This window comes from Phyllostomus hastatus, unplaced genomic scaffold (assembly GCF_019186645.2).
Source record: "Phyllostomus hastatus isolate PE091 unplaced genomic scaffold, TTU_PhHast_1.1 phas_scaffold_28, whole genome shotgun sequence".
In the NCBI taxonomy this organism is placed as follows: domain Eukaryota; kingdom Metazoa; phylum Chordata; class Mammalia; order Chiroptera; family Phyllostomidae; genus Phyllostomus; species Phyllostomus hastatus.
In genome coordinates, this window is record NW_025334022.1 from 1,875,683 (window position 1) to 1,947,771 (window position 72,089).

A 72,089-nucleotide genomic window follows, 5' to 3' on the forward strand; every position below is an offset into this window, starting at 1 on the left:
GTCTTTTTATTGGACCTTTAATCCATTTATATTTAAGATTATTATTGATACATACTTATTAATGTTCATTTTTTCCTTTTGTATCTGTTTTCCTCTCTCTCTCTAGTTCTTCCATTTCTTAAAGCAGTCCCTTTAGCTTCTCCTGCAATGCTTGTTTGATGGAAGTGTACTCCTTTAGCCTTTTTTTTCTTTTTGGTTGGTTGGGAAACTCTTTATTTTGCCTTCCTTTATAAATGAGAGCCTTGCTGGACTGAGTAGTCTTGGTTTTGAGTCCTTGCTTTTTATTACTTGGAATATTTTATGCCAATCCCTTCTGGCCTGTATTGTTTTGGTTGAGAAATCGGCTGACCGCCTTATCAGGGCTCACTTGTAGATAACTAACTGTTTCTCTCTTGATACCTTTAAGATTCTTAGTTTTAAACTTTTCTGTTTTTATTGTGATGTGTCTTGGTGGAGGCCTCTTTGGGTTCCACTTTCTTGGAACTCTGTATTTTCAGAGCTTGTGTAATTTTTCCTTCATGTAGTTAAGGAAGTTTTCTGTCATTATTTCTTCAAACAGGTTTTCTATCCCTTGCTCCCCTTCTTGTCCTTCAGGTATCCTTATGATGCAAATGTTGTTACATTTCATGTTGTCACAAAGCTCCCTTAAACTCTCCTCCTTCTTTTTAAGTCTTTTTTTTTTCATTTTGTTTCTCTGCCTTGATGGCGTTTTCTACCTTGTCTTCTAAATTGCTGATGTGATACTCTGCATCATCTCCCTGCTTTTAATTATTTCTATTGTATTCTTCAATACACTAGAAAATGTATATATTGTATTTTTCATTTCCATCTCATTCTTATTCATAGTTTTATGCCCTTTTTATGCTGATATAGTTCTCTTTAAGTTCCCTGAGCATCCTCATAACCATTATTTTGAATTCTATGTCTGATAATTTGCTTGCCCAATTTCATTTAGCTCTTTTCCTGAGGATTCCTCCTTTCTTTTGTTTGGAAGTTGTTTGTCTGCCTCCTCATTTAACTGTCTCTTGTTGTTTGTTCCTATGTATTAGATAGTATATCTGCTTTCACTTCCTGTCTCGTGGAGTCTGCACATGTGGTAGGAGTCCTGTGGTACCCAGGGGTGCAGTCTCTATGATCTCCTGGTCTGGAGGATCTAATAATGCTTTTTGTGTGGGTTATGTGGATTATCCTGTTATGTTTCAGTCCTGATTACTGATTATTGTTGGCCCATTTGTTGTTTGTGTCTCTCTTCCAGCTGTCTGTCTGTGAGGATCTACCCCTATCACACCTTTTATGCTGTTGTACAGGTTCTGAGAGAACAAAGCAAAGCAACAGAAAAATAAAACCCAAACAAGCAACCCTCAAATACTATAGCAATATCAATGACAAAAGAGCAAAAAAAAAACCCAATAAAATGGGAAGAAAATTGGAAGTGTAGAGAATGGAGAGGAAAAAAGAGATAGAATAAGAGAAGATAAATATAATAGAAGAAAAAAGTGATTATAAGAGGACAAAAGGGATAAGAAACTAATACAACTAATGAATTGAAAGAGGGAAATGGGGAAGAGGACACTGAAAGAGAAAGAATAACAAAAATAAGAAAAGGAAAGTAGAAGGGAACAATGAAGTAATCAAAGGTAAGTGTAAAATAAGGATATGAAAGAAAAAATAGAGCACCAGAAATACAAGAAAAAGAAAAAAGGTAATAGGGCTATGAAAAAGAAAAATAATGAAAATAATTAAAAGAACAAAGTGAGATTTGTCTCAGCAGAATTCTGGGGCTTGCTTCCTGGATTGTCCTTTTGGATACGGCTCTGACGTGTCTGAGGGAGGTTTAAGCCAATGTCAGGTGCTCTCCACATCTAGCCCTCACCAGTTTGTGCAAAGTTAAAAGTGATCTGTGGTTGATTCTTCTGGGCTTGGCTGTGCCAGAATGGGCCAAGCTGTTCAGTAATGTTTGGTTTTAATAGCACTAGTTCCAAGGGTATGTCATTAAACTACCCAAGTCACTACTAGATCTGCTTCAGTCTGTCTCTGCCTGCCAGTCTGCTGTTAGCCTTAGATTAGTTGTAGACCCAACTGTTTGTGATGGGGATTTTAGTGTAATCAGGGAAATAGGACTCCTAAATCTCCCATGACAGGTGCCTTGAGACTTCAAGACTTCATGGAAGATGGTGGGTGTGTTCCACTGCCTCTGCATCACTAGTCTGAGTCCTTTGGAGATTATTATACTCAGCAGGTCTGGACAACTAGAAGGCTAATAGGTGGGTCCTTCAGAGTCCAGGTTTTGGGTCTGTGAGAAACTAGTAGGGTGTTTCTATGGATTTCCCATAATGTAAGTGCCAGTCTGTTTTCTGGGAGAGTGTATGGTATGGTTGCGCTCTACAGCCAGTCTCTGACAACCCCCTGAGTTTATGTTCACTGCTTTCTCCTCAGCAGGGGTTAAGATTCAGGTTGGGAGAAAAGAAGAATTTTTAAAAACCCACACAGATTAAACCCCAAAAAACAAACGAACCAAATAAAATAAAAAAATCCAATAAGATGCAAGGTGTGGGGAGCAGGATTCCAGGAGGAGAGTGGGAGAGCAACATCCCATAAGATAAGGTAAGCTTTCCTCCTAGGAGGGATTTACTCTTCTCAAGCAGACTGGCTACTGCAGAATCCAGGTATATCCCAACACCAAGAGTCATACAGCGGCTCCCTCAAGTCCCTGTCTAGTGGCTCCCACTTTACACTCCCCTTGTGCAGCTGTGGCTCATGTTACCTTTCCTTCATTGGCACCAAAGTTGAATAGCTGTGAACACAACACTTGTGCTTCAGTTCCTATAAGAATTAAAGGAAAAAAGTAGTGGCTTTGTGTCCAGCAGGATCTGTCTGTCCCAACAGAGAGAAACCCTGAGGCCCTTCACCACTGGATGCTGCATGGTTGGCTGATCCTGGCATGGGCACTCTGTGCTTAGTAGCCCTGTTTGTGAATTTGGCTTCTCTCCTATCACAGGGAAGCTCCCACAGCCATGCCACTGCCTTGGCCCACCACCTGTGTGAACAGGGCCAGCCTCTTAATTGGCTTCACTTTTCTTACCAATCTCAAAGTGATTAAAAGTCACGTTTTTAGGTGGCCTTTGGTTTATTTTGGGTGATTGCTCCCCTTTTTAGATTTATTTCCAGTTTGGTTCTGGGAGGATATGAACAACCTATCCTCCTAGTATGCTTTCATTTTTGGAATCCCTCAGAAGATGCTTACTTTAAAAAATTTAAAAATTCATGTTCTAGTTTCGGAAGGCGTGCCTCTAGGTTTAAGAAAGAATAGAATTATCTCTTGTTTTAGAGAAGGAAAAGTCATTCCTTTATGCATGTGTTCACAATTTATTATATATTTTAAATTTGTAGGCTATGTTATTTTTAAATTTAGCTTTTAATCTACATATATTAAAACCACTTCTTGATGGGCATATCTGTAAATTCTGAATAATGCAGATGGTGGTATGACCACTAACACAACCAAGATACAGTTTCACCACCTTGGAAAGGCATAAAGTATTCTGGGTTGACTGTTATTTTCTATTAGTACATTAAAGATATATTTCCACTATCTTCTGTCTTCCATGTTTTATGTTGACAAATTCAGTTATTCAAATCATCACCTCCCTTATATGTTATATATTCTTTTTCTCTGGTGTTTTCAATAATTTTTCTTTTCTTTGGTTTTAAGTATTTTTATGATAACGTATCTGACCATGATTTATGTTAATTCATTATGGAGTTGTCTGAGCTTCTTGAATCTATAAATTTATGTAATTCACAAAAGTTGGGAAAATTTCAACCAATCTCTTTCTTTCTTCTTTTTTGGGACTCCAATGACACAAATGTTAAACTTTGTTGTGATAAAGCTAATAATGCTACTTCAAAATAATTTAAATAATTAGTCATAGAGCTGAAAATGTTGTACTTTAACTTTATTGAGATGTAATTCATATATTTTATAATTGAGTCACTTATAGTGTACAATTTGAATATTAAGATGTTTGATATTGTCCCACACAAGTTCAAGATTCTTTTTTATAATCTCTTTTCTTTCTGTTTTTCAGGCAGGATAATTTGTATTTATCTATAGTTAAGTTCACTGACTCTTTTCTCTACCATATATTTTTTGACACTGAACCTCTTCAATAAATTTAAGTTCAATAATTGCATTTTACTGTTCTAAATTTTCATTTTTTTCCATAGCTTGTATTTCTTGGTTGAGGCCTTATATTTCTCCACTTATCTTAAGAGTGCCCACCCTTACCACATGGAACATGAGTAAAATAGCTGCTTTAGAGTGTTTTTTTTCCTGAAAATTATCTGCATTTTTTCAGGTTTAGCATCTTTTATTGTCTTTTTACTTAATTCATTCTGGATATTCTGAATAGTATATTTTCAATTCATATTTAGTTAAAATTATCTGATGAGTGAATTTGCTTGTTTGTTTGTTAGATTGGCTGGTTGGTTGGTTTAGCAGGCAATCAACTAATTTAGATTCAGATTGTAAGTTTTTCCTTGCCCTCTATGAAAAATGATTTCAATATCAGTTCAGTTTTCCAAACCATTGTTATGCTCTTTGGGTCTACCCCACATATGTACTACTCAGGGCTCATTCTGGGTCTTGAGCAGTTATAGTTTATATTTTACTTCAGTTTCCAAAGCCTTTTCTGTGTTTCTTTTTGTCTGTTCCCTCAATACACAGCTTGGAACTTGTGTCAGTTTATTATTTTTTTATTTTTTAAATTACAATTCATATTCAATATTTTTTTAGTTTCAGGTATATAGCGTAGTGGTTAGACATTTATATAATTTACTAAGTGATCCCCCTAAAATCTCTAGTGCCCACCTGGCACTACACATATTTATTACAATATTACTGACTATAATCTCTATGCTGTATTTTAAATCCCTGTGACTATTTTGGAACTAACAATTTGTACTTCTTCATCTCTTCACCTTTTTCACCAAATCCTCCAATACCCCTCCTACTGGAAACCATTAGTTTGTTGTCTGTTTTTGCTTTGTTTGTTCATTTATTTTGGAACTTGTGTCCATTTAAGCCTAGAATTAGGGAACCCACTTCTTCAGTCCTTTACTATCTGGGACTGCCCCCTAGTTTCCAACTCCAACAGGACTCTTCTCCTGGTTTCTATGTCTATAATTTAGGATTTTCTCTCAGAGATCTGTGTGCTAATTTAGGAGTTTCTCTCAGAGATCTGTGTGCTATTTTAGAGTTCCTTTTAACTGGGGACAAAATTAGAGCAAAGCAAGAAAAAGAAAGAGGAAAAAATAATCAGGATTCTCCCACACATACTTTGGTCCACCATGTCTCCTTTTCTTGGTTTATCTAAGAAGAAAAATGGGTAAGGCAGGGAATAGTATTGGGAGGAAAATGGGGACAACTGTAATTGAAAAACAAAAAAAGAAAAAAGGGGATTTTTTTTTTGGTCTCAGTTTTTTAGGTAAGTGTCACATCCTTATAGTACAGCAGCAGAGTAACTAGTGAGAATCTCAGGTGGGACCTGGAGGGGAAAAAGATGTTTACAAAAGATAAGGGCATCCCTTATATTCTTTAGACCATTTTTTTCAGTCTTCTGGCTAGAACTAGGAGGTTACTCAAAGTGGTTTTGCTGTCCACACAGTTCTGGTACTTCCACCACCTTTGAATAAAAGCTAAATAAAACAAAACAAAGGAGAGGTAAACTCATCACTTTACAGGTCATTTTTCAAGTATTTACTTCTCTCCCCCATCTACCTATTCTTTACTTTTCAGAGTCTTTAATTAGTTGTGTTTTGTGTTCTCTCCATAGTTTAGAATTAATGAGAAAAATAGGCTGCTGTGAATTTTCTGACTTGTCCAGCACCACAAGTCCCAGGCAATGTCTTTGTGTTGAGGAAAAGGCAAATTTAGAGGAATCACACATATTAGGCATACTTGGCTACCATCTATCTCATGCATCTCCTTCCCAATGATACAAAATCATCAAATAAAAGAATGAGCAATTATGTACATAAAAATAAAATAAATCAGCCCTGGCTGGTGTTTCTCAGTGGATTGAGTGCCAGCCTTTGAACCAAAGGGTTTCCAGCTCTATTCCCAGTCTAGGGCACATGCTTCGGTTGTGGGACAGGTCCCTATTAGGGGTACACAAGAACCAACCACACATTGATTTTTCTCCCCTCTTTTTCTCCCTCCCTTCCTCTAAAAATAAATAAATAAATACATAAATAAATAAACTTTAAAAATTAAAATAACCCAGTGCTGGAAGCAGCCTAGGTATCCATCAGTATATGAATGGATCAAAAAACTGTGGTACGTCTACACAATGGAATACTACACAGCAGAAAGAAAGAAGGAAGAAACTCCTACTGTTATTGACAGCATGGATGGAACTGGAGAATTATGCTAAGTGAAGTAAGCCAGGTGGTGAAAGACAAATACAATATGATTTCACCTATAACTGGAACCTAATCAACAAAACAAGCAAGCAAAATAGAACCAGAGACATTGAAATAAAGAACAAACTGACAGTAACCAGAGGGAAGGGAGGAGGGAAATAATGGAGGAAAGAAGAAAAAGGGTCATCAAATAACATGTATAAAGGACCCATTGACAAAGCCAAGAGGGGGGAAGTTGGGGGTGGGAAAATGGAGACAATTATATTCGAACAACAATAAAAATGATTAAAAATAAAATAATGAAACAAAATAAATCAGGACAATCAATATTAATATCAAGGTAGAATTCAAGGAAAATAAGACATTTAGTACAAAGGATAATTTGTTTTCATTAAAACATGTAATTCACAATGAGGATATGACAGTAATCAACCATTACCAGATAACATAGTATCTCTACCACTGCATGTACATATAAGCAAAATCTCTTATAAATTCAAGGAGAAATTGAGAGAGACAGTTTCAGTGAGAGATTAATGTATCATCTTATTAATCTTTGATAGAGGAAATAAAACAAACATAATGCTAGGAAAAATTTGAAAATAGAATTTACACATTTGAATTAGAAAGTATATGCCCAATAAAATATCCAAAAAGGAGAATACATATTATTTCCAAAGCTCATGTACACTCCAAAAATTTATCATAATCTAGATCACGGGATCTAATGAACTTTTTTTATAAAAGGTCAGAGAGTAAACATTTTAGGCTTCATGGGTCTTTTTATGTCTGTTGCAAGTATACAACTCTGCCATTATAATGAGAAAGCAAACATGAGCAATACAAAATCAAATAGGCATGACTCTGTTCCAGTGAAACTTTATTTACAAAAATATGTGGTGAACCAGATTTGACCCACTGGCTGTAGTTTGCTGACCCCTAATATAAACTAATCAAAGGAACTGGAAGCTCTGAAGATTGCTTCAAGAGAATGATGCAAGATAGGTCAAATAACAGAAATGACTCTTAAGTCAGGTACAAATTCAAATAGTCTCAGGTGTCTTGTAAGATAAAGAGTAAAACAGCCTTATTTAAGGAAAGTCAAGGGTATTTTGATATTAATCATGATGAAAGTAGAGGAATTAAGGCATTATTAGGAAAATGAAATTGCATCTGACTCTCAATCTAAGAGATCCAGTGTGAGTTGAAAAATGTAGTCTACTAATTCATACACAAAATGAAAACTTACTTCAGGAACATTTACTAGTCCTTAAGATTTACTAAAGTAACATTGTGTTTCTATTGATGCAGACTGGTTTTGATGAGAAGACACTGGAATAAGATTAGATTTAATTGGGGTTTCCAACACTAATTAGCTACATGTCTTTAGGCAAGCCATTTAGTCTCTTCTGGCCTGTTTCTTCAACAGGTAATAGGGGACCTTTAGTGAATAACTATTTACATGTCTTATAGTTTAAAATTACTATGATTTATTTAAATGTTAGTCTGTTATCACTTTAAAATTTATTAATAGCAACTGTCAGTGTTTAATTGTCTGCTTAGCAATTTTTATGAGTTATTTATCATCTTTAAAGAATAATTATCTGAAAAGTGACATATCCATTTAAAAATTTCAATCACTAAGCCCTGGCTGGCGTAGCTCAGTGGACTGAGTGCAGGCTGCGAACCAAAGTGTCGCAGGTTTGATTCCCAGTCAGGGCACATGCCTGGGTTGCAGGCCACAGCCCCCAGCAACCGCACATTAATGTTTCTCTCTCTCTCTCTGCCTCTCTCTCTCTCTCTCTCCCCCCCCTTCCCTCTCTAGAAATAAATAAATAAAATCTTTAAAAAATTTTCAATCACTTAACTTCTATTGCAAACAAAAGTAATAGATATTAACTAAATGGCTTCTTGAGGATCTGACTTAAAATCCCATCTCTATGAAGGGGTTGAAAAGTACAGATTGGTAGTTAGAAAACAGCCATGGGATTTTAAAGTACAGAATAGGGAATATAGTCAAGAGTATTATAATAACTATGCATGGTGCCAGATGAGTACTAGACATATCAGGAGAAACACCTTGTAAAGTATATGATTATCTAATCACTATGTTGTATACCTGGAACTAATATAAAATAATATTGAATGTAAACTATAATTCAAAAAATTAAAATTCCATTTCTAAAAAGCAACAGTAAATATCAAATTATAAAAGCAAATGAGGTAATGGAAGAAAAGTAGGTAAATGGATATGGTAGGCTATGACAGAGAGCAAATATATCAGAGATTATTTACAGCACCAAAGGTTGTCTAGAGAACTATGTAGTTCTGATTGTGGATAGTGATTATATTTTTTTTGTTGTTGTGGAAAAAATCTATGCATGAAAGACATTAGATGCTGAGTTATTTCTGTTGAAGGATATTTTATTTTAGATTTTTATTTTCTTGTTGCTTTTTGCATTTATTGTTTTTTTCCATGTCAGCTACTTACACACATTATAACTTCCAATTATTACAATAAACAAAAAATAGCTCTGGTTGATGTGGCTCAATGGATTGAGTGCCAGCCTTCAAACCAAAGGGTCTCCAGTTTGATTCCCAGTCAGGGCACTGCCTGGGTTGTGGGCCAGGTCCCCAGTGGGTGCACATGAGAGGCAACCACACATTGGTGTTTCTCTCCCTCTCTTTCTCCCTCTCTTTCCCTCTCTCTAAAAATAGGTAAATAAAATCGTTTAAAAACTAAGTTTTGTCTTCCCTCCCTTTTGCAGAAGAAACAGAGGCATACACAGAACAAGAAATTTGCCCGAATTTACACAGCCAAAAAACAAAGCAGTGATTTCAACTTAGGTTTCTCTAAAAACAAATACTTTAAATATTCACTATATTGCTTCTCAACTCTGAAATTCTTCTCTGAATAACCGTATTAATAATTTAAGAACTTGTAGAGTATATTCTATGTAACTAACAATACTGGATTCAATGGTAGATCTAAAAATACGTTTATAATCTATTTGGTCTAATAATGGGATATTTTGAAAAAGAGAATGGCTATTTAAAATTGATTTCTTTGATGAATATAAGTAGGGACCCAAAAAATGGAATTATCTTCTGGAGGGCAGGCCCCTTGTAGTACAGGCTTCTCCTGCTAGGTGAATGTTCTAGGAACCCACATGTATCAGTATAGCTGCCATTGTTGTGAGAGGCTGCACTCATCTTTAGTGAATTTTTTGAAGACTCTTTCAATACATTTTCTCATATCATGATGGGTGATTTACAAGTGTACTTGTCACACCATACTGAGTGTTCAGTAGTTTTTGACCAAAAATGCCATGATCCTCATCCTCCACCCTCCCTATGCACCCAATCTCACCCCAAATGATTTTTTTTGGTTTCCTCAGATGAAAAAATCTTCAAAGGGAAATGTTTTGCCAATGTGAAAGAGGTGAAATAGAAAATAGCAGAAGTACTAAAAGGCATAAAAATTGGCAAGTTAACAACTTGTTTTGAGAAGCAGAAGAAACTTCTTGATAGGTTAATGTATCAAATGGAGAGTAGTTTGAAGGTGATTGACATTTGAACATGTAAGAATAATGTTTATAAATAAATTCTGGGTTTTGGGGGTTCCCCTTATATATTAAAATATTAAAACCAATGTGCTAGTTCTGGGCTTTTATATTTTAATTTCTTGTCAACTTTACTGAAGTATAATTTGTATACAATATAATTCTAAAATATCAATGACCAATGTATCCAGTTATAAAAGCACCACCATCTCAGTTATTATATAGAACATTTTCATCAGTCCATATAGTTCCATTTTGGCCCTTGGTGCTCAATATCTTTCCCCCACTTTGACCCTGGGCATCACTAATCTGCTTTATGTCACTAGTTTTATCTTTTCTTGAATATCATATAAATTGAAGTGTACTGTATGCAGTCTTCAGTACCAGGCTTCTTTCACTTATAATACTTTTGAGAATCATCCATGTTGTGTGTATCAGTAGTGTATTCATTTTTATTCCTGAGTTGTTTTCCTTTTTATAAATTTATCACAATTTGTTTATCTTTTCACCTATTGAAGGACATATGAGTTGAATATAGTTTTGTTCATTTTATTTTTTCATAAGTAAGATTTTATTGGTTGTTCTGAGGATAAGTACATAGACATTTCAATTTTTACACAATTCTTAACATATGCATGAAAAATGTAAAGTCATGTAGTTTTGATTCTTTTCTGAAGTTATTCCAATGACTTTCCAGCTTAAAATTTGGGAACTAATTTTCTGATTAGAATATCAAGTACTGATATCTTCAAATGTTGATATGCTGTTACATCAAAGCCTGACTAATTCACAATTTAATATCCTACATACTACATAATCAAATTTTCAATCTTTTGTAGCACATTAACAAAGCTACTGGGAAAATTGGACTACCACAACAAAGAGTTACCGAGTGCACAAAATTCTGACAGGGAGAGCCAAGACCAAGGAGTGGTTTCCTTTAGGAAACAATTTTACCAAAAACATGAGAATAGAAGTAATTTAAAATGCTCAAGACATGATAAATGCATGACTGACTCCAAACTGCCACTTAGTATGCTTTGTGTTATAAGATACAGAAACTACCCCCATCTATGGAATGTTTAGGGGACAGCCAAGACAGTCAAAGCCCCCCATATTCAACATCCCATTATTTTCTGGTTGTACCAAAAAAAAATGAACAACCAGCAAATGATTTCACCTCTTAAAAAACTATTTACACTTTAAAAAATGGGATGAGGTGAAATTCCCTCTTTCTTAAAAATGTTTCTAAATCTACTAAAAAACTTGCATTTACAAAATAGTTGATAAAAATATTCCTCTGGATTGTTCAAGAAGGGAGACAGGGGCCACTGATAAGGCATGATATATGATATTAATCAGACTTGGCTCCTTTTTCTCCTGCTTCGTTCGAGGCTAGACTCTCCTCATTTTTAGTTTCTCCATTTTCCACAGGTAGATCTTCCTAAGGTTCCTGGTTAGCCACTTCAGCCTGTTTTCCCTTTGCTCCCCTTTTCCCTTTCATTTGCACTTTTTTGTCTGCAGATTTCTTTCCTGTGGCCCTTTTTGGCTTGGTTTCCACTTTTGCAGGAGCAGGTTTAGCTGACAACCTTGCCAATCTCCTCTTGGGCTCCTCATTCACTGCCCCATCAGCAAAGCTGACCTTCCTCTAAGGAATCACGGTGGTGGGGCAGGCATGCACTGGATGCCTGAGGGATGAGGCACAAAAAGCAACATTCACAAACCTGGACTGCCTGGATGCTACAGCTTTTCCCGCCACCCAAACTCTGTTTGTTTGTTTTAAATCTCCACCTGAGGATATGTTTATTAATGTTAGAGAGAAGGGGAGAGAGAGAGAGAGAGAGAGAGAGAGAGAGAGAGAGAGAGAGAGAGAGAGAGAGAGAGAGAGAGAGAGAGAGAGAGACATGTGAGAGAAAAACATTGATCGGTTGCCTCCCATACCCACCCTGACCAGGGATCAAACCTGCAACCTAGGTATGTGCCGACTGGGAATCAAACCCACAAATATTTTTGGTGTACAGAACAATGTTCCAACCAACCAGGCAACACAGCTAGGGCTGAATCTAGGTTTTAACTATTGTAAATAAATGTCCATAAACATTTAAGTACAGATATTTGTATGAATAAATACTTTCAATAATCCATGTAAAAAATTACACTATATAGTAGGGTTTAATGTAGGAGGACACCTAAATTAGGAGGAAGTTCATATAGAGAAATTCCTCAATAAAAAAAGAAAAATAATTTAAAAATGCTTCAGTGAATCACATGCTTTAGAGTAGGAATAAGAGGATGGCAATCAGAAAAGTCATTATATGAAATTATGAGAACTTCAAAACTTTTGGGGAAAATTTCAGTACAGTTGCAACAATAGAAACCAGATTTTTAGTAGAAATAATTAATAGGTAATGGCAACTGCAAAGTATAGCTTGCTTTTTAAAAATTATTGGCAGTAAAGACTGTGGGAGGGGCATAGCTGGCAGTTTTAGGAGATATTCAATTTCAAGGAAGATTAAGAAGGATTCTGGGGAAAGCTTAGCATATTTGTGGGGTGAAAAGAGAGAGTGACATTGAAGAAAGTGGATAACTAATGGAGCAAAGTGCTAGAGGAATGTGAAAAAGATAAGAAGATTCACCTATCTTGAGAAAAGTATCTCTTATAGGACAAAGACAGGATGTTAGATGATTAGATATTGGTGGTGAGGTGGGCTTGGCAATAAAACTGTACATAGAAGGAAACCAGGGAAGTTCAGAGAGCCATATTGAATGGCCTCAATCTTACACAAGAAGTAACCATATTTAGAGCTGAGATACTAGAGCTTGTACATAAAGTTTGAGTATCTACCATAGGGAATTATCAGAAAGTGTGAAGAAGAAAAGAAAGAACTAGGATGCTAAGTGCAAAATCCAGCTGAAGTTCAGTAGCACAAATTTACTGTGAACTTGGTCATTGTGGTTTTGTAACTTTCCTCAGAGATTATGGTCTTAGAAGTAAAATCAGAAGCATGAAATAACAAGAAGTTTCTTTCCTAGGTTGATAATGGGATTTTCAGATTTAACAAGGTATCAAAGAAATGAGGGATTGGTTATTTGTGTTAATAAGAAAATACAGGGTGAATGTGAATATCTTGCATGAGATGTTAAGCAATTTGAATATTTCATCTAAAATGTCATATGATATGCATGAGTGTGACATTGTTTTGTTACAGAATTACATGCTTTAAATTTTTTAATAAAAGATTTTGTAATGAAAAGGGGTGTTATTTGTACTGGACCATGTATGTTAAAATAGTTGGTCATGGGTAACAGGATGGGCAGACAAGCAAGTTAAAAAATAAATGAAAAATTTATCAAGAGAGCTAGAGAGACTGGAGATTATTTATGTGGTGGGAGCAAAAAGAGAGAAGTCAGTAGTTAAAAAAGAATAAAGGTAAGGAAATAAATATTATTGTGCTCAGAGAGTAGTGATGGCTGGTCCTTATAATTGACTCACTGAAGAAATAGTTAAATGAGCTAAATAGAGAAGATGTTTGGGAGCAATTTACTGGAAATTTAATTGCTACCAATCCCTTCTTAAAGATAAACTACTGCAAAACACAATGAAAGAAGGAATGTGATGATAAACTAAAGATAACTTTACTTTTTTCTACAACAACACAGATTGCCTCCAGAAAGACTGAGGTACTGCATCAAATCAGAGAACATAGACAAAGCTGTTACTAATTCTTTGATTGTGGACTGCTTTTCTCTACAATCCATTTATCAGTTTTAGTGAATATTGCTGCCATGCTTACTCTTTCTTTGCTACCATAGTCATAAAACAGTTGCTGTATAATACATTTCAACTGTCTGTCACATCCTTCAAGTGTACACTAGCAACTTGAATAGAAAAGATATAATTTTGGTAAACTCATCTAGAAATACCTTTATTATAAACAATACCAATTACTCTTGTGGACTATGGCAGAAACAAAAGTATGAAGATACAATAATAAAAACACCCAGCTATGAAATTAGGGATATAAGATGTGGGCTTGGAATCAAAGATCAGTTACATGAATCTGGGAGTGATAAGGTCCAACCCAGAACCACCACAGCAGTTGTAAAATTTGCTTGATATAATTAAAAGGATGTAAATACAACAAATTACTGACAGGGGTTATCTCTGGAGAATGAAGAGGGGAGGAGGAGGAGGAGAAAGAGACTTTCACTTTAACTCTTTATATTTTTGTAAGGTTTAAGCTTTTAATTACAATTATGTGTAACTTTTGAAAAATGTTTAAGACTGAAGAAAGAAAAAGAGAAAAGGAAGAAGAAATTTACCATCTGTGCAACCTTGGGCAATATATCTAACCTATCTGAGCATCAATTTCTTCCATTATAAAAATGGGAATATTTAAAACTATGTTGCCTATTTGTTTAATCAGTCAACAAATATTTATTGAATTTATTGTCTTAGCTGTTGTGAGCCAGCAAGAAATAATGTTGTGATAAATTAAATCTACTATGTTTAACACAGAGGGAATGCTCAATAAATGCCATTCCTTTCCTTTCCTTTCTTTTTTTTAATTTATTTTTTATTTTTAGAGAAAGGGGAAGGGAGGGAGAAAGAGAGGGAGAGAAACATCAATGTGTGGTTGCCTCCTATGTGGCCCCCACGGGGGACCTGGACTGCAACTCAGGCACGTGCCCTGACTGGGAATCGAACTGGCGACCCTTTGGCTCGAAGCCCCCTCTTAATCCACTGAGCTACACCAGCCAGGGCAATTTTCTTTTCCTTTTTCAAAGGAGAATTGGTCTTAGAATTTGAGGCAAGTTAAAGTAGCTTGGTGATTGGTACGGGGATTGGAGAATGAGGAAGCAGAATACTAGACAGATCCTATGTGAATTCCATCTAACTCCATGTTGCCTGAGTGAACAGACTCCTGAGAAGCCTGAAAAGTCCCAGAGTTCTTGCATCTACCACAAGTAAGTCTATTCAGACACCAATAGGATTGAGCTATGAGCCTGAATTCTTCTGTTTATCTTGCAGAACTTGTCTTTTGGAGTGGATTCATCTTTATTTCGGCCCATCAAAAACTGCAACCTAAAGGTAAATTTATAGTTGCCTGAAGTATTTCACTTATTGGATGAAGGATTTCCAAATATTAGCTGTTCATTTGTAATTTTAAAAATTAAGTGATAGTAAATAGCAAAATTATAATACTAAAGTATACACATGACTAAAAATTGAACACTGGTGATGAAAAAAATGGTTTTTGTTCAAGGTTGCTTTCTTGTGGAATGTCTTTTAGGGGGAGGGTGCAGTGCTGAGGGGAGTCAAGTCATGATATATTATCAATCACCTCATTAAATAAGGTTGTTGTGAAGAATTAAATGAAATCATTTGGATAATGTGTCTAGCATGGGGTAATTATGTTTGGCACGAGGATTATTGTTAAGCTGCCAGATTCAGGCAGCTATAAATCCAGTCTCCTCATCAGTTAGTTACCCTATGATTCTGTAATAAAAGGCAATTAAAAGCCATTTTTTTGCAATCTCATAACTATATTTTAGGAAAGGAAATCAACCTAACACTTATACACATTACAACGAGAATCCATTATTCTGTTTTCCGTGGCATTGAAGAGGGCAAAACTCAGAGGTAAAAATTGTTAAGTGTAAGAACAATGTAATATGAGAATTATGTTTAACATTTAGATAAATATAGCTGAGAGGAAAACTTAAATTAAAATGTTATAAGAGAATCAAAGTCTTAGAGAGAAATTACATCTTGTCCAAATTGTACTAGTGCTGTTCTATTGGAATCAGAATATGATGATTTCTGATTTGCAAATTCTGTCTCTGCCATAGATTATATTAACTAGTCATATAATTTTGAACAACTCATAGATTCATGTTTTCCACTTGTAAAATGAGAACAGTGATAGCTGACTTGCTTAACTCACAGAGATCAGATAAATTTTAAATGAAATAATATACTTAAATGTGTCTAGCAGTGTGCAAAGTACTATATAAATATAAGCAAATATTCTTTAATTTCTCTTTATCTATTCAATTCAAGCCTTCTACAATTCTACCACATTTCCTTTGACCCTTCTCTGAATATTTAAAATGCTCATTTCCAAATATTTGTTTATTTCTAATCAATGGAACACTTTTTCCCCCTCGCCTGAGGACATTTTTTCCATTCCTTTAGACAGAGAGAAAGGGGGAGACAGAGAAACATCAATGCAAGAGAAAAGCATTGACTGTGTGCCTCCTGTATGTGCCTGGACCAGGGATCACATGCACCTGGACAGGGGAACAAAGCAGCAACCTAGGTACATACCTTAACCAGGAATAAAACCCACAAAATTTCAGTTATGGGATGACACTCTAACCATTTGAGCCATACTGGTCAGGACCAATGGCACTCTTTTTAAATTTTTCAAAAATTAAACAATTACACTTAAAATTTAATATTATATTAGTTTCAGGTGTGCAGCATAATAGTTAGACAATCATATACTTTAAAGAGTTTCTCCCCTCAATATGTCCAGTACCCACCTGGAACCATACATAATTATTACAGTAATATTAACTATATTTCCTATGTTTTACTTTACATCCCCATGATGATTTTGTAACTACCAGTCTGTACTTCTTAATCCTTTCCCCCTTTTCACCCAGTTCTCCAATCCCCCTACTATCTGGCACCCTCAATGGCACACTTCATTCAAGTGAAATAATGGAAAGACCAAAAAAATCCAAAATGTAATATAGGTAAAAGACGAGCTGCTCCATTTAGGATAGACTATGAATTCTGTGGGCTATGCCCAACCACCTTTCCCCACCCACAGTCTGAAGACCCCTAAGGCAAGCCCACCAAATACAACCAGATAACAACTGATAATGATGATCACTACCTGATTTAGCCCCAAATTATTCAAAATATTTGTACACATTTTAACTATCACTTAGCTTGGCAGATTTTCAAAGACAGATGCCATGTTCTCTATTTTATATCTACAATCCTAGGCAAGTTGACAGGCCACCCAATATCATGCTTCATCAAATCTTACATGCCATCAATTATAAGATTCACATTATGTACCACTAAGAAAGGAATTATCTTCATCCTGACCATTTTTCCATACTTCCTCAACATGCCACATTATTTTGTAACCTACAGATTAGCAGAGATGAAAAATATCCATGATATCAATTGTTGACAATGGTAAAGGCAACCAAATCTCTCAGATGCTGCTGGTAGAAGTGGAAATTATTAAAGCTTAATGAAAGCCAGCCTCATTAACTCATTAATATATACTGAATATCTGCTATGTACAACAACAAAAAAATTTAAAAAGCTATGCTCCTACTAGAGCTTACATTCAAACCAAATAAACAAAGTAACAAATGAATATATATTGTGTAAGGTACTGATAATTGTTTTGACAAAAAGATTAAGCAGGATAAGAAGAAAAATAATGACTGGAGGTGGTATTTTTTTAAGATTATTTAAAGCCCTGGTTGGCATAGCTCAGTGGATTGAGCGCGGGCTGCGAACCAAAATGTCGCAGGTTCGATTCCCAGTCAGGGCACATGCCTAGGTTGCAGGCCACGGCCCCCAGCAACTGCACATTGATGCTTCTTTCTCTCTCTTTCTCCCTCCCTTCCCTCTCTAAAATTAAATAAATAAAATCTTTTAAAAGAAGATTATTTAAGTAATTTTTAAATTACTTTATTGTTCGATTACAGTTGTCTGCATTTCCCCCCCAAAACTCCCATCCACCCCAGCCAAACCCACCTACCTCCTGTGCTTCCATCCTCTCCCTTGGTTTTGTCCACCTGTCTTTTACAGTATTTCCTAAAAACCCTTCCCCCCACTAAACAATGAATGGTTCAAGAATGAGATTAAGGAAGAAATAAAAAAAATTTCTGGAAACAAATGAAAATGAACTCACAATTCAAAACTTATGGGACTCATGGAAGGCAGTCCTGGGAGGAAAGTTCATAGCGACACAGGCCTACTTAAAAATGATAGAAATATTTTAAATAAAAAACCTAACCCTACACCTACAAGAACTGTAGAAATAACAACAAAGACAGCCTAGAGCAAGTAGAAGGAAGGAAATAACCAAGATCAGAGCAGAATTAAATGACATAAAGACTAAAAACAAAATTCTAAGAACTAATAAATCCAGGAGTCAGTTCATTGAAAAGATAAACAAAATTAACAAGCCTTTAAGCAGACTCATCAAGAGAGAGGACTCAAGTAAACACAATTAGAAATGAAAGAGGAGAGATTATTACAACTGATACCACAGAAATACAAAGGATTGTAAGATATTACTAGGAGGAATATTATGCCAAAAAATTTGAAAACCTAGGTGAAATAGACAGGTTTCTAAGAAAAACATAATCTTCCAAAACTGAGTGAAGAAGAAGCAGAAAGCCTGAACAGACCAATAACAGCTGACAAACTGGAAGCAGTAATGAAAAAACTCCCGACACACAAAAGCCCTGTACTGGACAGTTTCACAAGAGAATTAAAAAAAAAAAATTAAGGATGAGCTAACCCCTATCCTTCAAGGACTATTCCAAAAAATCCATGAAGATGGAAGACTCCCAAACTCTTTTTATGAAGCCAACTTCATCCTAATCCCAAAACCAGATAAAGACATAACAAAGAAAGAAAACTTCAGGCCAATATCACTAATGAACATAGACTCTACAATCCTCAACAAAATATTGGTAAACCACATTCAGCAATATGTTAAAAATATCATACACCATGATCAAGTGGGGTTCATCCCAGGGATGCAAGTGTGGTATAATATTTGCAGAGGGCAGAGAGGGAGAAAGAGGAGCAGGATTCTGAGGAGGAGGAAAATGATGATTTTTCCAGACACTGAAAATTCCCATATGCAGGGACTGGTGTTCCAACTATCAGTGTTGTCCCTGATGGACAAAGGCTTCCTTGAGGCTGCTGTCCAGTAATCATGAATATCCAAGAAGCCAAAGACCCTATCATAAACCCTACTCAGATAGCTCAAGAGTTATTATCTGAGTTAAAAGGCTTAAATCCCTTTAATCTGATAAAACACACCGTTTCTGCCTCTGTCGTTTGGGCTGTTCTATTTCGGCCTTTAAAAGTTATTCACTGTTCTGGTTAGTGTGAGATAATGTCTCTGTTTTTGGGGCTTCACACCATTTAAATCTTGTCAGGGTCATTTGTAGCACCAGGTGGTATGAGATAAGATTCTAAAGCTAGTGTTTCACTCCCTCCTCTTAGAGGATTTAATTTGAAAATACTGGTTTGCTTGAATTTTGTCTTTGCTTCAAGTTTTGTTTTTGTTTCTGTTTTGAAAGGAACACTCAGTCTCAATCTCAAAATGTTTTGCTAAACCTCTGGTAAATGGAATGAGATCTTTAATGTTGTTACATCATAAAGATTCTAATCAGAAAGAATTTAAATTGCTTGCTTAAAGAAGGAAAAAGATCCCACTCCCCTCTCAGACAGTAATAAGCTCAAGAAGAAACACAATGAGAAAATGTGTCTTTTAACCACTCCAAATCCTCCTTTTGGAGGCCCAGGGACTGCTTCAGTCCTGGGAATAAGCTGTGCCAAGATTAGTATGCTCACTCCCTCTTCTCCAGCCTCCCTAAAGTTGTCAAGGGCACTAGATAATGAGACAGTTCACTTCTGAGCACACTCAAGGAATGCAGTAATCACCAAGAATAAAAAAAATGTAAATGTATTTGCCAGTGGGGGAAAAAATGTTTCTAAAAGTTATAAAATGTGTTCATAAATTTGTCAATTTAAAGCATGCTAATTACTTACTTTTAGTTGTTACTAAAGTTAAGAATTTTAATTAAATTGGGAAAATATGTGGCTTTGGTAATGAAAGGTATAAATTATGGCATTTTATCCTGAAAAAATAGGATTAAATGTGGGTTATTCTAAAGTTGCTTATGTCTGAATGAGATGAAAGAGCAGCTAAAATGGGTTAGAAGAGTTGAAAAAGTATTGTGTAAATTGAAGAGGGTCCGTATATGTCATAAAGGGTCTGTGTAAGTCAAAGAGTGTCTCTGTAAGTTGAAATGGTCTGTGCAAGTTAAATGAGGATTGTATAAGGTAAAAAGAAATAAGAGGGAAGAAAGAAAAGAAAAATGAAAGAATCAAGAAAGTTAAAGAAAAGAGAGAAAGAAGGAATTAAGAAAGTGAAATATTGTGAAGGAGAAGGGTAAGAAGGAATAAAGGAAAAGGATATGTGCCGCATTCATGCCACATGCCACATTAGGAAGAAAGGACATTAGAGTTAATAACTGAAGAAGGAAAGAAGCAAAAAATAAGTAAATAATTAAAAATAATTAATAATAATAATATAAGGAAATAATAAAGTAAGAAGGAAAATTAAGCTTCTAAGTCTTTGAAACACTGCAGATTCTGGATGTAGAAGCTACCAGGTCCAGAGAATAACAGGGCAATTAACTCAATGCTCAAACTCATTACAACTTACAATAATAACAGGGGGCCTGTCTTTCTAAGCAAAGGGAAAAAATGACACTTTTAAATCCCAGGCTGTTTTTCAGCCACTGCTTGGCGCCTCCTTTGTACTTCTCCCTGCCCATTGCAAACTGAGCAGCCAAGGGTTAAAGGCTTAAAGCTGATAGAAGAGGAGCCCTTGGAGGATGGTGAGGATCAGACCTCTGGGGCTAAACAAGAAAAGATAACAGGAGAAAGTGCAAAACATATCATTAATCACTGCTTCAGTGCCTTTGCCACCATTGGCCCCAGGAAATAAAAACCTTACACTTTTAAATTGTGATAAACAAGGACTAACTGCAGCAGAGAGACATCATCCAGGGGCCACAGCAAAACCTGCAGGTTTAGTATTTTAGAAGGATTTAAACACTGGTGTGTGGAAGGGCCCAGATCCAGCGTTAATGTCGGGACGAGGTCATGTCTGTGTCTTTCCAGAAGGTGTGGGTCATACCATCTGGGTGCCTTAGAGAGCAGTGAGACACTGCTATGGACCTGGTGAACCAGATGGAACCCCAGATAAAGAGGCTAAGACTGATGCCATCTGCAATAATGTCTCAATCAGAGTGTTCAACTCGAGAAGCCACACTCCCCACATGGGAGCAGTTGAAGAAACTTGTAGATGAGGCTAATGGAATGGTCTGTCATCAAGGAGCATCTAACAACCCTGACCATGACCTTTTTTTGTAAAAATGAACTATAGGCGTACTGTCTCCCAGGAAGATCTAGCCCTTCTCCATGGAAGACTAAGTACCATTTTTAACTCAGTACATGTTAACACTGATTGTTTCCTTGGGGAAGAATTGGCTATTCTCCTGAGGGGGAGGTTAGTCAGTCAAGTCACGAAGGGCCCTTGGTGTGTAACCACCTTTGTCTAAAACATATTAATTCAATCTAGACAGTTAACCCCAATATTTGAAATCATTGAATTGTTTTTCCTCCCTCACAAGCCAAAAAAGAACTGTTAATTTACTAATTTGAGGAAAAGGGTATGCCTGTGTTTCCTCTCCAATAGGACCCTTGGAACTGCCAGTGAAGAGGGTGAAGCTGTACCATAGAAAAGGCTACCCCACTCCAGGACCCACCTCCAATGTATTAGACTTCCTCAATCCAGGAAGAAGTATTATGGATGATACAGATGCTCTTGTCATCTGCCAACAACTCACTTGTGATTCAAACTTCTCTGAGCTCTGTGTCACTCCTCTGAAGTGGAACTCCAGTCAGCACTTATGGAAGAAGGTTCAACATCTCATGCAAAGGGCCTTTTCCTCTAATCTCAAGGGACAAATCGATCGACTCCAGCTTGAGCTATGTCACCAACATCAAGACATTAAACAACTCACTCAGCAGGAGGTCTTTTAGACCCTGCATGACAACTTACAATGGCTCAATCCAAAGACTTGGTTTGAAGGACTAAATTTATGTGTCTGGGTCTTGGGGGCTATAAGATGTCTCCTAATCATTGTGGTCTTTTGTGCCTTGAAATGTATATACAAATTGTTTTCCAGGGATCATATATGCAAAGAGCAAGTAGCACACTTCACTGGGCTTACCACTGTGTCCTCTATAACAAACAAAACCGGGGGCATGTGATGGGAGCCATCCTACCTGGTTTCAAAGACTATAACCTCATTAATGGACAAAAGGTCCCATGGTTAGGGCTGACTGAAGAGGTCTTGGTGTCATGAGCCCCTAGGAGACAAAACCTATCCTCCTGGAAGGACCACAGCTCCTGCCTCCCTCACTTCCCCCTGCTTTGCCTGGGTGGATGACTGGTTAGCCAATGACGGGTAAGACTCTGTAGTGGAGGGGCAACCTAAGACAGGCACAGTTACAAAGGGCCATTAGGGAAGGGCTTAAGAGGACTGGTTAGCCAATGACAGGTAAGATTCTTCAAGGGAGGAACAACCTAAGACAGGCACAGTTGTGGAGGAACCATAGGAGAAGGACTTAGGGGTCTACAGAGAAGGGGCATAAAAAGACCCTCACCCCTCACTCCTCAGCTTTGTCATAGCCTGAGTCCTCATTCTATCTGCAAAAAGTCTCCTAATCCCTTGGCTGCTTTTCTCCCCCTGCCTGACTCAGCCTGAATACTTTACCAAGAGGCAGCTGCTGCCTTGTACTGAAATGAACAACTCTTGGGGCCAATCTGGCCTGAGAAAGAATGTGCATTTTGTCCTTTGAAGCCTACTCTGCATAACATAATCTTATTAATTCCAGCAGCACCAGTGCCTTTGATTGTGCTGCATTTTAGAAAAGAAAAAAAGGGGAGATGTGGGGAATGGTGAAGGCTGGCATCATAGCTAAGGTTGAGTGCTTGACAAAGCCGCACTTGACTGTTTGCATCTGCTAAGCGGATCAAGCCAGCAGCTGATGACAGCTGGAACCCATGGGGACTGAACAAGAGATAGACAACCACAAGCTTCAGCTGAATGCAACTATAACTATTGCAGAAGACATATGTATCAGTTAGATAACCTAGAAATGGAACAATCTGTGCCTGAAGTGTCTCCCTATGTTTGCAAAACATCCTTGAGCTTTATCTAACTAACCCCTATAAACTAAACACAGAGATCATGTTCAGGGCTCATTGTCTCTCCATCAGAGGACAATGTCCCACCTGGTCCGCACTCTCCCTTAAACTATCTGTATTGTGTCTTTCTTCATCTCCAGTTGACCCCTCTCAGGAACCCCAACTCTGTGCTGGTCACAGCGCAGGTCTAGAACCAGACTTCCTGCTTTGTATTTCCCACTAAATAATAGTGTTGTTTTCTAAACTTGGTTGGCTTTTTAGCCATGAGTCACTAATTTAGTAAAGACTTGATTCATAATTCAAACTATACACACACACACACATACACACACACACACACACACACACACACACACACACACACACATATAGATTGAATGCTTACAATGTGTCAGGTACTGTGCTAAGGACAAATATTATTTTTTAACTTTGCAACTGCTCTTTGATGCATGCACAGGGGACACAGTGGGTAAATAAGATAGGCAAGGTCCCTGGACTAACAGTTTGATGGAGGTGCAGATATATTTCTTCCCTCTTCCAACCCACCCCTACCTGTCACTTTCACTAACCTCTGTCTTCACTAACACATTTAATTATCTCTGTAGGAAGAAGAATGACAAATCTACTTGGTCAGATTCAATCACTCCCTGAGCTATGTTTTCTTAGTGGCTGAAGTTCCTTTGCCCCCAAAAGCAAGAAAGAGACTCTGCTTTGTCTTTTCCACTGTCTGCCTCACACATGGGTAAGAAAGGCATACCATCACCACTTTGGGACTTCACTGTGTCAACAGACTCTCCTTTCTTTTCCTGCTCCTCAGTGGGTAGACTTCTTGGATTATTACTAGGACCTAAGCAGCTTTAATACAGAGGTGAGGGAGTAGAAAGTCCCATTTTAGTCTCAGGCCTAATCTGTGTCCTCTACTAATTTTTACTGTACTCAGGGTTATTGACTACTATTCACCCTCCTTTGTGTTTGTGTTCAGTTGGTGTGAACCTAGGAGTAGAGATAGTGAATGATGAACATCCCCCCAAGCCAGTCTAGTAGGAAAGACAGAATCATTATAACTAAACAATAATTAACTGAACTTAATACCAAATTCTAGAAAACACAAGTTCAGAATGTTGCAAGGTCATATATACCAGAGAAAACTTCCTCAGGCAGTAACACTTAGCTAGGACCTAAAAGATAATTGGGAGTTTGGGTAAGCAAAGGGAAGGGGCAGAGTGTAGAGTAGTCCAAGCAGAAGGACCAGCATGTATGAAGACTCTGAGATGTAAAAGAGCATGATACATTCCAGGAACAGAAAGGAGACCAATAGGTCTGGATCAGACAGTATAAGAAAATGCTGTATCATTCATTATAAAAAATAACACTTTATTATTATTATTTATTAACAATATATAATCTTTAGTTGCACTAATACACTTGTACACACATGAATAAAATTGGAGAACTATTATTCTTGTATGGGTGCTCATACGTCAGTAGGGTTTGCTATATAAATTAGTTAACAATTAAAACAACAATAACAAACCCAGCTAACAAAAATGCCCTTATATTCAACCAAACCAGCTAACTGAGGTATAAGCTTAAGGTATCTGTAAAACACCCTTAATAAGACCTATTGATTTCCCTATCAGAAAGTTAGAATCAATAAAAGCTCTTTCATAGCTCCCTATTTATCAAGTCCAATCTTCAAAAATGAGAATCAGTGCCCAATTTATTAACTTCTAAAGATTTTTTTAAGTCAGCTCTTTTTTTAAAAGATTTTATTTATTTATATTTATTTTTAGAGACAGAAGGGAGGGAGAGAGAGAGAGAGAGAGAGAAACATCAATGTGCGGTTGCTGGGGGTTATGGCCTGCAACCCAGGAATGTACCCTGGCTGGGAATCAAACCTGGGACACTTTGGTTCCCAGCCCACACTCAATCCACTGAGCTACGCCAGCCAGGGCTACTTCTAAAGATTTTTGCCAGACACTTGATTTTCTTTTTTCAGCAAGACAAACTGAAATATTGAAAATAGTATATCTATTTTCTCACTCATTAAACCTTGGGAACCATATCAATATGTAATTTCTTTCGCCTAATATGTGCTCTTCTCAGGGGCCTAGTAACACCTACTATTTTGACAGCACTGGTTGATCACTCCTTTCCCCTAAAGTGCTTAATGAATTTCAACTTTTATCTATACCTCCTTTTTTTTTAACAGCCCCATCATCACACAGCCTGTGTTTATCTGAAACACCCTGCTTTCTTTCTTTCTTTCTTTCTTTCTTTCTTTCTTTCTTTCTTTCTTTCTTTCTTTCTTTCTTTCTTTCTTTCTTTCTTTCTTTCTTTTTGTCTAATGGCTACAGCAAAAAGCTATTATGGTAAAATTTTAAATTAAGCTATAGCTGAGGCATGCACTTATTTTTCTGCATGGTTTGCCCCACACATTATTTCCTTTCTTTTAGAAGTTTCAATTTTCACTCAAGACTCTTAATTTGTCTTCATGTTCTTTACAGTTCAGAAAGCAGGGGAAAGGGAAACTATACTTTTTTTGCTTCATTCTCCAAAGCAAAAGAGCACAGATTTATAGAATTTACTACTGAATGGTATCTTAGTGACTAGACCTTCTACTCTCATCCAAATCCCAATTCCTCCTACTACCTTTGCATTCTTGCTTTCAGGAAATGACCTATTTTCTTACAGTGAAATCCTCCTGAAGTGTTCTCCTTGATCTACTCTTAACATATCACATGCATTTCTATAGTTATTCTTTCTTCCTTCTAATAATTCTCAAACTAATAAGTACCACTTCATTTTTTTCTGCTACCAAAACACCTCTGATTCTAAATTTTATTTCTTTCTGTCTTGGTTTGGTTGTTAATGATGATGATGATGATGATGATGATGATGATGATGATAGTGATGAGGAGCATTATACTAATATTTATTAAACACTTTCTCTGTGCCCCACACCATCTTATTTTATCCCCACTCCAACTGCTGAGACTGTGATCCTCATAAATATACGGATTTGAGATGGTTCATACTATCTTCTTTGTATTTACTGTATTATTTGGAATGTTTACAAATAATTGCATACAACTTTCAACATAAAGCACAACAGATAAAATAGAGCTTTTTTTCATAGAGTAGAGCAAATGGAGCCATAAGGACACTTAACCTTCACCTTTTGATTCTTTCTTCACTACAACCACAGATAAACAATTTCATCCATCCAAAAAAAAAAGTTTGAATGCCTACCATGTGAAAAGCATTATGAGTCAAACAAAGCAGCATAAGTGACATTTGAGGAGAGATAGTTGTTCCAAAATAAGTAGTGTTCATGCCACCAAGAGCTTAAAGGAAGGGGAATTCACTGTGACCACCATGACAGTAGGTCTATGGCTGGGCCTTAACTGTGAGTTCTCAGATATAAGGCATGAGAAAGTTCTCAAAAAGAAAATAAAGTGTGACCTTATCTTGAGTCTCATCAGGGTCTCTAGGTCTCTCACCTTGCTCCCCCATGATACTTTGTTCTCCTGATTTAGAATGCAATAAAAAAAATCTAACACTGGTGTATGATCATAGTTAGGAGGATGTCTGAGCCGTGGATTGATAATTTTCCCATCATTGACTTTCCTGACAGTTTTTAAGTCACAAAACTAAACCTTGTGTTCTTTTACATTAAGCAAACTTATAGCTTAAAAGCAAATCATTTCCAGGCTTGCCTTTATTCACCTGATTTTGATTAAACTTAGAGCAGAAACTTTGAAGACACAAATACAATACAAGAATATATAACAGAAGATATAAAGTTGCATGTCCCTCAATTTTGTCTCCCTCGGAAAAAATTGCAAATTGTATTTAGCATAATTTAAAGCACAGTGCTGGGCACAATAAAGACATTTAGTTATTTGTAAGGTGATTTATCACTAACTTTTATACATTTAATTACCTTTTTTCTAACATTTCACTATAAATTACCAACTCCATCAAGAATAAATTTCTCAACCTAAGACAATTTATCTCCATTAAGATTTAGAGATTAGAAAATAGAAATTCTTTGAATTTAAGTTCTTCTTAGTACCAAAAAAACTTCAAACTATAAATAAAACCTTTCAAGAATCTTGGCACCTCACTATCCTGACCTCTTGATATATCTCTCTGCAAAATATAGATCAATTTAATACATCAGAGCAGAAAAGTTTATTATTTTCTTTCATCAACTATATAAATTCTATGTTGTTAGTTGCCATAGGAATAGACATTTTAGAAATCCTTACAGTTAGGAGTTACTTAATTTTTTTATTTTTTTAATTGTTGTTCAAGTACAGTTTTCTGTCTTTTACTCCCATCCCAGCACACACCATCCAGCCCTCCCTGCCTCCCTCCCATTTCCACTCCCCCTTTAGTTTTTGTCTACATGTCTTTTATACTTGTTCCTATAAAAGGGAAGTGTTTACAGGAGTTACTTTAATTCCATCATATCCAAAGTCTGAAAGGTGGCCTCTTTTTTTCTTCAGCATTGATCTTCTCTCTCATTTTTCCCCCTCAAAACTGGCAATCTATTTTGGAATATTCATATCTAAAGTGAGATACCCCAGAATGTCAATATCTGACAGTATCTTTTGCATTATGTGAGTTCTTTTTCATCACAAAGACCATAATTACTGGAGATAACAGTAAAATTTGTTCTATAAGAAGACATTTATAAAAATAAAAAAGTATATAATTAATTATTATTAGAGCCATATATTTGTTTTTATTTTTTAACCTTCACTGCCCACCCCAGATTAGTGCAAATCTAAAAGGAAAGTGGTTCTGGTTTTGACATATCAATTGGAGAATTTGGAAGAAAAGAGGCACTGTGCACAGGATTATGATCCTGACATTGTAAAATATTAATTTAACCAGTCATTTTTCCACATTGGCAAATAAAAAGTGCCATATATTGCTTTTCCAAATTGCATAATAGAGTTAATAGGTAGAGAAATGTATTATGAAATTAAAAAAGCTCAAGTAATGGGCTTTTCCAAATAAGATTCAGCTACACAGACTGAAATCGTTCCCTCTTTTCTCATTCCCCGTGGGTTTAGGCAGAAGTCTTGATGGAATTATAGCAGCATGGGTCCAATGGGCATGTGAAAAATAAACATCAGAGCCAGGATGAGGGTATCTCATGCTTGGTTTCAACTGGCTTCATTAGCTAGTAGAGTAAATCTTCCCTATGTAACATAGAAATAGGAAGTTCCAAGCAAGCAATACTTGAAGCCAGAAGGAAGAAATGTCATAGTCCAGGGTGAATGATTCGTTCAGAATGGACCTCTTGAGACATCAAAGTTGCATCTAAGGAACAAGATTTAATGCTTTGCATGAAGAGAATAGCAAGGACTGGCCACAGCCAGGCAGAGCATCAGGTACTCAGGATGATATTGTTGGTTGTGGAGCAGAGACCTGGGATTAGTAGGAATTGGTGCACCTTGAGAGAGAGGCTCAGTTCTACTGATTGGGAAAGTTAAAATTCAGTGGTAGACCAAATGATTTAGACTGTGCTTCTCTGACTTTAGTTTTCCTCACCTGCAAAAGGGAGATGATGAATTTTCCTGTTTCATGGGGCTAAGGGGTATTACCCTTCCCAAGGGGAGAGAGGCAAAGAGCTATTTTTTTATTTGAGTACATGCAGCTACGAAAACACTTTTATAATGGGGAAACCAGAGGTTAGGAGAAAGAAAATAAGGGCAATAAATTTTCAATGATAATCAGAATGAATGAGGATTCCCAGTATAGCTAATAAACAGCAACTTTGGGATTTGTACTCAGATCCATATCCAAATAACTCATACATCTATAATTATACATTCTTATATGTCTGTGTGTCTACCATTTACTATGAGTCAGACACTGTTCTAAACACTGTACTTGAAGTATCTTATTTAATTTAACTGATACCCTGTGAGTTAGGTACAGTAGTGATTTTTATTTTACCAAGGAGGAAACTGAAGCTAATGTAGGACAAATTAAATAAGGGGAAAAAGATATCAAACTATATAGTATTCAATTAATTACTATTGAATGGCATTGGTGGGAAAAGTTTTCATTGACAATGTACTTGTTCCCTGAAAACTAAATTGATTGTTACATGAATTATGAATCAAATATAGCTCAAGATGGCACTACAATGGGAAACTGCTAAGTGTCAAGTAATCCAGCATAACCAGTGACCATTCAAAGGCACTAAATATCAAGAGCTGCCAAGGAATAGGTGTAAGTTTGTTAACTTGAGAGGGGTGGTCTAAATGGCCAGAAGTCTAGACTGGAGGAGAGAATATGATTTGAGCTTCATACTCAAGGAAGATTTCTCATCGTTCCCACAAATAACACAAGATTGGAGTACTATGAAAATACTTTAAAAGAAACAGATTTGAAATTATCGAGCCTTTACTATAAGCCATGCTACTAGCTTTACATATATTTTCCCAATCTACCTAACAGTGAAAGATAGTATTATTCTGTTTAACTAAAGATTAAAGAGACTAATCCTTATTCCAATGTTACAGAGGTAGAAAATGTAGAGCTAGGGCCCAAATTCAGGTATGCATAACTTCCCTGCAAATGTTGCCACAGGAATTAATGCAAACAACGTGAATAGAAAAAAGTTAGTCAAGAAAATCTCACATTGAATCCAAAGACACACATAGCAAGGCTGTCATGCTAAAGTGTTATGAAGGAGAAATGGAACTGAAGTTCAGGCCCCCAAATAATAATAATAATAATAATAATAATAATAATAATAATAATAATAATAGCTAATATTTATATAACACTTTCTATAGGGAACCAATCTGTCTGGCAGTGGCAAATGTAGGCCAGCCTTATCTGAAAACTGGCAGATGTGAGTCAGCACACAGGAGCCAAACCCACAGATCGGCTTTTCCGTGGGAAACCAGACATGTATTATTACCTAGGCTGTTTTGAAGCTTGCTTTTGCTAAAAACTCCCTCACCCTGAATTGAAACTGCACATGTTCACTGCATATATTTAAAGTAACTTCCTAAAGTCTGTGCTAATTCTCCCAAGGTTGGAGTATAACCAGACTAATCACTCTTATCATTCCCTTGCATTTGCAACACTTTTTCTTTGTTAATCTGTAAGAAGTAATCAGTAACATCCTTTCCTTTGTTATCTGTAAAAAGCAATCACCTAAAGCAAACCTGAATGAAAGCATAATGAATGAGAAACCTCTTTGATGTACGCTATTAGAAAACAATAAAAGCCTGTCCAGGCAAGGGTCAGGGTGCTCCCTCTCTCAGAGAGTGGTCGCACCATCCCTTTTTCTCCACAGGATTTTGGTAGTCATGTGAATTTGTTCGTTGCATCCACAACACCACAGACACCGCTGTCCGGAGTCCACATCAACTTTCTATGTGCCAGGCATTGTTCAAAGCATTTTTAATCTTTAATTTATTGACTCCTCACAACAACTCTAGGAGCTAGAGATTGTCTCCATTTTACAGCTAAGTAAATGGACACAAGAATGTTAAAAATGTATTTAAGGGATTAAATGGCAGAGCTACTATGGGACACTGGAATTCAAGATAGGGTTCAAGGAAACTCTCAAAAAGACAATTCTTGCTATGGAATTATAAATTATACTGATGTAACAGAAAAAAATAGAAGCGAATACCTAAATAAACCACAGCTGTTCAGGGTGATGGATGACATGAGGGAAGTAAAGTCCTTTAAATCCTATTTGGTTTTGGTGTTCTCTGTCAAAGAGAACAAGTTGCATGTTAAAAAGTGTAAAAATAAGCATTGATAGAAAATAACTGAAGCCTTAGATGGTTGAAGAGATTGTTAAAACAAAATAAAAAAACACACATACGCACACACACAGGCACATGTGCACAAAAACTTATGTTCTAGTGTTTTTTTTTTATTTTCTTTTTAAATTTTTTATTTAATCTTTATTGTATTTTTCCATTATCATTTAGTCCCTTTATATGCCCCTCCCCCCAGTAATCACTACACTATTGTCCATGTCCATGAGTCCTTTTTCTGTTTTGCTCAGTCCCTCCACCACCTCTCCTCTCCCCTCCACCTCTTCTCCTCTCCCCTCCACTAGCTGTCATCCTGCTCCCCATCTACAAACCTGTCCCCATTTTCCTTGCTAGTTCAGTTTGTTCATTAGATTCTGCATATGAGTGGAATTATATGGTATTTATTTTTATCTGATGGGCTTATTTCACTTAACATAATTTTCTCCAGGTCTATCCATACTGTTGCAAAGGGCAAAACTTTCTTCTCTTTTATGGCCGAGTGGTATTCCATTATGTAAATATCCCATAGTTGCTTTATCCACCTATATACTGATGGACACTTGGTCTGCTTCCATATCTTGGTGGTTCTAAATAATGTTGTGAAGAACATAGGGGTGTTTATGTTCTTTCAAATTAGTGTTTTGGGTCCTTTGGATATGTTCTCAGAAGTGGGATCACTGGGTAAAAAGACACATCCATTTTTAATTTTTGAGGTGTCTCCATACAGCTTTCCACAGTGGCTGCACCAGTCTGCATTCCCACAAACAGTGCACTAGGGTTCCCTTTCCACATCCTTGTCATCACTTGTTGTATGTTGATTTATTGATGATGGCCATTTTGACAAGGGTGAGATGATATCTCATTGTGGCTTTAATTTGCATTTCTCTGATGATTAGTTACCTTGGGCATCTTTTCATGTTTATTATCCATCTGTGTGCCCTCATTGGAGAAGTGCCCACTCATATCCAACAATTAATAAATGGGTTGTTTGTTTTTCTGGTGTTGAGTTTTGTAGGCACTTTATAAATTTTGGAAAATAACCCTTTTTCAGATGTATGGGAGAATAGGTTTTCCCCTTCTGTAGGTTGTTTTTTTTTATTTTGTTGATGATTTCCTTGGCTGTGAAAAAAAATTTTAGTAAAATGTAGTCCCATTTGTTTCTTTTTGTTTGTTTCCCTGGCTTGGGGAGTTATATCTGCTAAAATATTGCTACCGAGCTATGTGTGAGATTTTGCCATCCATGTTTTCTACTAGGATTTTTATGGTTTGGGCTCTAACTTTTAAGTCTTTAATCCATTTTGAGTTCATTCTTGTGTGTGGCATAAGAATGGGGTCTAGTTTCATTTTTCTGCATGTATCTGTCCTATTTTCCCAATATCATTTATTGAGTAAACTATCTTTAGACCATAGTATGTTCTTGCTTCCTCTGTCAAATATTAATTGACTATAAAGATATGGGTTTATTTCTGGGTTCTCTAATCTGTTCCACTGAGCTGTTTGTTTTTATGACAGTACTGTGCTGTTTTGATTACTATGGCTGTATAATATAGGTTGATATTAGGCAGCATGATTCCTCCAACTTGGCTCTTTCTCAGTATTGCTGTCACTTTGTGGGGATTTTTGTGGATATGTGTATGAGATATTTGTAATTCTTCTATGAAATACATCATTGGAAACTTGATAGGTATTGTCTTGAATCTATAAATTGCTTTGGATAGTATGGACATTTTTTAAATCCTCATGCTTTTTATTATTTTATTTATTCATTTTTAGACAGATGAGAAGGGAGGGAGAAAGAGAGGGAGAGAAATATCTGTGTGTGACTGCCTCTTATGCCACCCCCACTGGGACATGGCCCACAACTCAGGCATGTGCCCTTGTGACAGGACAAAGCTGAGCAGTAGCCATTCTTAGGTAGGAGCTGACCAGCAGCCGTTCCCAGACAGCAGCCATTCCCAGATAAGCAGTTATCTCAAGGTCGTACACTAAGCCCCATTTTAGCAGCTGCACTCCTTCCCCTCCTCCTTCTGCCTGTGCAACAAGCATATAAAGAAGCCTCCAGTTTAAGCTCATTGCCCAGAATTTGGATTTTATCTCCTCTGGGTCCACATGTGTGAATAAACCCCACTTTGTAAACTCACAGGCCATCTGAGTCATCTTTTCCCTAACATTTTGGTTCCCTGACCAGGAAGCGACTCACATGAGCAGGCTGTTGCCTCCAGTGAAGGTGGCCTTGGGGCGGCTAGTGGGGCCCGGCGGTGATAAGGAGGCATGCACACTCCGGTAATTTTGGGTCCTGAACATCCTGGGCTCAGCAGGCTCGGGCCCCGGACCACTCTTTGACCCAGGCTGGTGGGGTGCGAACTGGTGGTATCTGGGAAGGCACCAATCTGGAATCTGGTAAGTGCCCCACGGGGACCAGGAGCCCGAAAACCAGGCCCACTCTTGGAGTGGAAGGAGGGACTGATCACCCCTCAGGCCGGAAGGCCCAGGCAGAGCTCCCACAGTTTGGGCGGCCCAGACAGTGTTCCCACAGTTCAGGTGGGTGGGAATGTAATAAACTCAGTGTGTTTGTGTGAATGACTGTGTTTGTTGCTCCATGGGTGGAAGCCTACGGAGCGTCAGTGAGCCCTAACCTGCGGTTCCTCGGTCTGTCATACAGCATAACGGCTGAGAGTTTAACCCAAATTCTACATGGGTAGCCTTAGCTAAGATGGAATCTAAGTGACCCGAGAGGGGCGAGGCCAGGCAGGCGACCTGAGAGTCACTTCCCTTGTCTGTCAGTGCCGATCGAGGGAATTCATCATGGGGGGAGGTCCTGCCACAGTACTAGATCGCATGTATGTTGGAGATCGGACAGCAAGCCCTGTGGGTACGCCGCCATTTGGGGTAAAATGGAGGATGAGCCACGTGAGTGCCCCCACCATGGAGGGTGGAGCGTGCATGGTTGTCGTCATCTTGGATGATGGGTCACATGAGAGCCCCTCCATCTTGGAAATGGGCAAGGTGCCAGACTAAGGGCTCTCTTCAGATTATAGGCTGTATGCTGCTGCTGTGTGGGCACCGCATCAGTCTGGTTCTCTGTGTAACTGGTTCTACTAAGAATGGCTCTGGTTCTGAAGGACATGAACTGAGGTCCAAGGATGAGCGTCTGACCTATAGTGTGTTTGCAGGGTCTGAGCTTCAGAAAACAGCAGGATGTCCCTGCAAATCTAGGGAATTTTAGTGGCAGGTACCTGCAGTACCAGGGACTTTTGGCTGCCACATGCTGAGTTTAAGTACTGAGTTTAAGTATAGTCCTTCCCAGTGTGGGAAAGGAACCAGGATTAAAAGAGAATGATGGTTAAATCTGAATGAGTAAAATTACGTATAAAGAATGTAAAGTTTTAAACCTGGAGTGAAGGAAACCTCAACTATTTGTTTTCTGGTTTTGTGGGAAAAGAGCAAATTTCTAACATTGGTGTTGTTTCTGATTAGAAACCCTCTGTACTTGAAGACCTGTTTAAGGTCACCTGTAAGACCTAAGAAAGGTCGCCTGTAACTGGTCAGGGAGAATGCCTTTGCCACTCGGGACCCAGGAAGGGTCATCTAGGGCTGATGAGTGCTTCAGTCAGAGGCAAAGCAGCATGTCTCTGCCAAAAGACCGGGCCTGAAGGGAGCATGTCTCTGCGAGGCACCGATGCATGCATTGGTGCAAGAGAATGCCTCTACCTGTGTATTGTTCTGGAACTCTGTGTTTTGGATTTTTCTCTGTATCTGCTCTAAAAAGGAAATTGAGGATTCCAGGGAAGGTTGAAACTTAACACTCTGTAGGAAAGTAAATAAAAAATATCATATATATATATGATATTCTTCATATATATATATATATATGAAGAAGGTCTGTGGGAAACTGCAAAAATAAATGGAAAAGTAAAGGGTTTAGGAAGGGATTACATGGCATTAATTAATAATAGAAGGTATAAGGCATGGAGATGCGATCTTGGTGGATATCAGAAGCTGTATGAAAGAAAGAATAGAGGGTTTGTGATTGTTGCAGAATGTCTGGAAGTTAAGGTTTTTGGAAGCCCAGTGGATATCAGAAGGGAAAGGATTTTTCTTCACGCTTTGTATTTTTCTCCCTACCTGATCCCTCCAGAATTTGGCATTCTGAAGGAGTGAGTGAAGACATAAGGTTTCTTTGCATAAAACCAGTAAGACCAGTCGTTAATAGTGGTTTTGTTAACCAAGACTTTGACTGGAATGTCACGTCTGAAGGAGGCATGTATGGGTTCTGGTCATCACCAGAAATCCCTGAGGAACTGGGATTGACTTGCAAAGCTAGTGTAAGCCCACAAGAAAAGCCTGGTACTTTGGTTGGTTGTGCGGTTCATGGCAGTCTTTCCAGGGAAGGAACGAAGGTTGCTTTCATGAAAGATGGCCAAAAAGAAACCTGTGGGCACAGTGGAAGCCTCAAGGATCTGAGTGAAGCAAGTGGTACAAGTGAAGCCAGATGGCGGATGTGTGGCTCTGCTTCTGTGCCCCGAGGGGGGCGGGGACTGAGAAGTCAATCTAAAGGTTCCCTGTGTGAGTTCCAGCAAAGCAGACTTAAAGATCATAAGTGATCCAGGCTGCTCTTGGTGTGTTTATGCAAATGAACAGTCAAAATGAAAAGTGGAACTCAAAGTAGTCCCTTTAATAGCAGTGAGGGTGATCTTAAGGAGAAAAATTGTGGTTCAAGGAAAATCACAATGCTCAGTATTGGACATCAGAATGATGCAGCTAACTGTCTTGAAAGTGTCTTTTCATTTGAAAGTTGAAACTGGTTTTGTAATATCATCAAAGATGTACAATTTACAGGTATGGAGGACCTGTCAAATTGCCATTGCTAAATGTCATTGCAGGAAAGACCTTGCAACTGAATGTCTTCCCAAAAGACAGTCTCACAGGCACAGAGACTGGTTTGGGGGCTATTGTGTAAATTAACCTGTGTGTTCTGTTTTCATAGGACATATGCCTATGATTCATTACCTGAGTAATTGGTTGCAATATAGGCCTCACTTAAGGAGCCCATTCTTCATCATCGCCCCCTGAAACTCAATGGTTTGGCTGAACTGAGTGGTTGGGTTGGTGAGCAGTTTGGGCTATCTGTGAGCTTCACTTTAGAACTGATTTTCCCTTTTCTGTCTTGATGGCTTGGACAGGAAGGGTTCAGATATCTGAAAGGAGGGAAATCCTAATACATTCCCCTCAGCCTGAGTGAAGTATAATGAGCCACAAGAGTTTTGGATAGTTTTACACCCCCCTCCAGATAAGCCATTCTTTACTTAAGTCCCTCCCTTTGTCATTTAGTGGTTATGATTTAATTGTGCCTTCCAACTCTTTCCAAATCTGTCATCTCCAGAATATGACCAGGATGCCAACAGTCCAGTAATGCCAGTCTTTGGACACCAAGCCTCCAACTTTATGGTGACAGCCAACTGACCAGGATTCTGTAAGGCCCTTCCCCTTACAGGAAGGACTCCCTCTGTGCTGCATCCCCCCCTCCTTCAGGGCATCCCAGACCCATGGGTAGGTAGGACAACGTCCATTTCCGGCTGGAAGTAGTTAGAAGAAGATAAGACCTTCGTCCATTGTCCTTTAAAAGAATTTAAAGTGGGTATATATCTGAAATGAGAGATTGTTACAGGATGCAGCCAAGAGAGGGGACCCCAAATGGACATTTAAAATGGGGTCCAGAACTCAAGGTGTCCAGGAGATTTTAAGATGTCTTCACTCCTTCCCTGACAGGTGTGAGTTGGGGGAGGGACACACAGAGCAAGAACATGCAGGGCTGTTTTGTACAGCAACAGCTTTACAGCTAATCCATGGCATAGTCATTTGACATACCTATAGCTTCAGCTGATCACTTAGATATGCTGAATAGCTCTGGCCATGCTCTGAGCCAGGGAGATAAAGAAAAACTCCCCCACCCAAGATGTGAGTGGGAGGCAGGTCCCCCGACTTACAGCATCTGCGTGGGAGCTAGGAGAAGATTGGCTCCATAACATGGGGCCACACCTGCCCAGACCCATGATGGCAGCCAGACAGACGGGAGCGGGTACCGGCCCATCCAGGATCTGCGGGCCATCAACAAAGCAGCCATCACCCTCCACCTGGTCTTCCCAAACCCGTACACCCTCCTAAGCCAGCTTCCCCCAACAGCAACGTGGTTTACCTGCCTTGATCTGAAGGATGCCTTCTCCTGTATTCCTGTGGCACCTTCCAGCCAACCCATTTTTGCCTTTGAATGGAAATATCCGCACACAGCGGTCAAGACTCAGTTGACCTGGACTGCCCCAGGGGTTTAAGAACTCCCCAACCTTATATGGGGAAGCCCTAGCAGAAGACCTGAAGCCCCTCGCTAAGGGGAGCCAGACCTGACAATTCTGCAGTACATGGACGACCTCCTCCTGGTGGCCCCATCCCAGGAATGGTGCCAGAAGGGAACGCACAGGCTGCTGAAGCGCCTGGCTGAATTAAGGAAAGAATACCAGAAGCACATCCTGAACACACTCCTACTCTTCACGTAGAGTTGCAGAGGGCATGCACTGTGTATCTGAAGTGCCCCCACAGCTGTCCGTGCAGTCCCCTGTCATGGCCCTTCACAGTGCTCCATTGGGTTCACCTGCCCCAGCAGCCTACAAGCTCCCTCGGGGTTCTGGTGCGTAGCCCAGCGCAGCACTCAGCAACCAGGCTTGTCGGAAGTACTCACGGTATGATCAGGGGCACAGACAGAAAATGGAATCTTAGCTAAATTCTACCAGGAAACTGGACTGTCTTGGACAGACTTGCTACCACTAGCATTGCCTAGGTTGCAGGAGTCACCCCTTGGATCCACTACAGCCAGGCCAAAACAGCAGCAGATCCTGAGGACCTGAGGACTAGGTCTGCACCTAGAATACCCACGCTGTGGCACTGGAAGACGCCAGCCAGTAAAGAAGACACCAAGGAAAGGACCATTGTTCTGCAGGGTACCTGACTTTAATTGGCACCTTTGCGGGAGCATTGGGAATTGGACTAGTGACTGTGACCCCTGCAGAATGAAATCCCACAGAGCAGATCACCCTAGGAATAGTTTAGCTCTGTTTGGTCTCTGCAATTGGGTGTATTGCATGCTTCGCTTAACAAATATAGCCTGTGTCTCAGCCCCAGTCTGCAAATGTAATATCCCCGGGCATAGGATTGTGCTCAATGGTAGAGTGGTCTCTTATTATCCCCCAGGGTCAGCTTTCAGCTCCTCCACTGACATGCCATAGGGTTGCATTCAGCCATAGCAATCCCTCGGCACTTGGGGAGGGAAGGTATACCAGACTGGAGTAATATCCAGGACCATAGGATACCAAACCTGGAGGTGTCAGGCATATGGGACCCTCCATCCTCCGGACCTTGGTCCAACACCTGGGGCCACAGTGACTCATAGGGAAGCCGCCAAAGTGCTGGCCCTCCAGTGGTACCAACACCAATATCAGCAGTTGCAACCCTCCCAAGGACCTCAGCCATATAGCCAGGTATATAGTGATGCTAAAGGGATAAAAACACCTTATAGCATCAAAGGGGGGATTGTGACAGGACATAGCTGAGCAGTAGCCATTCTTAGGTAGGAGCTGACCAGCAGCCGTTCCCAGACAGCAGCCATTCCCAGATAAGCAGTTATCTCAAGGTCGTACACTAACCCCCATTTTAGCAGCTGCACTCCTTCCCCTCCTTCTGCCTGTGTAACAAGCATACAAAGAAGCCTCCTGTTTAAGCTCATTGCCCAGAATTTGGATTTTATCTCCTCTGGGTCCACATGCATGAATAAACCACACTTCATAAACTCGCGGGCCATCTGAGTCGTCTTTTCCGTAACACCCTGACTGGGAATATAACTGGTGGCATTTCATTTCTCAGGCTGGTGCTCAATCCACTGAGACACACCTGCCACTGTGGTAGTATGGACATTTTAATGATAATTATTCTTCCTATCCATGAACCTGTTATATGCTTCCACTTACTTATATCTTCTTGAATTTCTTTCATCAGTGTCTTGCAGTTTTCTGAGTAAAAACCTTTTACATCGTTGGTTAGGTCTATTCCTAGGTATTTTCTTCTTTGAATGGAATTCAAAGAATAAAATATGAATTTTGAATTATGAATGGGATTGCTTTCTTATTTTTCCTTTATCTTAGTCACTATTGGCATATAAAAAAGCAACTGATTTCTGGATATTAATTTTATATACTGCTACTTGGCTGAATTCATTTATTAGTTCTAGTACTTTCTTGGTGGAATTTTAGAGGGTGTCAATGGGCAGTATCATGTCATCTGGAAATAAAAATAGTTTTAATTCTTCCTTTCCAGTTTGGTTGTCTTTATTTCTTCCTCTTCTTTATTTTTTTATTTTGTTCAGCTGCAGTTGTCCCAATTTTTCCCTCAATACTCTCCCCTGACCTACCCAACCCACAACTCCCATATTCAATCCTCCCCCTTTTCTCTTTGTCCATGGGTCCTTTATACATATTCCTTAACTTGATCCTTCCCCTTCTTTCCCTGTTATCCCCTTCTCTGCACCCCACAGTTAACTGTCATTTTATCTTTTTCCATGTCTCTGGTTCAAGCTTTGCTCACTTGTTTGTTTTGTTGATTAGGTTCCACTTATAGGTGAGATCATGTGGTATTTGTCTTTCACAGCCTAGCTTATTTCACTTCTCATAATGCTCTCCAGTTCCATGAATGCTGTCATGAATGGCAGACACTCCTTATTTCTTTCTGCTGTGTAGAATTCCATTGTGTAAATGTACCACAGTTTTTGATCCTCTTATTTACTGATCGGCACTTAGGCTGTTTCCAGACCTGGACTATTGTAAATAATGCTGCTATGAACATTGGGGTGCATATGTTTTTTTTGAATAGGTGTTTTGGAATTCTTAAAGTATAATCCTAACAGTGGAATAGTAGGGTCAAAAGACAGTTCCATTTGTAGTTGTTTTTTTTTTTTTTTTGAGGAAATTCCATGCTGTTTTCCACAGTGGATATGCCAGTTTTTCCACCAACAATGTACTAGGGTTCCCTTTTCTCCACAACCTCTCCAGCACTTGTAGTTTGTTGGTTTGTTTATGGTGGCCATTCTCACCATGTGAAATGGTATCTCATTGTGGTTTTAATTTGCATTTCTCTGATGGCTAGTGATGTTGAGCATCCTTTCATATGTCTCTGGATCCTCTACATGTCCTCCTTGGAGAAGTGTCTGTTCAGGTCCTTTGCCCATTTTCTAATTGGGTTGGTTGTCCCCCTTCTGTAGAGTCCTGTGAAGTTCTTATATATTTTGGAGATCAAACCCTCATCCAAGGTATCATTGGCAAATATATTCTCCCATACATATTCTCCCTTTTCATTTTGCTACTGTTTTCCTTAGCCATGCAGAAGCTTTTTAATTTGATGAAATCCCATTTGTTTATTCTTTCCTTTATGTCCTTTGCTTTAGGGCACATATTGGTAAAAATATTGCTGCGTGGAATATGTGAGATTTTCCTTTCCACATTCTCCTCTAGGATTTGTATGGTATCCCAACTTATATTTAGATCTTTTATCCACCATGAGCTTATTTTTGTGTATGGTGTAAGTTCGTGTTTGAGTTGTTTGTTTGTTTGTTTGTTTTTTGCATATGGCTGTCCAGATCTCCCAACACCATTTGTGGAAGAGGCTATTTTTACTCCATTTTATTCTTTTACTCCCTTTGTCCAATATTCATTTACCATAGAGGCATGGATGGATTTCTGGAATCTATTGGTTCCATTGATCTATGTGTTTCTTCTTATGCCAGTACCAGACTATTTTTATTACAGTGGCCCTGTAATATCATTTGATCGCAGATATTGTGATCCCTCGTACTTGTTCTTCTTTCTCAAAATTGCTGAGGCTATTCAGGGCCATTTATGGTTCCATAAAATTTTTGAAGTATTTATTTTATATCTGTGAAATATGTCATTGGTGTTTTAATAGGGATTGCATTGAGTCTATAAACTGCTTTGGTATTATGGACATTTTGATGATGTCAATTCTTCCTATCTATGAACACGGTATGTTTCCATTTATCTGTCTCTTCTTTAATTTCTTCCTTCAGTGTTCTGTGTTTTTCTGAGTACAGGTCTTTTACTCCTTTGGTTATGTTTATTCCTAGATTCTTTAATTTTCTTGTTGCTATAGAAAATAGGATTTTTTCCTAATTTTTCTTTCTGACATTTCATTGTTGGCATACAAAAATGCCTTCGATTTCTGAGTATTGACTCTGTATCTTGCTGTTCTGCCAAATTCACTTATTAGGTCACGAATTTTTTTGGTGGAGTCTATAGGGTTTTCTATGTGTACTGTCATGTCATCTACAAACAATGACAGTTTTAATTCCTCCTTTTCAATTTGGATGCCTTTTATTTCTTCTTCTCTGAAGCTTTGGCTAGGTTTTCCAATACTGTTTTGAATAAGAGAGGTGAAAGCACACATCCCTATCTTCTTCCTGATCTTAGGAGAATGCTTGTAGTTTTTGAACATTGAGTATGATGCTGGCAGTGGGTTTGTCATATATGGGCTTTATTATGTTGAGGTTTGTTCCCTCTAACCCCACTTTGCTAAGAGTTTTTATCATAAATTGGTGTTGGATTTTATCAAATGCTTTTTCTGCAACTATATGATCCTATATGATCAAGCAGTTTTCATCTTTCATTTTGATTATGTAGTGAATCACATTAATTGATTTGAGAATGCTGTACCAGGTTGCATTCCCAGAATAAATCCCACTTGATCATGACATGTGATTATTTTAATGCATTTCTGTATTTAGTTTGCTAATATTTGTGACATTTTTTGAGATATTAATTTATTTTTAACATTTTTATTGTTCTTCAAGTACAGATGTTTCAATTTTCCCCTTACTAACTTCACCCAATGCTCCTTGCCTCCCACCATCAATCCTACCCTCTTTGGCATTGTTTTGTCCATATGTCCTTTAATCATGTTCTTTAATGACATTTCCCCTATTTTCATCATTATGCCTCTCCTCCCTTCACTCTGGTTACTGTCAGTTTGTTCTTTAATTTAATGTCTCTGGTTATATTTTGCTTGCTTCTTTGTTTTGTTGATCAGGTTCCACTTATAGGTGAGATCATATGGTATTTGTCTTTCACAGCCTGGCTTATTTCACTTAGCATAATGCTCTCCAGTTCCATCCATGCTGTAGTGAATAGCAGGAGCTCCTTTCTTTCTGCTGCATAATATTCCATAATGTAAATGTAGTATAATTCACTTATAGATTGGAACTTAGGTTGCCTTCAACAATTAACTATTGTAAATTGTGCTGCTATGAACATTGGGGTGCATAGGTTCTTTTTAATTGGTGTTTCAGGATTCTTAGAGTATAATCACACCAGTGGAATTGCTGCATCAAAAGACAGTTCCATTTTCAGTTTTTTGAGGAAATTCCATAATGCTTTCCATGCTGGCTTCCTCAGTCTGCATTCCCACCAAGAATGTGCTAGGGTTCCCTTTTTTCCACAACCTGGCCAGCACATGTTATTTATTGATTTGGTTGTGATGGCCATTCTGACTGGTGTGAGATGGTATCTAATTGTGGTTTTATATTGCATCCCTCTGATGGCTAGTGATGCTAAGCATCCTTTCATATGTCTCTGGGCCTTACGTATGTCCTCCTTGGAGAAGTGTCTGTTCAGGTCTTTTCCTCATTTTTTAATTGGGTTGTTTTTCTTCCTTCTGTGGAGTCCTGTGAGTTCTTTATATATTTTGGAGATCAAACACTTGTCTGAGATATCCTTGGCAAAGATATTTTCCCATATGGTAGTTCCCATTTCATTTTACTGATGTTTTCTGTAGTCATGCACAACCTTTTTATTTTGATGAAGTCCCATTTATTCTTTCTTTTATGTCCCTTACTCTAGGGGACATATCAGTAAAAATATTGCTGCATGGAATACCTGAAATTTTTCTGTCTATATTCTCCTCTAGGACAATTATGGTGTCACAACTTGTATTTAAGTGTTTTATACACCTTTAGTTTATTTTTGTGTATGGTGTAAGATCATAGTAGAGATTCATTTCTTTGCAAGTAGCTGCCACGTCTCCCAACACCATTTGTTGAAGAGGCTATTTTTACTTCATTTTATGCTTTTGTTTCCTTTGTCAAATATTAATTGACCGTACAGACTTAGGTTTATTTCTGGGCTCCTCATTCTGTTCCATTGACCTATGTGTCCGTTTTTATGCCAGTACCGGACTGCTTTGATTACTGTGCTATTGTAATATAGTTTGATGTTAGATATTGTGATCCCTCCTTTTTTGTTCTTCTTTCTCAAAATTGTTGTGGCTATTTGGGGTCATTTATGGTTCCACATAAATTTTTGAAATGTTTGTTGTATATCTGTGACATATGTCATTGGTGTTTCTAAGTATATTTCATTGATTATGCTATTACAGTTTTCCCAAATTTTTTCTTCCCTTTATCCCCTCCCCATCCACATGTCTCACTCTCAAGGATTCCACCCCCTTTGTTCATTTCCTTGGGTCTTACGTATAAATTCTTTGGCTTCCACATTTCCTATACTATTCTTAACCTCCCCCCTTCTATTTTATGCCTACTAATTATGCTTCTTATTCCCTGTGCCTTCCTCCCCCATTCTTCCCCTCCATCTCCCTACTGGAAACCATCAATGTTATCTCCATTTCTCTGGCTCTGTTCCTGTTCTAGTTGTTTGCTTAGTTGTTTTTGTTTTTTAGATTCAGTTGTTGATAGTTGTGGGTTTGTTGTCATTTTACTGTTCATGGATTTTTATCTTCCATTTCTTAGATGAGTCCCTTTAACATTTCATATAATAAGGGCTTGGTGATGATGAATTCTTTTAACTTGACATTATCTGGGAAGCACTTTACCTACCTTTCTATTCTAAATGATAGCTTTGTTGGATAGAGTAATCTTGGATATAGGTCCTTGCCTTTCATGACTTTCAAATACTTCTTTCTAGTCCTTTTTTGCCTGTAAGGTCTCCTTTGAGAAATCAGCTGATACTCTTTCAGCACTCCTTTCTAGATAGCTGTCTCCTTTTGTAATTTTGTTTTAAGATTCTCTCTTTATTTTTAACCTTGGGTAAGTTAATTATGATGTGTCTTGGTGTGTTCCTCTTTGGGACTCTCTGGGCTTCTTGGACTTTCTGGAAATCTTTTTCCTTCTCCAGATTGGGGAAGTTTTTCCTAATTTTTTTTCAAATAAGTTTTCCATTTCTTGCTCTTCCTCTCTTCTTTCTGGTATCCCTATGATTTAGAGGTCAGACGTCTTCAAGTTGCCTCATGGGTTCCTAAGCCTCTCTTTATTTTTTTGAATACTTGTTTCTTCATTCTGCTCTGTTTGGATGTTTCTTTCTTCCTTTTGTTCCAAATCATTTATTTCATTCCTGGTTTCCTTCCCTTCACTGTTTGTTCCCTGTATATTTTACTTTGTTTCATCTTGGATAGCGTTCATTTCCTCCCTCATTTTGCCACTGAGTTCAGTCAACTCTGTGAGCATCCTGATTACCAGTATGTTGAACTCTGCATCAGATAGATTGTCTATCTCCTTGTTGCTTGGCTCTTTTTCTGGGGTTTTGATCTGTTCTTTAATTTGGGCCATATTTCTTTGTCTCAGTGCACCTGTTATGTTATAAGGGTGCACAGCATTAGGTATTTGCCAGGGTGCGGCAACCCTATTTGTTGTGTTGTGATACTGTCTGTGTGGGAGGGGTCAGATAGGGAAAAGTGCTGCTCTCTTGCTCCACTCTAGCCCCACTTTCCAATGAATTCTCTTGTGAGACTGGGAGTTTTTCCTGCCATCACAAATCCTGCTGTATTTTACAGCTATTTTTGAGTCTTCAGTTTCCTGTTCAGCCAGCCCTGCCTCACCCATGCAGTCAGCCGCCTTGATGAGCCTCCTTCCTGCTATGCTGCCAGTTCTGTTTCAGCCCTTCCTACCCATCTGGGTGAACTCCTTTGTTTTCAGAGTTCCATGCAGTTTGATTTTCTAGCACTTCTGGTTGTTTATTGTTTTTAAATTGGTTGTTATCTTTCTTTTGGTTGTGCAAGGAAGTGAAGCATTTCTGCCTACACTGACACATTGGCTGGAACTATGTCATTGGTATTTTAATAGAGATTGTGTTCAACCTATACATTGCTTTGGGTAGTATGGATATTTTGATGATGTTAATTCTTCCAAGCCTTGAACATGGTATATGCTTCCATTTATTTGTGTCTTCCTTAATTTCTTTTTATAGTGTTGTGTAGTTTTCTGAGTAAAGACCTTTTACCTCCTTGGTTAGGTTTATTCTTAGGTACTTTGTTTTTCTTGTTGCAATATCAAATGGGATTTTTTCCTGATTTTTTTTTTGTGATATGTCATGGTTGGTGTACAAAAATGCCTTTGATTTCTGATTATTGACTTTGTGTCCAGGTGTATTGCCAAATGCATTTATTAGGTCAATTTTTTTTATGGAGTCTATTGGTTTTTCTATGTATAGTATCATGTCATCTGCAAACAGTCACTGTTTTACTTCTTCCTTTCCAATTTGTATGCTTTTTATATCTTTATGTGGCTACACTTTCCAAAACTGTGTTGAATAGAAGTGGTGAAAGCAGACATCCTTGTCTTGTTTCTGATCTTAGTGGGAAAGCTTTTAGTTTTTTCCCATTGAGTATGATGTTGGCTGAAGGTTTCTATACATGGTGTTTATCATGTTGATGTATACTCCTTCTACTCTGACTTTGCTGAGTGTTTTTATGATAAATGTGCTCTGTACCTTATAAAATGCTTTCTCTGCATTTATTGATCCAATCATGTGATTATTGCTTTTCCTTTTGTTTATGTGATTGTTATTTTTATTGATTTGTGAATATTGTGCCATCCTTGCATCCCTGAGATGAATCTCACTTGATCGTGGTGTATAACTTTTTTAATGTATTGCTGTATGGGGTTTTCCAATATTTTGTTGAAAATTTCAGTGTCTATGTTCATTAGCAATATTGGGCTATAATTCACTTTCTTTGTTGTATCTTTATCTGGTTTTGAAATTAGAATGATACTGGCTACATAAAAAGAGTCTGGCAGTCTTCTTTCCCCTTGGAATTTTAGGAATAGTCTCAGAAGGATAGGGATTAGCTCTTCCTTAAATGTTTTGTAGAATTCTCCTGTGAAACCATCCAGTCCAGGGCTTTTGTGTTCTAGGAGTTTTTAGATTACTGCTTCAATTTCACTAGGTGTTATCAGTCTCTTCAAGCTTTGTGCTTCTTCTTCATTCAGTTCTGGAGGGTTATAATTTTCTACAAATTTGTCCATTTTTTATATTGTATTTGTTTTTTAAATTTGTTTTGGTATTTGATGCATGTGTTAAATATATTTTATTGATTGTGATATTACAATACTATCATTTTTAATACAATTTATTCCCTACTCCCCTGCACCCACATCTCACCAGCATTCCACCACTTTAGTTCATGTCCATGGGTCATACATGTAAGTTGTGTGTACTCTCAATTTTCCATACTATTCTTAACCACCCCTGTCTGTTTTGTACCTACCATTTATGATTCTTATTCCCTGTAACTTTCCCCTCATTCTTCCCCTTCCACCCTCCTGCTGATAAGCCTCCATGCCTTGTGTGCCTGCCTTGTTCTCCAGTTGTTCTTCCCAGTTTATCTGCACTCAAAGATGGGACCACATGCTCCACAAGCTGCCACTTCGTCCATCCCAGTCCTATAGCCACCACCTTGCTGCGAGTTCTCTCCACCCAGGCTGCCCATCTCCACCCCACCTACCAGTCTGGATGTTCTTCTTTAACTCATTGATTGTTGGATTCCCATACAGTTCGATTTTCTGGCAGTTCTGATTATTTTTTGTTATTAAATTTGTTGTTCTCTTTATTTTGGTTATGCAAGGAGGCAAACATATCAACTTAGCCATCCATCTTGGCTGGAAGTCAGAAATTGGCCCATTTCATCCAGATTGTCAAATTTCCTGGCATATAGTTCTTCATAGTAATTTCTTACAGTTCTTTCCACCTCAGTAGTATCAGTTGTATATCTCCTTTTTCATTTCTGATTTTATTTATTAGGGTACATTCGCTTTTTCTTTCTTGATGCATCTGCTTTAGGCTTATGATTTCGTTTACCTTTTCAAAGAAAGAGCTCCTGGATTTATTGATCCTTTGAATTGTTCTTTTAGTCCCTGTCATTTAATTCTGGTCTGATCTTGGTTATTTCCTTCCTTCTGCTTGTTTTGGGCTTTGTTTGTCATTCCCACAGTTCTTGTATCTATAGGGTTAGGTTATTTATTTGAAATGTTTCTATCTTTTTAAAATAAGCCTGTGTTGCTAGGAACTTTCTTCTAAGGACTGTTTTTGCTGTGTCCCATAAGTTTTGGACTATTTTGTGTTCATATTCATTTATTTCCAGAAACTTTTTTATTTCTTCCTTAATTTCATTATTAAGCCATTCATTGTTTAATTGCATGCTATTCAGTCTCCATGAAGTTGTGTATTTTTTAGCTTTTTCCTTGAAGTTGGTTTCTAGTTTCAGGCCCTTGTGGTCTGAGAAAATGCTTGATTTGATTTCAATTTTCTTGAATTTCTTGACACTTGTTTTGTGTCCTATAATGTGGTTTATTTTCAAAAAGGATTCACGTGCATTTTAAAAGAATGTACATTTTGCTTCTTTGGGATGAAAGTTTCTAGATATATCTGTTAAGTCCATTTGATCTCAATGCCACTGTATACCTGTTGATATTTTTTGGAAGATCTATTCATTTTTGACAGTGTGTGTTAAAATCCCTTTGTGTAAGTGTATTGCTCTCCATATCTTTCTTAAAGTCCTCCAGGATTTTCCTTATATATTTGGGTCTTCCTATGCTGAGTGCTTATGTGTTTAATATTTGTGTCTTCTTGATGGATTCTTCCCTTGAGTGTTATAAATTATCCTTCTGTGTCTCTTTTTATGGCCATTGTTTTGAAGTCTGTTTTGTCTAATATAAGTATTGCTATTCCAGCTTTTTTTTCCTGCCCATTTTCTTGGAATATTTGTTTCTAGCCTTTCATTTTCAGTCTGTGTAAGTATTTTTTTTCTGAGGTCAATCTCTTGTAGGTAGCATATGTATGGATTATGTTTTCTTATACATTCAGCTACCCTATGTCATTTGAGTGGAGCATTTAATCCATTAACATTTAAAGTTATTATTGGTAGGTACTTATGCATTGCCATTTTACTCCCTTTGTACCCCTTTTCCTCTGTCTCTCACTCTTCCTGTTGCTCTTCTTGAAGCAGTCCCTTTAGTATATCTTGCCATGCTGGTTTGGTGGAGGTGTAATCTGTCAGTCTACTTTTCTCTGGGAAATTCTTTATTTTGCCTTCCATTTTTTCAAGATTTTATTTATTTATTTTTAGAGAGAAGGAAGGGAAGGAGAAAGAGAGGGAGAGAAATATCAATGTGTTGTTGCCTCTCATGTGCCCCCTACTGGGGACTTGGCCTGCAACCCAGGCATGTGCTCTGACTGGGAATCGAACCAGAGACCCTTTGGTTTGCAGCCCATTCTTCATCCACTGAACTATACCATCCAGGGCTTGCCTTCCATTTTTACTGATAGCTTTGTGGGTATAATAGTCTTGGTTGCAGGCCTTTGTTTTTCATTACTTGGATTTTTTTTATTATTATTTTTTTTTTGCTATTCTCCCCTGTCCTATAGTGTGTCTGTTGAGAAATGAGCTACTAGCCTTATTGGAGCTCCCTTGTATGTTACTTCATGTTTCTCCCTTGCTGCTTCTAAGCTTCTCTCTTTGTCTTTAAAATTTGGCGCTTTTTTATTTTAAAGATTTTATTTATTTATTTTTAGACAGGCAAGGGAGGGAGAAAGAGAGAGAGAGAGAAACTTCAATGTGTGGTTGCTGGGGGTCATGGCCTGCAACCCAGGCATGTACCCTGATTGGGAATCGTACTTGCGACACTTTGGTTCACAGCCTGCGCTCAATCCACTGAGCTATGCCAGCCAGGAAATTTGGTGCTTTAATTATGATGTATCTTGGAGTAGGTATCTTTGGGTTCATCTTGATTGGGTCCCTCTGTGCTTCCTGAACTTTCATGGCTTTTCTCCTTACCAGGTTAAGGAAGTTTCCTGTTATTATTTTTTCAAACAATGTTTCTATCCCTTGTTCCTTTTCTGCTGCTTCTGGTATTCCTATGATTCAAATGTTGTTGCATTTCATGTTGTCTTGAAGTTCCCTTAAGCTATCTTCATGGTTTTTTGGTCTTTTTTTTTTTCCATGCAACTGCTCTACCTGAGTGTTTCTTTCTACTTGTCTTCCAGCTGACTAATTTGGTCCTCTGCTTCATCCATCCTGCTTGTCATTCATTGTAGTGCATTTTTTTATTTCAGAAATTGTATTTTTCATTTATTGCTGGTTCTTGTTTAGAGTTTCTGTTTCCCTTTTCATACTTTTTTAATTCTTACTTAGTTCTTTGTAGCTGTCTGTGAGTTCCTTGAGCATCCTTATCACCATTCTTTTGAATTCTATGTCTGATAGTTTGCTTGCCTCCATTTCATTTAGCTCTATTACTAGGGAGCCTCCCATTCATTTTCATTGCAGGTTCTTTTTTGTCCCCTCATTTTAGGTGACTCTTTTTGTGTGTTTCTGTGATTCCAGATGCTCTAATTTGCCTGCTTGTCTTTGCAGGATGAACTTTTATGGTAAGTGTTCTGTGGGATTCAGGCTGCTATCTCTTTGATCTCTTTTTCTGGATTCTCAAGGGTTGTCATTTCTTCCATTTGTGTGGGCTCTCTTGTTTTACTTGGGCTTTACTTGCTGGTGGCTTCTTTGTTGGTGGGTTCTCCCCTCCAGCAGGTTTACTGGTACTCACAACTCTCACCTTGTCTTGTATATGATCAGGAGTAGGGTGAAGATGAAACAGAGTAAGATAGGGGGAGAGTATGCTACGGGATTAAAAGTACTAGCAAGTAGAGAGTAGATACGAGGTCCTTTGGGAAAGTACAACAATAACCATGATATTTAACCCAAATAGACACTTTTTATAAAATGTGAAAAAGAGATAAGACTGCTTTTAGAAGGAGAAAAGAATGTGAGCTGACTTTAGAAAGCCGAGTGCTTATATGAGGTTAGATGATGAGATATAGTGAGAGTAAGGGATAGAAACTTGGCTTAGTGTGTGAGAGAATAAAGTGAACCAAACTGAAATAAAGCTCAGGAAGATGACAAAATGGTTTAAGACCAGAGAATGGTGTTGTGTAGGATTTGTAATAATAATAATATGATTAGAAAAATGTAATGTAAATATTAGAATAAAAAGTAAATATTAGAATAAAAAGTGTGTTATTGGAATATGAGTGAACAGAAAAAATTTAAATGAAATATGGAAGGAAGAGTAGAAAACAGTCAAACAATTTAATAAAACAAGGAAAACTCTCAAAAAAGTTAAACAGCTGACTTTAAACCCGCCAAGTGGTTTTGCTCTTCTTGCTGGATGCTACAGGCAGGGGGAGTGGGGTGTGCTGACCTCTGTGCTTTTTTTAACCCTTTCCTGTTGTTCCACATGGATGAGCGGCTTGGTTTGGGATACAATGTACACAGGTGCCCAGTTTCAGGCCTATGCCCTCAGAGCACTGTGTGGCCCCCACTGTCCACTGACTATATTCACCAGGCTGGCATCTCTAATCCACCACATTGCACAACCTTTTCATTAGTCCATGAGGTGCACTGAGTGGGAGCAAATTGCACCCCTCCTTCTCCCTCTTTGTTGGCCTGGGCCTGCACACACACAAAGTCCCTTCAAAGCAGTTAAGTTCCCCTATTGAATTAAGTCTCCCTGGGCACTGCTACATTTCTGAGCCCCTGCTGTCCCCCTTTGATCAATCTGTGAGGTGTCCTGCATGTAGGCAAATTGCATCCCCCCTCCTCCCTCTTTGCTGGCCTGGCTGCTTCATGAAACAGGTCCCTGCACAGTGACTGAGTGCCTTTTTTGAGTAAATTCCCTTTGGTTTCAGCAGGCTGTTCCTAACAAGTGTCTGGCTTTCCACACAGTCCAACTCTCTGACCAGTCCAGAGATCATCTAGGTCATGGCCAGACATGGCTCTTCTCCCATCTCCAGGTGTCACTCAGCCCTCCAATTTCTCTGGCACTACCCCAGCCAGCACCCACAGTCCAGCCTGGTTATGCTGCCAGCTGTGTATCTCTTACTGCTTCTTTATGCTGCCAGAGACTCTAAGTGTCCAGGTATCTCCTGGCACAGGTCTGTGAACTCACTTCTTTGGGAGGGGAGGGAGCTGCAAAGTCTTAATCACTGACACAGCTCTCCTTCAAAGTTGCTGTGGCAGCCATGGTCTCTGGTGCAGGTACCAGGGACCCTCCTGTTATCCTACAAAATCTCCTTAGTCTGTTTTTAAATGTCCTCTGAAAACTTTTGCTTCCAAACTTCATATCAGGTGGAATTCTATTGGCTGTTCACTCTGTTCCTCAGAAGATCAGCTAGGTGTCCCAGTTGGATGCACAAGCATGTGGATTCAGCTCCCACCTCCCTCACCACTGACTTTCGTAATAAGTTTGCTGATATTTTGTTGAGGACTTTTTGTCTACATTTCTCAGGGATATTGTCCTATAATTTTCTTTCTTTTTAGTATTTTTATCTGGTTTTGGAATTAGGATAATGTTGGCCTTGTAAAAGGAATTGGGGAGTCTTCACTCCTCTTGAATGTGGTGAAATAGTTTGAGAAGGAAAGGTGTTAATTCTTCTCGGAATGCTTGGTGAAATTCCCCTGTGAAGCCACCTGGTACAGGGCTATTGTTGGTTGGGAGTTTTTTTATTACTGCTTCAATTTCATTAGGTGTAATTCTGTGTATTCAGATTCTCTGATTCATCCTGATTTAGTTTTAGAATATTATATATTTCTAGGAATTTATTCATTTCATCCAGGTTGCCCAGGTTGTTCTCATAAAGTGTTTATAAAATTTAATTTCAATCTTTTATATTTCTTTGTTCTAAGTTGTTACTTCTCTTTTGATTCTGATTTTATTTATTTAGGTCCTTTCTCTCTTTTTTTCTTGTTGAGTCTGGTTGGAGTTTAGTCAGTGTTATTTGACAAAGAATCTGCCCTGGGATTCCTTGATCTTTTGTGTCATTGTTTAAACTCTATTTAATTTATTTCTGCTCTGATCTTTATTATTTCCTGCCCCCTACTCACTTTGGGCTTTGTTGTTCTTTTTCAAGTTCATTTAAGTGTAAAATTAGATTGTTTATTTGAGTTTTTTCTCTTTTTTTAAGATAAGCATGTGATGCTATGAATTTCCCTCTTAGGATTGCTTTCCCAGTGTCTCACAGATTTTGGATTATTGTCTCCTCATTTTCATTTGTTTCAAGGTATCTTTTAATTTCTTCCTTGATCTCATTTTTTACTCATTCATTGTTTAATAGCATGTTATTTAGCTTCAATGTCTTTGTGTATTTTTTCAGTGTTCTTCTTGTGATTGATTTCTAGTTTCATAGCACTGTGGTCAGAGAAGATTCTTAATATAATTTCAATCTTAAGTTTACTGAGACATATTTTCTGTCCTAATACATGGTCTATCCAAAAACTGTTCCATGTACACTTGAAAAAGGTATATATTCTGAAGTCATCCAAGATGGTTGACAAATGAGTGGAAGCTACACTATCCCCTCAGGACCAATCTGGAATTATAACTAAATTGTGGAGAAATCATCCAGAATAAACAATTGAACAATAGTGGGAGAGAATCCTTATAACCACATAGAGACTGAAAAAAAAGGTTCACCAAAATGTGACCGGTATGGAGTACAGAGGAGATGCAAAAGGGCTACTAGAGGTCCCACTAGCAGCAGCTGAAATACTGGAGGAATATTTCAGTGGCCAGGGCATTTACTCTGAGAATTATGGGACCTAAACCCCAAGTTGACAGCACCAGAGTCCAAAAGGTACCCGAATAACATCCAGCTGTAAAAAGTGTCAGGGTTTCTCTCTGCCAGGGACAGACAGCTGGGGACTCACACAGACTTTTAAAACACCAATGCATAAATTTTCATTTCTAGCTACTTACCCTCCCCTCCAGCGGAGTGGACTAGAGATACTTGAGGAGAGACTGGGGATGGTGGCTTTGGGGAAAGAACTGGGAGAGTAGCCACCAGGCCCTGGTGCTGAGTCATCCCCCATATGGCAAGAGCCATCTTTATTAGATAGACCACCTTCCTTCAAGAGACATCAGCCTGAGGGGAAACAATAGCCCTGTCTGCAAGAATTACTTTACCCCACCATGTGGTGCTGAAGCCTGACTGCTGATTACAGAGTGACTAGATTAACAACTGAAGGAGTCAACCACAGAGAGTGAATCCCTGGTAGACTCAAACAGACTGCCTAAAGCCAGACTGGGATACCAACTGACATCACCAGAGGTAGATCAAGAAAGAAAAAACTGGTAACTACTGGATGCTACCAATATGAAATCCACTGCAGTCTTTTTCATGATTTGTGATATTTTCTCTCTTGCATACTTTTTTAACATTCATTTCTTATCCTTCAAGTTTGTACATATTAAGTCACTAGATTTAAAATTATAGTTTATTTCAAATCTCATATCTTGCCCCTCCCTTCCTTTCCCCATCTCACTTATTTTTTCCTCTTCTTATTTTCATTTTAATTTTTGTTTCTTCTTGTGCTACAACTTGTTTCCATTCTGCAAACTCACTACCACTCCCCCATCCAGCATCTCAAAACCATTTTTCTTGTCATTGGTCAACTCACATTCTTTTTCCCTCTCTTAAAATACCTGTACTCTTTCTCCACCTTTATCAGTCTTTGCTCATTGGTTAGGGATAAGATGATTATTATTGCATTTCTTCAATTTTATCTCTAGATCTTCACTATTTTTGTACTTCAAATTTCACATTTTACAGTCCCCCTCTCCTACTCCATTCTGCCGTCTTCCTGACCTTTATTTTTTATCTGAAATGTTAATTTTTCCCACTTTTCACATGATTTTCATTCCTCACTCTGAATATTCCTTCTGTCTATCATCTCAAAATCACTTTGCATTCGTCTAGACATCTCTTAAGCTTCTCTTTCTTTCTTTTTTCTCTCTTACTCCCATCATAACTATATTAATCTTAGATCATTTGTTATTGATAGTGCTGTGGTCAATCTTTTTCTCCAATTTGATTTCTATTTTTTATTTATTTACTTATTTTTCCATTTTATTTCTCTCTCTCAGTATTTTTTTAAAAACCTGTTTAAACCTAATACTATACACTTCCCTTCTCTTGCTCCATTCCACCTTCTTCATTATCTTTTTATTTACAATGTAAATTTTACTTTCTTTTTCTCTTTGCCTTACTCCAATATCCTACTTATTATTGCTCCTCCCTCTACATTCTCAAAATCATTTTTCTTTCAGTTAGACAGCTCATATTCATTTCTCCATTCTTATAATACTTTTAATCTATTTATATCCTTATTAATACTGGCTTATTTACTGTTAGTAGTGATTGTGGATGGGAGTTATTTTTGCAGGTGTGGTTTTGTTTCCTGGGCTGTGTGGTTTTGTTCTGGCAGCACATGCAAAATACCACACAGGATGTGGTGGACAGAGTGAATCTCAGTCAGCCAGCTGGAGTGAAGGACCCAACAAAGAATGACACAACAACAATCAAAACCCAATTACAACTAAAGAGTCAACTTAAAGGACATCCCAATAGCATCAAGTTCAGGAGATCAATGGGACTGAACCACTGAATCAGACAGGTCTCCTACCATAGAAGATCACACCATTAATACAGAGAGTCAACAAGATCAATCTAAGAGGCAGAAAGAAGTGTATCCCTTAATATAGGGAGACAAAGAAGCAATCCACAATCAAAAACAAAGGAGGAATCCCCAGAAGGAGTGCTAAGTGAAATAGAGGCAAGTAGCCTATGAGACACTGAGTTCAAAATAATGGTTTCAAAGCAGCTGAATGAACTCAGTGAGAACTACAAGGAACTACAGGGAACTAACTGTGAAGTACATCAGTATGAAAAAGGACGTAGAAACTATCAATAAGGGTCAGAAATAAATGAAGAATACAATTTCCGAATTAAGACACATTAAAAGGACTTAAGAGAAGGCCAGATGAAGCAGATAATTGCATTAGTGAGCTGAAGGACAAGGTAAAAAAATCTAGACAGAACAACAAAACAAAACAAAACAAAACAAAAAAGACTCAAAAAGAATGGAAAGGATTTAAGGGAACTGCAGGAAAACATGAAACATAAAAATATCTGTGTCATAGAATTACCAGGAGAAAAAGCAAGGCATAGAAAAGCTTTCTGAAAAAGTAATGACAGAAAACTTCCCTAACTTATGAGAGAAAAAAATCCTACAAGTCCAGGAAGCACAGATGGTCCCAATAAAGATGAATCCAAGGAGACCCACCTCAAGACAAGTGATAATAAAAATTGCAAAATTTAAAGACAAAGACAAAATATTAAAAGCAGCACAGAAGGAACAGCTAGTAAGATACAAGGAGTTCTGATGAGGCTATCAGCATATTACTCAGCAGAAATATTACAAGCCAGAAGACAATGGTAAGAAATATTCCAAGTAATAAAAAACAAAGGCCTGCAACTAAAACTACTCTACCTAGCAAGACTCCCACTTAAAATGGAAGGAGAAATAATGAGCTTACCAGAAAAAATTAAAAAGGCTAAAAGAACACATCTCCATCAAACCAGCATTACAAGAAATGCTAAAGGGATTGCTTTAAGAAGATGAAGGAAGAGAGAAAGGAGAGTGGGATATAAGGCCAAAAGAGATAAATAGCAATGAATAAGTACCTATCAATAATAACCTTAAATGTAAATGGACTAAATGCTTTAATTGAAGGACATTGGGTAGCTAAATGGATAAGAAAACATGATCCATATATATGCCATCTACAGAGACCCACCTCAGAACAAAAATGTATACAGCCTGAAAGTGAAGGATTGGAAAAAACTGTTCCAAGCAAACAGACGTGAATAAAAAGCTGGGGTAGCTATGCTTATATCAGATTAAATAGATTTCAAAACAAAGGCCATAAGAAGAGGCAAAGTAGTACACTGTATAATACTTAAGGGAAAAATCCATCAAGAAAATATAACCCACGCTGGCTGGTGTCATTCAGTGGATTGAGAGCTGGCCTTCGAACCAAAGGGCTACTGGTTTGATTCCCAGTCTAGGGTTGCTTGGGTTGTAGGCCAGGTCCCCAGAAGGGAGCACACAAGAGGCAATCACACATTGATGTTTCTCTCCCTCTCTTTCTCCTACCTTTCCCCTCTGTCTAAAAATAAATAAATAAAATATTTTTAAAAAGAAGATATAATCATTTAAACATATGTGCACCAAACTTAGCAGCACCAAAATATATACAGAAAATCTTGGAGCACTTCAAGAAAGATATACACAGCAATACACTCATAGTAAGGGATTTTAACATCCCGTTGTCAACAATATATAGATTTTCCAAAAAAGAAATCAATAAGGATATTGTGGCATTGAAAAACATTCTAGATCACACAGACTTAATTTATATATACAGGACATTTTACCTCAAAGAAGTAAAATATTATTTTAAAATGTACATGGAACTAGTTCAAAAATACACCCCATTGTAGGTCACAAAGCAGCCTTAACAAACTCAGGAAAATTGAAACTGAATGAAGCAACTTCTCGGGTCATCATGACTTAAAACTAGAAACCAACCTCAAGGGAAAAACTCAAACGCATTAAAAATCCATAGAGACTGAATAACATGCTATTAAATAATGAATGTGTTAACAATGAGATCAAGGAAGAAATAAAAAAGTATCTGGAAACAAATGAAAAGAAACACACAACAGTCCAAAACCTATGGGGCACAACGAAGGCAGTCCAGAGAGGGAAGTTCATAGCAGTAAGGCCTACCAAAAAAGGTAGAAACATTTCAAATAAACAACCTATCCATGCACCTATAAGAACTAGTGGAACAACAACAAAGCTCAAAGAAAATAGAAGGAAGGAAATAATCAAGATAAGAGCAGAATTAAATGACATAGAGACTAAAAGAGTAATTCAAAGCATCAATAAATCCAGGAGCTGTGTCTTTGAAAATATAAACAAAATAACAAGCTTTCAACCAAGCTCAACAAGAAAAAAAAGAGAGTATGGAAATACATTAAATCAGAAATAAAAGAGGAGAAATTACAAATGACACCACAGAAATGCAAATGATTGTAAGAAATTACCAAGAACAAATACATGCCAAGATATTTGACAACCTGAACAAAATGGGCAAATATCTAGAAACAGCTATTCAGCCAAAATTGAATCAAGTAGAACACCTGAATAGATCAATAATAACTAGTGAAATTGAAGCAGTGTCAAAAGAAAAAAAAACAACCCTACACACAAAAATCCTGGACCAGACCAGTCAGATTCACAGGTGATTTTTACCAAACATTTAAGAAAGAGCTAATTCCTATTTTTTCTAAAAATATTCTAAAAACTTCAAGAAGAGGAAAGACTCCTAAATTGTTTTTATGAGGCCAGCATGATCCTAATCCCAAAACCAAATAAAGATACAACAAAGAATGAAAACTACAGAACAATATCACTGATGAACATGGGCACTAAAATCCTCAAGAAAATATTGGCAAACTGCATCCAGCAATACATTCTAAAGATCATACACCATGATGAAGTGGAATTCATCCCATTGACACAAGGATGTTATAATATTCTCAAATCAATAAATGTAATACACCACATAAACAAAATTAATGACAAAAATCATATGATCCTATCAATAGATGCTGAAAACAACATTTGATAAAATACATAACGCATTTATGATAAAAATTCTCAGAAAGGAGGGAATATAAGGAGTATACCTCAACAAAATAAACACCACATATGAGAAATCTACAGCCAAACTCATGCTCAATGGACAAAACCTAAAAGCTTTTCCCATAAAATCAGGATCAAGACAATGATATCTCCTTTCATCAGTTTTATTTTACATAGTATTGGAAGTTCCAGTCACAGTGATCAGACAAGAAAAAGAAATAAAAGCCTTCCAAATTGGAAAGGAGGAAGTAAAACTTCATTGTTTGCAGATGACATGAGAGTGTACACGGAAAACCTGATAGGCTTCACCAAAATACCACTCAACCTAGTAAGTGAATTTCACAAAATAGCAAGATACAAAGTCAATACTCAGAAATGAAAGTCCTTTTTGTACACCAATAATGAAATTTCAGAAAAATAAACCAGGAAAAAAATCCCACTTACTACAGCAACAAGGAAAATAAAGTACCTAGGAATAAACTTAACCTAGCAGGTAAAAGAACTGTACTCTGACAACTGCAGAAGGAAGATATAAACAAATGGAAGCATATACCATGTTCATGGATTGAAACAATCAACAGCTTTAAAATGTCCATACTACCCAAAGCAATCTGTAGACTCAATGCAATGCCTATTATATTACCAATGACATATTTCACAGATTTAGAACCAACATTTCAAAAATTTATATTGAACCAAAATGACCCTGAATAGCTGTAGATATGTTGAGGGGGGGGAGGCAAAGTAGGAGGGATCACAATACCTGATATCAATATATATTACAAGTCCACTGTAACCAAAAGGGTATGGTACTGGCCTAAGAATACACACATAGATCAGTGGAACAGATAAGAGAGCCCAGAAATAAACCCATGTCTCTATGGTCAATTAATATTAGACAAAGGGGGGAAAGCATAAAATGGAGTAAAAATAACTTCTTGGACAAATGGTTTTGGGGGATCTGGACAGCTATATGTGAAAAAAATAATTGAAACAGGATCACCAACTTACACCATACAACCAGAATAACTTAAAATGGATAAAAGACTTAAACATAAGCCACGACACCATAAAAGTCGTAGAATAAAACATAGGCATTAAATTTTCAGATATCCCAAGCAGCAATATTTTCATTGGTACATCCTCTAGGGCATGGAAAATAAAGAAAAAAATAACCAAATGGGACTATATCAAATTAAATAGACTGTGCATTGTTTAAAAAAATGAAAAGGGAACCAACCTTACGGGAAAACATTTGTCAATGATACATCAGACAAGGGTATTCTTTCCAAATATATGAAGAATTCAAATGACTCAACACGAGGAAGACAAACTTCAGTCAAAAAGTGGACAGCAAGTAGATAAGCTTTACTTCCTTGCACAACCAAGACAACAATACATTTAAAAAGGAAAATGAACCAGAACTGCCAGAAAATCAAACCATATGGAAGTCTGACCACCAAGCAGTTAAAGGAGAAACATTCATCCAAACTGGTATGAGGGGCAGAAACAGGGAGCTGGGGCAGAGAAGATACATAGCAAAATGGCAGCTGGCAGACCAGGCCATCCCACATTCATGTGCAGATAAACTGGGAGAAACAAGTGGGGAACAAAGCAGACCACGAAAACCAAGGTTCCAGGGCAGGAAAATAAAGGCCTCAAAACCTCTGACTGTGAAAATTTGTGGGGCTTGCAGTGGCAGAAGAAACTCTCAGTCTCACAGGAGAGTCTGTTGGATGGACCCACAAGGTCCTAGAATGTACACAAACCCACCCACCTTAGAATCAGTACTGGAAGGGCCAATTTGCATGTGGGTAGGGGAGGAAATGACTGATGGCAGGGCAAGAGCCAAGCAAGTGGCATGGTTTCCTCTCTGACCCCTCCCCCACATAGAGCACCACAATGTAGCAAAGTGGTTTTCCCCACCTTCACAAATACCGAAGTCCTTACAACATAACAGGCATTCTAAAGCAAAGAAATATGGCCCAAATGAAAGAACAAATCAAACCTCCAGAAAAATAACTAAGCAACAAGGGGACAGACAACCTATCAGATGCAGAGTTCAAAACACTGGTAGTCAGGATGCTCAGAGAAATGATTGAGTATTGACACAAAATAAAAGAAGAAGTTAAGGCTATACAAAGTGAAATAAAGAAAAACATACAGGGAACCAACAGTGAAGAGAAGGACACCAGGACTCAAATCAACGATTTGGAACAGATGAAGAAATAAACATTCAACCAGAGCAGAATGAAGAAAAAAGAAAAAAAAATGAAGAGAGTCTTAGGAACCTCCAGGACATCTTTAAACGTTCCAACATCCAAATCATAGGGGGCCAGAAGGAGAAGAGAAAGAGCAAAAAATTGAGAATTATTTGAACAAATAATAAAGGAAAATTTCCCCAATCTGACAAAGGAAATAGACCTGCAAGTCCAAGACTCTCAGAGAATCCCAAAGAAGTTGAACCAAGGAAGCACACACCAAGGAACATCATAATTACATTACCCAAGATTAAAGACAAGGACAAAAATCCTAAAAGCAGCAAGAGAAAATGAGACAGTTACCTACAAAGGAGTTCCCATAAAACTGTCAGCTTATTTCTCAAAAGAAACTTTACAGGCAAAAAGGGGATGGAAAGAAGTATTCAAAGTCATGAAAAGCAAGGACCTACATGTAAGATTACTCTATCCAGAAAAGCTATCATTTAGAATGGAGGGGCAGATAAAGTGCTTTCCAGCTAAAGTCAAGTTAAAAGAGTTCATCAACACTAATCCCTTATAATATGAAATGTTAAGGGACTTACCTAAGAAAAAGGAGATCAAAACTACGAACAGTAAAATGACAACAAACTAACAACTGTTAACAATTGAACTTAAAAAACAAAAACAAAAACAGACTAAGCAAACAACTAAAACGAACAGAATCACAGAAATGGAGATCACATGGAGGAGGTGGATGGAGGAGAATAGGGAAAAAGGTACAGGGAAAAAGAAGCATAATTGGTGGGGACAAAGTAGACAGGGGATGGTTAAGAATAGTATAAGAAATGGAGAAGCCAAACAACTTATATGTATGGCCCATGGACATGAACTAAGGAGAGGGGTTGTTCTGGAGAGTGGGGCATGCAGGACAGAGGAGGATAAAGGGGAGGCAATAAATGGGACAAGTGTAATATCATAATCAATAAAATATACTTTAAAAAATGGGCAAAGGACCTCAACATACATTTCTCCATGTGGACATACAGAGGCCCATAGCCATATGAAAAGATGTCTAGTCAGAATCGTCATCATAAACAAATCAACAAAGAACAAGTGCTGGTGAGTTTCTGGAGAAAAGAGAACCCTAGTCCACTGTTGGTGAGAATGTAGACTGATGCAGCCACTGTGGATAACATTATGGAATTTCCTCAGAAAACTAAAAATGGAACTGCCTTTTGATCCAGTGATTCTACTTCGGGAATTATGCCCTAAGAATCCTGAAACACCAATTCAAAAGATCCTATGCACCCCTATGTTCTTGGGAGTGTTATTTACAATAGCCAAGTGCTGGAAACAGTCTAAGTGCCCATCAATAGATGAGTGGTTCAAAAACTGTGACACATGTACACAATGAAATACTGCACAGCACAAAGAAAGAAAGAAGGAACTCCTATCTTTCTCTTCAGCATGTATGGAACTGTAAACTGCTAAGTGAAATAAGCCAGGTGGTGAAGATGAATACCATATGATCTCACTTATAAGTGGAACCTAATCAACAAAACAAAACAAAAAAAAACGTGCAAAATAGAACCAGAGGTTTGGAAACAGGAAACAGAGTGACAGGGACAAGAAAGAAGGGGGTAGAGAGATAAGGGAGGAAAGAGGAAGGGCCTAGTTACAGAACAAGTATAAATGACCCATGGATATAGACAACATGGTGGGGATTGATTGTGGGAATGGGGGGTGGGAGGGACAGTGTAGAACACTGGGGGAAAATTGGGACAACTGTAATAGAACAATAAAAATAGTATGTAAATTCTGCTGCATTGGGGTGAAATGCACTGAAGGTATCAATTAAATCCATTTGATCTAGTGTGTCATTTAAAGCTGCTGCTTCCTTGTTGATTTTCTGTCTGCGTGATCTATTCACCGAAATTAATGGAGTGTTAATATCCCACACTATGACTATTTCTGTCTATCTGTCTACTAAGATTTGCTTTACATATTTAGGGGCTCCTATGTTGTGTGTAAACCTTTACTAGGGTTATATCCTATTATTGGATTTTTCCTTTTATCATTATGCAGTGTTCTTCCTTGGCCCTTACCATAGCCTTGGTTTTAAAATCTATTTTATCGCATGGGTGGCTGGACAAGTCCTCATGGTGGTGGCTGTTGTGGAGTGCAGTGCAGTGTTGACTGAGCAGAGTTCATGGGCCTGGTCTGCATGTGTCCTCAGGCTCTGCACACCTGATGCTGTGCAGGTGTTGATCCCACTCCAGCTGGGATGATGGTGAAGTATTTTCTGGGCCAGAGCATGCTCTGGGTTTCCTGAGGCCAAGTGTTTACTATTTTCTGGCAGCGGTACCTAAATTCCTATGGCAAACATGAGGGAATTTGAGGGGAAAAGGGGAAGGGTTTACAGGAACAAATATAAGACACATGGACAAAAACTAGGGGGGGGGGATGGAAATGGGAGGGAGGTGGGGAGGGCTGGGGGTGGGTTGGGATGGGAGTAAAAGAAAGAAAACTGTACTTGAACAACAATTAAAGTTAAAAAAAAAAAAGGTTTTGACAGAAGACATAGTACACCAGGTGGTAACCCCTGACTGGAAGCTCATGTTCTGGGGACTCCTGACCAAGGCTAACAGAATGCCCCACTGGGCTGAGGAACTATTTCCTGCCAATATTACTCACTTGGTGTACATCCTGGAGAATTTTATTGTGGACCCACAGAACCAGACCATGACCACCTTCACCTGAAACATCAACCATGCCCAGCTGATGGTGGTGAGGGAACAATATGTTTAGTATGTGAACTCTTTAACAGTGGTTGAACAGAAATCCACAGGGAAGCTTGGGTCTCCTCTGGCTTATTTGGAATCTCCAGAGCTGTCCAGGAATTTCATCTCGCCCAGTTCAAAAGTGGTGTGCACAAGGTGATGAAGGGCTTTGAATACATCTTGGTCAAGCTGAAAGGTGAGGCTCCTTCCAAAACACTTATTGAGATAGCCAAGGAGAAGGCAAAGGAGATGGCACTCGCAGCTACAGAGAAGACCAAGGACCTTGCCAGTGAGGTAGCCACTAAAAAGCAGCAGCAGCAGTTTGTGTAGCCAGCCCAGGCCCTGGGGCTACAATACACCAGACTACCCCTTGTGCTCCCCTCTATCCTCCCCACCCCTTGTACTTTATTATTAAATGTCAACTTCCAGCCTGATCTCCTGTCTGGGTGGTGAGTTGGGGTGGTGTCCATTTGGCATGTACAGTTCACCAGACACATTACACATGTCTGGGCCAGTCCCGCTTCTTCTTGCATAGGGTAGCCATGGAGAAAGGTGCCATAACTTGCCCAGGGTCACAGATAGCATATAGGTGAAGGGGTCATAAATACTAGTCTGTAAGCTCCATGATGAACCTTTGTTTTGTACCCTGCTGTGTCCCAAGTACCTGAAACAATATCTAGCACATAATAGGCAACAAATATTTGTAGAATTCAAAAAAATCTATTTTGTCAGATGCAAGTACTGCTACCCTGCTTTTTGTTTGTTTCTATGTCTTTTTTTCATGCTGTTGAGCATCCTTATAATCAGTACTCTAAAGTCTATATCTGATAAGTTGCTTGCCTCCATTTCATTTAGTTTTTCTTCTGGAGAATTCTCATGATTTTTCATTTAGGGTCTTTTTCTTTGTCTTCCCATTTTGGCTGCCTCTTTGTGTTTATTTTGCATACCAATGTCAGACACTGACTTTGACTGGCCCTTGGTGACCTGTTTGGTGCTGTCAGTGATCCACAGCATGTGGTTTTGGGTGTGTGCAGAAAGAGCCAAGCTGCACAGTGAAGCAGGCTTTTACCAGCACTGGGCAAGGGAAAAAAATCAGCTAAAATCTTAAAGCTCCCAGAGATCTTCCTTTGCTGGAGGCTTCCCTTTAGGCTAATCACTGAAATAGCCTCTAGATGTACTTTGCAGGAGCTCAGCTTGGGCACCACAGGGTGGGGCAAAAGGAATTTCTGTGTGGAATTTACATTGTGGAGCTATTGCTTCCCCCTAGACTGATGACACATGTAGGGGAGTGCTCTGCCCCAGGTAGATGGCTTTAGCACTATGGAGAATGACTGAGCAAATGGTTCCTGGTAACTAACATTTCAGTGATTCCCCAGTGCCACCCACCCCAGACTCTCTTCATGTGGCTCTATTCTGCTCTGTCCTCCCTTGGCCAGAGCCCTCAGTAAGTGTCTGCAAACAAAATTTTGTGCATTTGACCTTTAACAGGCTCTCTGTGTCTCTAGCCATCTCTACCAGGTAAACAGAAGCCTTGTTGCTTTTCACAGACACATGTTATTTGGGTTCATTTCCTGGTTCTCCTATTCTACACTGTGGAGCCCAACTTGGGGTTAAGACCCCACACTTATGAAGGGAAACCCCACCAACTACTGAAATGTCCCTCCAGAACTTCAGCTACTGCCTGTGGGAGCCCAGCAAGCCCTCTTGTGATTTCATTGCTCACCAGTGTTGATGTGGAGATGTGGTTTCTGTCATAAGTCTTTAGTTATAGGACTTCTATTCAAGTAGTGTTCAATTAGTTATTCAGGATGATTTTTCTATAATTTAGTTGTAATTCCACCTTGGTCCTTGAGGTTAGTGTAGCTTTCTCCCATTACATCACCATCTTGGAACTGACCTCACATAGTGAAAAATTTTAAAGGTTAAGAAAGACTGGTCATGGTGAATAGTACAAAATAAGAAATTTAATTATTTTATATTTTAATTATATTTATTTGTAATGCTATTATAGTTGTCCCAATTTTCTCCCTTTCCTCATCTACACCCAGCATCTTCCACTCCCTCAGGCAATCCCCAGAACATTGCTCATGACTACAGGTCATGCGTAGGTTTTTAGGCTAATTCATTTATTTTAAAAAAATGTTTTACTGTTGTTCCAGTACAGTTGTCTGCATTTACCCCATACCCCCCATGCCAGCCATTCCCATCTCCCTCCCCTGATTCCACCCCTCTTGGTTTTGTCCATAAGTCCTTTATAGTTGTTCCTGAAAACCCTTCACACCCATTATCCCCTCCCACCTCAACGTTGGTAACTGTCAGATTGTTCTTAATTTCAATGGCTTTGGTTATATTTTGTTTGTTCATTTTGTTGATTAAGTTCCAGTTAAAGGTGAAATAATATGGTATTTGTCTTTCACTGCCTGGCTTTTTTCACTTAGCATAAAGCTCTCCAGTTCCATCCAAGCTGTCACAAAGTGTAGGAGCTCCTTCTTTCTTTCTGCTGCATAATATTCCATTGTGTAAATGTACCGCAGTTCTTTGATCCATTCATTTACTGATGGGCATTCAGGTGGCTTCCAGTGCTTGGCTATTTTAAATTGTCTTTCTATGAACATTGGCGTGCATAGGATCTTTTGGATTGGTGTTTCAGGGTTCTTAGGGTATAATCCCAGCAGTGGAATTGTCAGGTCAAAAGGCAGTTCATTTTTAACTTTCTGAGGAAATTCCATACTGTTTTCCACAGTGGCTGCACCAGTCTGCATTCCCACCAAGAGTGTAGTAGGGTTCTCTTTTCTCCACAACCTCTCCAACACTTGTTGTTTGTTGATTTGTTTATGATGGCGATTCAGACTGGTGTGAAGTGGTATCTCACTGTGGTTTTAATTTGCATCTCTCTGATGGCTAGTGATGCTGAGCATCTTTTCATATGTCTCTGGGCCCTCTGTATGTCCTCCATGGAGAAGTGTCGGTTTAGGTCTTTTGCCTATATTTTAATTGGGTTGTCTGTCTTCCTGGAGTGGAGTCATGTGAGTTCATTATATATTTTGGAGATCAAACCCTTGTCCATGGTATCTGGCTACTCCACTTCCTATACTATAATTTACATTCCCATGACTATTCTGTAACTGCTTATTGGTACTTCTTAATCCCCTTAGCACTTCACCCATCCCCTCAAACTCCATTCCACCTGGCAACCATACAGATACTGTCCATACCCATGATTCTGTCTCTATTCTTCTTGTTTGCTTAGTTTGTTTTTCATATGTAATTTTTTATAAACATGTATTTTGCCATTTTATTGTTCATAATTTCAATCTTCTTTTTCTTAAATAAGTCCTTTTAACATTTCATATACTAATGGCTTGGTTGTGATGAACTCCTTTAAATTTTTTCTTGCCTGGGAAACGCTTTATCTGCCCTTTAATTCCAAATGATATCTTTTCTTGTTATAGCAATTTTGGCTGTAGGTCCCTGCTTTTCATGACTTTGAATATTTCTTGCCAATCCATTCTATCCTGAAAATTTTCATTTGAGAAATCAGCTGACATTATTATGGGAACTCCCCTGTAGGTAACTAACTTCTTTCCTCTCATTATTTTTAAGATTCTCTCTTTAACTTTAACATTTGGCATTTCAATTATGATGTGTCTTGGAGTGGTCCTCTTTGGGTCCATATTGTTTGAGACATTCAGTGCTCCTGGACTTGCATGTCTATTTCCCTCACCAAGTTAAAGAAGTTTTTGTTCATTATTTTTCAAATAGATTTCGAATTTCTTGCTCTTTCTCCTCTTCTTCTGGCACCCCTATGATGCAAATGTTGGACCTCTTGCTGTTGCCCCAGAGGCTGCTTACATTATGCTTATTTTTTTAACTCTTTTTTTTCTTCTTGTTCTGCATGGTTGCTTTTTGCTTCCCTGTGTTCCAAGTCATTGATTTGATTTTCAGTTTTATCCACTCTACTGTTGTTTCCCTGTATTTTTTCTTTATTTCAATATGGGTATCCTTCATTTCTAACTGTTTTTGCTGTTGAAGTGTTCACTAAGTTCCCTAAGCATCCTTATAACTAGTATTTTGAACTCTACATCTGAGAGATTGCATATCTCCACTTCATTTAGATCTTTGTCTGGAGTTTTGATCTGTTGTTTTTTTTTTTTTTTTTCATTTGGGCCATGTTTCTTTGTCTCGTCATTTTTGCAGCCACCCTGTTGTATTATGTAGAGCTGCTTTGACTCTGTGTCTGGGTAGTGTGGCCTAATATAGTAGGTGTCCTGTAGAGTCCAGTGGCACAGCCTCCCCATCACCCAAGCTAGGTGCTCAAGGCATGCCCTTCGTGTGGTCTGAGTACAACCTACTCTTGTAGTTGAGACTTGATTTCTCTTGGCAGGTCAACAGAAGGGATTTTCCAAGTTCAGCCTTTTGCAAGGACTAGCTATGACCATAGACACCAAATTCCACCCTTGTGGAAGATTAGCTGTGTAAGATCAGGGTAGTGGTGCTCCAACATCATCTATAACTCTCCACTAGATATGCAGGCCCTGGGGTTTCCCAGGTGGTGCAGGCCAAGGTCACCCCCCACCTGTGTTTTGCCTGCAGTCACCCTGCCTGAGCTATAAAGCAATGTTAGATGGCTGCTACTTGTGCTTGGCTTGGAGATTCCCAGGTAAAGCCAAAATGTTAATCTACTCTGGTTTCTGCTAGTTCCAGGCCTGCTGCCACTTACCGAAAAGTACAGGGGCTGCATGTTCACTGAAGCTGGCTATTGCTTGTTAGAGAGGATGTAGGAAGTTGTGAAGCATGAGCCAAGACCAACCATTCATATGCAAAAGCATCGTGGGAGGGCCCATAAATTGGGTTGGATGGAGTCTCTGGGTATCTCCAAGGTGGGGCAAACAGTGTTAGCCAGGCTGATGGAGTCTCAGATATACTACCAGCCTGTCTGCTCTGTGGTTCTGTAGAAGGAAAGTTCAGAAAAGGGACAATAGCTTCTGCCTGCCTTCCCCCCCACTTCTCTTACCTTGATCCCAGACACTTCTGTTCCTCTATTTATGGCACTAGTGCTTTTGAAGCTGCTACCCCAGTGCTGAACCTCAGAGAGAGTGAGTGTGAGTAAGTCCATGTATGGATTGCCCAGGAGGAACTGCTTGGGACTCTGGAAGTTTCTTCCACCACTCAATCCCAGCTGTTGTTTGCAGCCAGAAGTTATGGGGACTTTTCTTCCTGACACTGGAACCCTGGACTAAGGTACCTGTTATGGGCCTGGGACTTCTTGCTCCCAAGATATGCTTCTTGAATTTTTACCTACCAGATGTGGATTTGGGACCAACCCATTCAGTGTCTTCAAACCTCCTAGAAGTCTGGATGGATGTGGTTTCTTTAATTCCATAGTTGTCAGACTTCCATTCAACTCCATTTATGCTGTTCCTGAGTGATGGTTGTCCTATATTTTCATTATAATTTTGATGTGGTTGTGTGAGGAAGCAAGCTGTGTTTACCTATACTGTCATCTTGACCAGAAGTCAGGAAATTTAAATTAGTGTTTTAGTCAATAGTAAATTTAATGTGGGATAACATTGTAAAGTAGCCACCAAAACTAGCTAATTTGATTTCAGTCTGCATTAATTCATCAAAGCACATAATAGTGTTGTGGAAAATACACCCACATGCGGGGAGATAATGAAGCACAAACTTTATTTCCCGGGGGCCCAGAGGGGGTGGTTAACATCCAAATCCTCTGAGCAGCGATCCTCACTCTCCCGGGTTTAAATAGTCCCAGGCTTCCTACCTAAGTGGCAAAGCAAGGTTACAGAAGCTGAATGCGGAAGTTAGGTCTAGCTACCTTATATGGGAGACAAAGAGAAAACTCAGGAGGAATTTGCAGAAGCTACAGAGCACAGGAGCTTATCATGGGAGTCTGTGTATGACCTTGAGTAACTGGCCGTTGCTTTGGTTACAACTTGTCAGCTTCTACAGTCCTGTGTGAAATTTTGCAAGTGTTACAGTTACAGAGCATAAGAAACTTTTGGAGTTTTCTTTTCCTGCCACAATAGCACAGACTACTCTGCAGCATACTGTGAATATATATAGCAGTCTAGAAGCTAACTTTTTTTTAATTATAGGTGTTACCTTTAGGAAGTGTGCAGACAAATATGTTCAGACACATTATAGGGATTGCAAAGAAACATGAAATCATTTCTTAAAGGCAAACCATTAATTAAAATGGAAATATTACAGTAAGAGTAAAGATTCTATTGGAGAAGTGACTTACTCAAACTTTAATTGGTTCCAAACATTTGAGAGGTCTAATGGTGAAAAAAAAATATTCATGATTATGTATGCCTATAATCATGAATCTGGGACCAAAGGTATTTAAAAAAAGACATTATAATTCAATATCAGGAAGTGCCTTCTAAATAGTAAGAGCAGTCTAAAGATGGAATGTGTGGCCTTTAAATGATACAGGACATCCATCACATTATTCCATCTGGTAAAATGGAGGACCCAGAAGTAATTAGCAGCAATGCTATAGAGAGTACTCAAGTGTAAGATAGGAGGCTGAAAACTACATGTCTTTTCTACTACCTTCCTACTCTAGGTACCAAGTATATTAAGTGATTGTGAAGGAAAATAAATGCTCTAAAGTGATATCTGTGAAAACCAGATTAAAGTATTATGGAACTCTTTTCAAGTCTTTTAATCTTTGTAGCTCATTGAGATTTTCTACCCAAACACAATATAATAGAAACAATGTTTACATTTTTTAAAGTTTTTATTTATTTATTTTTTTAGACAAAGGGGAAGGGAGAGAGAAAGAGAGAGAGAGAAACATCAATGTGTGGTTGCCTCTGATGTGGCTCCCACTGGGGACCTGGTCTGCAACCCAGGCCTGTGCCCTGACTGAGAATTGAACTAGCTACCCTCTGGTATGCAGTTCATGCTCAGTCCACTGAGATACACCATCTGAGGCCAATGTTTACATTTACATTTATATATATATATATGTATTTTTTTCAGCTATCTTCAAAGCACAAGTAGAAGAATTGCATGCAGTAACACTGGGGAGGAAAAAAAAACATGACACTGTCTAGTTTTTTCCCAAAAGGAAGTCTGCTAATAATATAATAGATTTGGGGAGAAGGGGATGCAAGAATAAATTCAATTCTACAACAGATGCAACAGATTTTGTTAGGTATAGTTCTCATTACAAATTGCAAAACTGCTTCATGAGGTAATCACAAGGAATATTCAAAGTAGTGAAAAACAAAGGCCTGAAACCAAGAACACTCTATGTAGCAAGACTCTCAATTAAAATAAGGCCAAATAAGGAGTTTCACATACAAAAGAATACCCAAAGAATATACCTCCTCCAAACCAGCTCTGTAAGAAATGATAAAGTGTTTTCTTTAATAAAAGGAAGAAAAAGAGTGAGAGAGGGAGGAACACGGGTACAAAAAAAGGCAATGAATATGTACCTATCAATAATAAAATTAAATGTAAATGGATTAAATATTCCAATGAAAAGACATAGGGTAGCTGAAAGGATAAAAACCATGACCCACACATATGCTGACTACAAAAGACCCACCTCAGATAAAAAGACCTACACAGACTGATTGTGAAAAGCTAGAAAAAATATTCCAAGCAAACGGACAGACAAGAAAAAAAGCTAGGGTAGCAAGACTCATATCAGACAAAATAGGCTTCACAAAAAGGGGGGGGGGCAGAAGAACACTTCACAATACTCAAGGGAAGAATCCATTAAGAAGACATAAACATTGTAAATATATATGCACCCAACATAGCAGCACAGAAATACATAAGGAAAATCTGGGAGGACTTCAAGAAAGATATTGAGAGCAGCACAATTATAGTAGGGGATTTTAACACCTAACTATCAAAACTGGGTAGATCTTCCAAACAAAATATCAACAAAAATATTTTGGCACCGAACAATGTCCTAGATCAAATGGACTTAACTGGTATATGTAGAGCCTTTCATCCCTAAGAAGCAAAATACATTCTTTTCAAATGCACATGGAATATTTTCAAAGCTAAACAACATTATAGGACACAAAACAAGCCTCAACAAATTCAAGAAAATAGAAATCATCAAGTATCTTCTATCACCACAAGGACTTAAAACTACTAACCAACCTCAAGGAAAAAACTCAAAAACACTCAATCTCATGGAGATTGAATATCATGCTATTAAACAATGAATGGGTCAAGAATGAGATCAAGGAAGACATCAAAAAGTTTTTGGAAATACATGAAAATGAATTCACAACAATTCAAAAATTATGGGACAAAGTGAAGACAGTCCTGAAAGGGAAGTTCATAGCGATACAGGCCTACCTAAAAAAGATAGAAACATTTCAAATAAACAACATAACCCTACACCTACTGGAACTGTATGAACAACAACAAAGACAGCCCAGAGCAAGTAGAAAGAAGGAAATAACCAACATCAGAGTGGAATTAAACTACGTAAAGACTAAAAGTACAATTCAAAGAATCAATAAATCCAAGAGCTGATTCTTGGAACTGATAAAAAAAAATCAAGTAGCTTTTAAGCACACTCATCAAAAAAAAAAAAAACAAGTAGAAGAAGAAGAGGACCCAAATAAATACAATCAGAAGAGACATTACAACTGATACCACAGAAATACACCACATTGTAAAATATTACTATGAAGGTCTGTACATCAAGAAATTTGAAAACCTAGGTGAAATGGACAAATTGCTAGAAAAACATAATCTTCCAAAACTGAATGAAGACGAAGAAAGTCTGAGCAGCCCAATAACAGCTGATGAAATTGAAGCAGTAACTAAAAAATTCCCAATACACAAAAGCCCTGGACCATGTGGTTTCACAGGAGAATTCTACAAAGCATTTAAGGAAAGATAACCCATGTTCTTCACAGATTATTCCAAAAAGTCCAGGAAGATGGAAGATTCCCTAACTCTTTTTATGAAGTCAGCATCATCACAATCCCAAAACCAGATCAAGACATAATAAAGAAAACTTCAGGCTAATATCGCTGATGAACACAGATGCTAAAATCCTCAACAAAATATTGGCAAACTGCATCCAGCAATATGTTAAAAAGATCATAAACCATGATCAAGTGGGATTCATTCCAGGGATGCAAGAATGCAATAATATATACAAATCAATAAACGTAATACATAACATAAACAAAGGAAAGACAAGAATCACATGATCATATCAGTAGATGAGGAAAACTCATTTTACAAGGTACAGCACCCATTTACAATAAAAACACTCAGCAAAATGGGAATATAGAGGGCATTCCTC

The 72,089-nt window shown here is 38.2% G+C and overlaps 2 pseudogenes; one reads left to right on the forward strand and one right to left on the reverse strand.

Moving 5' to 3' along the window:
• Positions 1–11,340: 11,340 nt before the first annotated feature.
• Positions 11,341–33,162, reverse strand: LOC123805013 (annotated as a pseudogene).
• Positions 33,163–62,280: 29,118 nt separating this feature from the next.
• LOC123805225 lies at positions 62,281–63,103 on the forward strand (annotated as a pseudogene).
• Positions 63,104–72,089: the final 8,986 nt, after the last annotated feature.